We start from the raw sequence: 72,089 nt of genomic DNA, 5'->3' as shown, positions 1-72,089 counted from the left end.
TATATATGAAAAGATTAATGGCCAGTTTTGAACTTTGTTTTCTATATTATTTAGATTTTCCTATATTTTAAAATTTTATGTGTACAAAATATATAAAAGGAAAGAAATTATATTTTATTTTAAAGGTGACAGTATAATAATCTTTAAAGGATTGATATTTTATATCAGATTTATATGACATTATATTGTAGCTATGAATTCTGTGAGTCAAGAATTGAGATTCTTCCTTTTATAGAATAATGCTAATTGAGCATCATTCTCTATTTCAATAGCTCCATTTCTTATAATACCACATATTTAAATAAAATATTTATAATAATATTTTATTTATAATATTTATAATACCACAATTTAAATAAAATCTAAATATGATTCTATTCCATGGTTCATCAATTCAGAGGATTTGGATACAAGCAGATGTGATTTGTATTATAATGAACATAAGACTTTTAACAAAAGAAAAATAGTCAACGGAAGTTTTCAAGATTATATCTTTAACATAATGACAAAGCCTCTTAAAAATAATTCATCATCTAGTCATAAATAAACTGCCAAACAAATTAAATTAAATTAGTTTAGTGACTAAAACAGTCTTCACCAAATTGCTTAAGTCATTACTTTCATAAAACAACTAGTCTTTTTTGATTTTGGATGCATTTGCTGTAACACTATTAGAAGTTTTGTATGTATCTGTTTTCTTTTTCATTCTAATCAAAGCAGCTCTGCCCTTCTATTTACAGATGGAAACACGGAAACGTTTGGCTAAAATCGTGCTGGTCTTTGTGGGCTGCTTTGTCTTCTGTTGGTTTCCAAATCACATCCTCTACCTGTACAGGTCTTTCAACTACAGTGAGATTGATCCCTCCCTAGGCCATATGATTGTCACCTTAGTTGCCAGGGTTCTGAGCTTTTGCAATTCTTGTGTCAATCCATTTGCTCTTTATGTACTCAGCGAAAGCTTCAGGAGGCATTTCAACAGCCAACTCTGCTGTGGAAAGAAGTCATTTCAAGAAAGATCAACTAGCTACTTACTCAGCACCTCTGCAGTTCGCATGACCTCTCTGAAAAGCAATACTAAAAATATGGTGACCAATTCTGTCTTACTAAATGGGCACAGCATGAAGCAGGAAATGGCGCTGTGATTTTGACCATTCGTCTAAATATCTGGAAAGAACTTTCTATTTTATATCTGTTGAGCAGAGCAGAATTAAACTGTTTTCTCATTCTGATTACCATTATTCAACTAACTAATTTGTGAAAGGATTCTAAGATTGATTCAGAAAGGACGAATCAAACAGATCTGAAAAATATTTTTCTGACTAGGATTTTAAATTACATTAAAATATGTTTATCGTTCACACTAAAATGTTACAAAATAAATTCTTCATGTATATAAATCCACATTGCTTTAAGGTTTAAACTGTTGCTAGAGATCACTCTGGTATATTTATCTTAAATTTATTTTATCTTGATGCATGAAATAAATTCCTTTGTTGAGATGACTTAACAGTGTATGAGTCCAACCTCTAATATTTGATACAGTCTTTTTTTCTTAGTGAATTTTATTTATAACTAGTGAATGCATGTATCACCAGGTTTGAATAAAGTATTAGAATATTCAAAAGTTGGAGCTTATTGATAAGTGAATAATAATTATTGTGATTCTTTATGTGATTTATCATAATGTACAGCAATAGCTTATACATGGAGCTTCTACTTGTATAATTAACAGTAATATGGTATTTGTGGTATAAGTGGCCAAGTAGGTGTTATGTGATTATGATTATATTCTGCATGTAATATGTGTGTCATATGCCCCAAATTGTAATCCTGTGATTAAAAATTGGCATGGCAATTTTTGTATGCATTACTAAATCCTTGAATATTTGTATGACTCTATAGATAGAAGGCTTGTGTATGTTTAGTGAATTCAAGCATTTGTTTTCTTGCAACAGTTACCTGGCAAGTACAAATGATTTGCATCATTCTCATGATTTTCTATGAATCCGAGTCTTAATATTTTGCCCCAAAAGGAAGAGGTTATCTTAATTAAATTCCAAAAGTTGCCTTCTAAGTGTGTATTAACAAGTAAGACATTGAACTAAATATGTTTCATGTGTTTTTCTTTTTCAAATATGGTGACTACAAAACTGTGCATTAAATTCTTAAACAGACTAGACACACACTGTTTGAGAAATGAAAATCTCTCTCTCTCTTTCTCTCTCTCTATATATAGTGATGGCAAAAATAAACACAAATAACTTGTCTCCAATAATTGATATAAGTAATGATAATAAGCTCTAATTAAGCATATTTAATGTTTTAGACATAATCTTAGAGCTTTAGATGTATAATTTAATCATCAGTATGTTCCTTAAAGTGGAAAAAAAAGAGAGGTATCCACTTTGTGTCAAGATCACTGTCATCTCGTTGATCATCAGTTTGCTGGAGCGGGCCCAGTAACCTCTCCATTCATCCTAACCCTGAGATTTTAGCAGCCTCTCTTTACTCATCCTTCTCAATGGTGCCACATTAGAGGCTCTTCAGGGTCAGGGGAATGAGACCCATCATGTTACTGTATTTGGCATATGAAGACGCCACGGGGAGCTTGCCAAGCTCTTCCCTGTGTAGGCAGTAAACTCTCAGTAGCTTGCCAGGTTCTCCAAGAGGGAGAACGGGGCTATCAGGTGTCCCAAGATATGTGTCAAGATACGATGTTAATAATTTGAAGAATAACAAAAATAATCAATTTTGCAATTTTTTTTTCAAATTCCATGAATACAATGATCAGGAGTTTAAACTTTGACTTTCTTCACATCACAGAAAATTTGAATCTTTCGTAGATTAGGAAACTGACGTTTAGAGATAGTAAGAGCTTAAAGAAGATTCACAGCCATGTGGAAGGTGGACTTTAAATTTATTTACCATATACCAGAGTGTTGAACCCACTATTTCACCACTTAGTTCTGACTTGATGTCAAAAAAGGTTGTTAGCTTTTGAAAAAGTGTAGAGCCTTCTTTTCCTCATTAGGAAGATGAAAAAGATTGCACACAAATTTTATACTGATTTTGGGTATTTTGCAAAAGCTCATGTATGAAAATCTAGAGAACAGTGGTATCAGGTAAGAATCTCTGATCTTCCAGTATGACAATAGTTGGAAATGATCACTCTGGACAAGAACTGAGTGTTCAAAGTAGGTAAAGGGATAAACATAATAACCTTTCAGCATCTGTATTATAAACTGTAATGACCAAAATGAGAGAGAGAAAGAGAGAGAGGGGGCCAGGTAGGCTGTGGGGTGGTGATGGGGTTAGGGGGCGATGGGAGAGAAACTGGGGACATTAGTGCTGGGAAATTACACTGGTGGAGGGATGGGTGATGCAACATTGTATGACTAAAACCCAATCACGAACAGCTTGGTAATACTTGATCTCACAGTGATTTAATAAAAAAAGTAAAGAGAAGGGGGCTGGAGTGATAGCACAGCGGGTAGGGCGTTTGCCTTGCACGCGGCCGACCCGGGTTCAAATCGCAGCATCCCATATGGTCCCCTGAGCACTGCCAGGAGTAATTCCTGAGTGCAGAGCCAGGAGTAACCCCTGTGCATCACTAGGTGTGACCCAAAAACCAAAAAAAAAAAAAGAGAGAAAAACAATCCCTATTCAGTACAGAATCTTCCCCTTGCTGGTGTCAAGGTAATAGTAGAAATATTTATATAAAAGGTTATGAGATATATGTGTATTCATCTTATAAAATATTGACATATATCAATAATAATGTTTTGATTTTTATTTGATTTGACTGTTAGAATGTGTTTTAAATATTCATATTATTATACAGAACTGTGAATTATTTCATAAATTTTGGATAAGTAAAGTTTTTTCATTTACTAAGATTTCATTGTCGCTTCATTGAATACTAAGGAAATATTTTCATTAAATTATTGTGAAATTAAATACTTATTCACAAGTCTTCTAGAAAATAGAAGAAATATCTTCTAGAAAATGGAAGAAAAAAGAAATAGAAGAAATATCTATATTTCAACTTAAAATGCATACATATTTTTCAGACTTTCAAAAGAAAGGATTGGAGTAAGAAATGAATTCTATCAATTTTGGTGTTGAAACCCACTTTTGTAAAGTTATAAAAGTGTAAGAGTGTGAATATTTAAAGAAAATCTGGTTATATCTCTATCTTTAATAACTATTGAAGAAGTCATTATTACTTACACACTGTGATTAGAGTATTTTAAGCCACTTTGCTTTCTAATTTTTTTGCCAAGTTATTACAAAAACTGTGTTTTTATATGTTGTATCATACAAAATTTTAAGAAGGAAAATTGTTAATATACAGAGGCAATTCTTAATCTGTGGTGAATGACATATTTATAGTGTATAGCAAAATGTAACCAAGATTCTATATCTGGGAACTAACTTTCTTCTTGGGCATAAGCAGAAAATTATTACCAGTTATTCTTCATATTAGAATAACTGTCATTGTCGCTATCATCCCATTGCTCACCGATTTGCTAGAGCAGGCACCAGTAACGTCTCCATTGTGAGCCTTTTTGTTACTCTTTTTGGCATATTGAATACACCACGGCTCACTTCTCAGGCTCTGCCAAGCAGGCGAGATACTCTAGGTAGTTGCTGGCTCTCTGGGAGGGGCGGAGGAATCAAACCCTGGTCGGCTGCGTGCAAGGTGAACACCCTACCCACTGCACTATCGCTCCAGCCCATTAGAATAAACAAATGAGTAAAATACCTAGGGACTTTAAAGAATTCTACACAATATTTAATGGTACTGAATTTAGTGTGCACCCTTTCGTTGAAATTGAAAATCTATGATCATTAGAGATATTGAGGGTTTATAATTTGAAAGGTATTTGAATGTTTAAATTGTTATTTTTATATGTTGCCAAATTTAATTATGCAGCATGAGTTTATGCTTAAAACTTCAGTACCCACTAAATGTTTAAAATCTATTTGCTTCAAGTATATGGCATCATATCATATTTTATTTTGTTTTGTGTTCCTTTTTTTTTTTTGCTTCTTTGGATCACACCTGATGATGCACAGGGGTTATTCCTGGCTCTGCACTCAGGAATTACTCCTGGAGGTGCTCAGGGGACCATATGGGATGCTGGGAATCGAACCCGGGTCTGCCTCATACAAAGCAAATGCCCTACCTGCTGTGCTATTGCTCCAGCCCCTTGTTTTACTTTTTATGCCAGATTCTTAAGTTCAACTTTATTACCACTAAGAAGTACGAATATTTTTTACCACTCGCATGTGTTTTTTTCATGTGCATATATAAAAGAAATTGAAGTATGTAAACATGGTTCTATAAGAACAGAAATGTGAGAGAAAAATTCACAAATCAATTTAATATGACATTATTTTCTCCATTAGACTTATTCAATCAAAATGCATGGGTGTCAGAAAAGTTTTTCCATAGTCAAGAATGAATAGTGATCGATCACTGAACTACATAGCATTCTGTAGATATTTAATAAAATGCAATGGGAAGTTGAATTTAGTTTGTACCTTTATTTTTAAAACATGCGTCTGCGGGCTGAAAACATAGTAGAGTGGTTAGCACTCTTGCCTTGTGCCGTGTGTGGATTCAGGTTCTATCCGTGGCATCATATATGGTCCCTGAATCCCATCAGGAGAATTCCTTGAGTGCAGAGCCAGGAGCCATCCCTGAGCGCATGAGGCATGGCTCTTCCCACAAAAAAAAGAAAAACAAAATCAAAATAAAAATGTACATTTATCCAAGCAGTGAACTACCAAGAGCAGTGGTATTTTGCTTGCATGTTTAGTCAAACGAATGTCTTGGAACTAATGAGGTCCATATAAAGGTGCATGTTGGATTCAGGTGTGCTTGATCTGCCAGCCTTAATTTTGTATTTCAGACTCAGCGCTAATAAACTGTCTAGAATATTTAAAAACTGGGGCTTGTTTCTCTTCCCTGTGCAGTTTGCCCAGGAACATATTAATGAAATGCATGACTGTTCAAATAAAATGAGGTGGAACAACTCACTGCACAGGAGAAGAGGATATATTTACTTCAGGATAATTTATTACTAGTTAATGAAATCAAGAAATACAAAATAAAGAAGTAAGTTTGAATAATTGACCCTACATCCTTCATAGACTCAAAACCAATCTTGAAAGAAGGTCTAAAGGGGCTACTGTAAGACAAGGAGGAGCCCCATAAGAACAACAAATCCCACAGAAAGATGAAACAAAACCACATCACAATAATCTCTCTCAATGTCAATGGCCTAAATGCACCTATCAAGAGACACAGAGTGGCTAAATGGATCCGGAAATTAAACCCAACATTCTGTTGCCTGCAAGAAACACACCTGAACAAACAGAGTAAACATAGACTCAAAGTCAAAGGATGGAAAACAATCCTCCAAGCAAACAACCCCCTTAAAAAAGCTGGAGTGGCCATCCTGGTATCCGACAACATAGATTTTAGGATGAAAAAGATCAAAAGGGACAGCAAAGGTCATTTTCTGTTTATCAAGGGATATGTACAACAGGAAGAAATCACACTCTTAAACGTATATGCTCCTAATGAACGACCGGCTAAATATTTAAAACAACTCCTAACAGACTTCAAAGAGGACATCACTAACAGCACAATTGTAGTCGGAGACTTCAATACGGCCTTATCGCCTCTAGATAGATCCACAAGAACAAAACTCAACAAGGAAACACTGACTCTGAAAGAAGAAATAGAAGAGAGAGGCCTAATAGACCTATACAGGGCCTTACACCCCAAAAAGAAAGAATACACATTTTTTTCCAGTGCACACGGAACATTTTCTAAAATAGACCATGTACTGGGCCCCAGAACATACCTCAATAGAATCGGAAAAATAGAAATTGTATCAACCATTTTTTCAGACCACGATGCGCTGAAGATAGAAGCTAACCACTCACAAACACGGAAAATCAAATCAAACACCTGGAAACTAAACAATTCAATGTTGGCCAATGAGTGGGTCAGGAAGGAAATCAAGGAAGAAATCAAAAGATACTTAGAAACTAACGAGAATGAAGACACGAGCTACCAAAACCTATGGGACGCAGCTAAAGCCGTGTTAAGGGGAAAATTTATAGCTCTCCAAGCATTCCTCAGGAAGGAAGAAAGGACCCACATAGATAGCTTGACTTCACGACTCAAGACCCTAGAAAAGGACCAGAAAAAGGACTCCAAACCAGACCGAAGGAAAGAAATAATAAAAATTAGAGCAGAAATTAATGACATCGAAACCAAAAAAACAATCCGAAAGATCAATGAAACAAAGAGTTGGTTCTTTGAGAAAATAAATAAGATTGATAAACCGCTAGCAAGACTCACAAAGAAAGAAAGAGAGAAAACTCTAATAAATCGAATCAGAAATGAAAAGGGGGACATCATAACAGAAACCAGTGAGATTCAAAAGATCATTAGAGACTACTTTGAAGGTCTTTATGCCACAAAAAAGGAGAACCTAAAAGAAATGGATGGATTCCTTGATTCCTACAATCTCCCAACACTGAAGAAAGAAGACCTGGAATACCTGAATAGACCCATCAATGTTAAGGAAATTGAAACTGTAATCAAAAACCTCCCCAAAAACAAAAGCCCAGGCCCAGATGGTTTCACTGGCGAATTCTTCCAAACATTTAAAGAAGACCTATTGCCTGTTTTCCTCAAACTTTTCCAGGAAATTGAAAAAACAGGAACTCTCCCAAACAGTTTCTATGAAGCACATATCTCCCTAATACCAAAAGCAAACAAAGACACCACTAAGAAAGAAAATTACAGACCAATTTCCCTGATGAACACCGATGCGAAGATCCTCAACAAAATACTAGCAAATAGGATCCAACAACTCATCAAAAAGATCATACATCACGACCAAGTGGGATTCATCCCAGGGATGCAAGGATGGTTTAACATTCGGAAATCAATCAACATAATCCAGCATATCAACAAAAGTAAAGACCAAAACCATATGATCATATCAATAGATGCAGAGAAAGCATTTGACAAGATCCAACATCCTTTCATGATGAAAACCCTCGCCAAAATGGGGTTTGGAGGAACTTTCCTCAAGATAGTCGAAGCCATCTATCACAAGCCTACGGCAAGCATAATCCTCAACAGGGAAAAACTAAGGGCCTTTCCTCTGAGATCGGGCACAAGACAAGGATGCCCACTCTCACCACTCCTCTTCAATATAGTACTGGAAGTACTTGCGATAGCTATTAGACAAGAAAAAGAGATTAAGGGCATCCAGATAGGAAGGGAAGAAATAAAACTCTCACTATTTGCAGACGACATGATACTATATCTAGAGAAGCCTAAAACCTCTACTAAGAAACTCTTAGAAACAATAGACTTATACAGTAAAGTTGCAGGCTACAAAATCAATACCCAAAAATCCATGGCCTTCATATATGCAAACAATGAGGCAGAGGAAAGGGACATGAAAAAAGCAATCCCATTCACAATCGTGCCCCAGAAAATCAAGTACCTCGGAATCAGCTTAACCAAGGAAGTAAAAGACCTTTACAAAGAAAACTACAAAACGCTACTCCATGAAATCAAAGAGGACATGAGGAAATGGAAACATATACCCTGCTCGTGGATAGGGAGAATCAATGTTGTCAAAATGGCAATACTCCCTAAAGCATTATACAGATTCAATGCGATCCCTATAAGTATACCCATGACATTCTTCAAAGAAATGGATCAAGCAATCCTAAAATTCATATGGAATAACAAACGTCCAAGGATAGCTAAAACAATTCTTGGGAAAAAGATGATGGGAGGCATCACCCTCCCCAACCTCAATCTTTACTACAAAGCAGTAACAATTAAAACAGCATGGTACTGGAACAAAGGCAGAGCCATAGACCAATGGAACAGGGTGGAATATCCCTACACACAACCCCAAATGTATGATCATCTAATCTTTGATAAGGGAGCAAGAGATGTGAAGTGGAGCAAGGAAAGCCTCTTTAACAAATGGTGCTGGCACAACTGGACAACCACATGCAAAAAAATGGGTTTAGACCTTGACCTGACACCATGCACAAAAGTCAGATCAAAATGGATTAAAGACCTCAACATTAGACCACAAACCATAAGGTACATTGAAGACAAGGTCGGCGAAACCCTCCACGATATTGAAGATAAAGGTATCTTCAAAGGTGACACGGAACTAAGCAATCTAGTAAAAACAGAGATCAACAAATGGGACTACATTAAACTAAAAAGCTTCTGCACCGCAAGAGATACAGTGACCAGAATACAAAGACTATCCACAGAATGGGAAAGGATATTTACACAATACCCATCAGATAAGGGGTTGATATCAATGGTATATAAAGCACTGGTTGAACTCTACAAGAAGAAAACATCCAACCCCATCAAAAAATGGGGCGAAGAAATGAACAGAAACTTTACCAAGGAAGAAATACGAATGGCCAAAAGGCACATGAAAAAGTGCTCTGCATCACTAATCATCAGAGAGATGCAGATCAAAACAACCATGAGATACCACCTCACACCACAGAGACTGGCACACATCCAAAAGAACAAAAGCAACCGCTGTTGGAGAGGATGTGGGGAGAAAGGGACCCTTCTACACTGCTGGTGGGAATGCTGGCTAGTTCAGCCCTTTTGGAAAACAGTATGGACGATTCTCAGAAAACTAGAGGTTGAGCTCCCATTTGACCCAGCAATACCACTGCTGGGAATATATCCCAGAGAATCAAAAAAGTACAATCGAAACAACATCTGCACATGTATGTTCATCGCAGCACTGTTTACAATAGCCGGAATCTGGAAAAAAGCCGAATGCCCCAAAACGGATGACTGGTTGAGGAAACTTTGGTACATCTATACAATGGAATACTATGCAGCTGTTAGAAAAAAGGAAGTCAAGAATTTTGTAGTTAAGTGGATGGGCATGAAAAGTTTCATGCTGAGTGAAATGAGTCAGAAAGAGAGAGACAGACATAGAAAGACTGCACTCATCTATGGTATATAGAATATCAGAGTGGGAGACTAATACCCAAGAACCGTAGAAATAAGTACCAGGAGGTTGACCCCATGGCTTCGCGGCTGGCCTCACGTTCCGAGGAAAGGGCAACTCAGAGAAGCGATCACCAACTACATTGTAGTTGAAGGCCATGTGGGGGAAGGGAGTTGCGGGCTGAATGAGGGCTAGAGACTGAGCACAGCGGCCACTCAACACCTTTATTGCAAACCACAACAGCTAATTAGAGAGAGAGAACAGAAGGGAATGCCCTGCCACAGTGGCAGGGTGGGGTGGGGGGGAGATGGGAGTGGGGAGGGTGGGAGGGACGCCGGGTTTACCGGTGGTGGAGAATGGGCACGGGTGAAGGGATGGGTTCCCGAACTTTGTATGAGGGAAGTATAAGCACAAAAGTGTATAAATCTGTAACTGTACCCTCACGGTGATTCTCTAAGTAAAAATAAATAAATTATAAAAAAAAAAATAATTGACCCTACTTTTAGAATATGATGGTGTTTTTAAAAAATAAATAATATATTACTACGTGCCCATGCTCAAAGTAGTATTAATTACAATAGCTAAAATTATAATCTCTAACCAAGAAAAAATCCATGAACATATACTGATGATGATGTGTTATATACATGCATTACATATGTATAGTGTATACATATACACTCATCTTTAGTAAAGAAAGAAATTCTGCAATATGCTTCAATATGAGTTAATCTTATTGATTGGGCTCCGTGAAGATAAATACTCTATGATTTTATTTACATGAGGTACTTAGAGCACAAAATAGTAAAGAGAAAAATAACAGCAAGGTTTGAGAAAAATGGGGAGTTGTAGTTAAATGAGTATAGAGTTTTAATTTTTGCAAAATGAAAGGAATTTTGAGCATTGATGCTGATTATGACTACACAAGTATATGCATTTAATACATTTGAATTGTGCACATCAATAGTTAATTTGTGTAATTTGCATCTTATTATAATAAATGAGTGCCCCCAAACTACACAACAAATAGATATACTATTTACTAAAATTAGGATAAAAAATTACTTATTTGAAGACAAAAATTATAAAATTCTGAAGTTAAATTCTACAACCTTCCTATGACACTATCTTGATGTCAAGTAGAGATCTTTCTATTTACATTATCTTGTATTGTAATATTTTCTTAACTATTAGTAGTTATGGAAATCACTGAAAACATTGATGGCACTGCAAATACAATTTTAAAATAAAATTTATTGACTTACTATTTACTTTACTATAATACAACAGTACTATATTAATTCATTCAAAGTCTTAATATTATTCTATAATTTTTATTATGTTAATTATATAATTCCTCAAATTAAAGCTAGAATTCTATTAAACACTTGTTAGAAATATTTTCTTTTCCATCTGTCATAATTAAGAAAAAACAATAATGGTCAAATTATCTCAAATTTTAATTAAATTCACTTTTTCCCTTACCTTTAAATATAAAGTGTTTTCCTGAAGAAATAATGTGATTTTTGAAATTCACAAATTTTGAAAACAAAAACTCAAAACAAATTGAGAATTTTGAAGGTTTAGAAATTTATAAATTATAAGTTTATAAATGACAAAGTTTACAAAAATTTCTTTAAGTGAAAGCCAGCCTGTTCCAGAATTATTTAGGACATTAGTGTGGCATCAAATCATATTTGGCCACTTGGATTTCTAAGGTGCATGTAGATTATTTTACCTTTTAAAATTTGAACCTTTGACTCAAAGAATAAAGCTTTACTTACTTTGTTTTTTTTCCATGTGTGTTTTGGTTATGGTAGATTGATTCCAATTTGAAGGAATCATCTGAATAAATAATTCTGTAAATAATAATCAAATTTATATTATGTAATGTTAGAATTTTTAAGCTTCACGGGTTAAAAAATGTTTTTGCTAATATTAATATCATCATATCATTTGAAACCCTAGAAAAGCGCCATGATAAGAGATTTTTGTAATTTTCTCTAACCTTTCAAGTTATTTGGTGACAGATTGTGAGGAATGTTAAGATTTGAAGAATTAATACCATTTGACATATAATGGTTGCTATTTTAACTTAGTTTTATTTAATTTTGGTCTTTAGACCACACCCGGCATTACTCAGGATTTCTTCTTTTTTTTTTTTAGATCAAGATCAGACTACATTTATTGGATCACCTCTATAGAATTAGTATCTGATTCTTACAGAAAGCAAGTTACAGAAACATGGTTTTCTCTCCACTTCATTTTAAATTTTGCCAGATGGCTAAACAAACCTGACTTGTTCTTTTGCATAAACGCAGCAAGATTAGAGAACTCTCCATTTGGGGTACCCCATTATTTACTGAGAAGTCCTGGAGGTTGGCTAAAGACAGGAGTCACACCAATAATGGCATTACTCTTATCTGGCATGGCAGAGTTACCCAGGCCTGGCCATAAAATGTCCCACGATGAACTGGATGGCGTCGAGCATTAAGGTTGAACTGGAGGTGACCTTGGGCCTCATTTTCCATAGAGCCATCCTGGCAGAAAGGAGTCCGTCCCATCCCTTCTTCAGGGCTGGGAGAGATCCTTGGTTTCCAGTTTTCTCTTGACACTGAGAGTAGGACCAGGATGAGTCAGTCATACAGATTTCCAGATCCCTCATTGTCCATAGCAGTGGTGATTTCCAGTCTTTCCTTGAGCCAGCCTGCCTCTAGGGTCTCCCTGAGGTTTGTAAGGTACTTGAAACAGTACCTGTTAAATACCTGCTTCTGTCACTTAGACCTATCAGGACTTATTCTTGGCAGTGCTTATGGAGCCATATGAGGTGCTGGAGAGTGAACTGGGGTTGGTTGCTTACATGATGACCCTTAACCTGCTTTACTATCTCTCTAGCCCCCTACTTTGTTTCATTTTAAACAGATAATATATTTAATTCAAATTAAATTAGAATTACTCCAAGAATGGGGCTGGAGCCATAGCACAGTGGGTAGGGCATTTGCCTTGCATGTGGCCGACCCGGGTTTGATTCCCAGCATCCCATATGTTCACCAGCACCACCAGGAATAATTCCTGAGTGCAGAGCCAGGACTAACCTCTGTGCACTGTTGGGTGTGACCCAATAGGCAAAAAAAAAAAAAGAATTACTCCAAGAATAAGATTTCCCACCTTTAATAATAGACTCTAAGGAATTATTAAATAAATATTCTTGAATTTATTTTGATGAAATGCCTGTCAATGTTCACTTACAATCAGTGAAAGGTCAGTGAGTAAAATTATTCTTTTCAGTACTTAGAACTTATCTGAATAACTTTTCTTTACTTATTGAATTAATATAAGTTTCTTAATGTATCATGAATGAATTTTGTCTTGTAATGATGCTTACTAAAGTCAATTTTAGGGGTTATTATCTGAGATAAACATACACAAAAGAGAATATATAAAATTTATGGTCATTTGTCAACAAAAGAACGTTATGCCAGCAAGTTGAAACTATAAGCATGACAAAGAAATGAATAAAATTTAAATTGCTCTTTTAGACATTATTTTGCTGAAGTAAGCTCACATTTCATTTCAAATTTTAGTATGTAAGAAGTATCTTCTTTTTAACAGTTTGTTGGTTGATGCGGCAAAATGTTTGTTGACATTATGAATTAGTTGCATAGTTTCCTCTTGCTGTAATTGTCTCTGTAATGATTAAAACTGCTGTTAGGGAAAATTTGTCTAGTACATATTTTTAGAACTGTATTATAAGGTTTAATGAACATTAGTATTTGTACTCTCAATCTCCCCTGAAAGACTGCACAATTGGTGATATATGGAAGGACTATCTTAGCTCAAAGTTGCATAAGATAATGGACATTACAAAGTGGGCAGTATTTTTCTGAATCATAATTAAAATACTCTTTATGGTAAGATTTAGATATTTGAAAAGGAATCCTCTGAATAAAATATTTGTCAATAGGGACTATTAGTCATTTTTAATGCAATTCTTTATGAAGAGTTCAGAAAATGTAAAGCACTGTCCTCTGTCATGACAGCATAATTATCTCACTCTTGTGAAGCGAATCAAGAGATCCTATTTACTGTTTCCCTTCATAGTGAGGACTTTGATGAGTAATTTAGGATTTACCTGGCAAATGCCAGTTTGAATTATAAGTGACTGTCAAAAGATGGTGCATTGAGGAAAGGGGATCTGATGGAAGCTGATTCCTTCAACCATCACAAAAATAACAGTGAAAGGAATGAAGCCTTTTTGGTAGAGGGGAATTTGTACTATTAAATACAGAAATCCTAAAATATGTTAAATATGTCCTAGTGTCCTGTGCTGAGTAATTCTTTGTGAGTCAGGCAAGGGCTATTTCAATGAAAGTCCAGGAAAATAAAAGAGAAGAAACAAAAAGGGATTGCTGAGTCACTAAAGGCTCATTTTCAAGGTTTATTACTCTTATGATTCAAGGGCGTAGATGCTAGACAGGTCTTGAAGAGTGTAGTAATTATTATAGGGACCTGCAAATCCCAATATTTGTGTAAGATATTTCAAAGTCATCCCAAGGTCTGAATTGGTTCATAATTCCCAAACTTGATTTCTCTGACTACATTTAATTAATGCCTTCTTTTGCAGAATGAAATCAAACCCGTATCAGCCTTAACTCTTCTTTCTCCGACCCCTCACGTTCAATCTGTCAGTAAGACCTGTAAATTTCCAAAATGTAACAGAAGTCACTGTCTCTCCCTTTAGATAATTGCTGCAAGCTCTCAGCAATCATTCTCTTTGACTTAAATTAATATGTTAGACTCTTAAATAATTTTGCTCTTTTAACTTGGGGATAAAATCAAATATACATTAAATTCATTCTTCATGTTTCAAACTAAAACTAAAATTGTCTTACAAATGTATCATTTTACCCCAAAGTAACAAAAACATAGAACTGGTCTTTGCAAAGAGTCATACTGAAAGGGAGGATTAAATGTGGGGCTAAAATGATGAAAAGATACTGAGGAAAAGATGGAGGGAAGTTGACACTACAGGAAGATGTGGGGAGGAATTGTGTTACACATGAAACCTTATCGTTAACAGTACTATAAACAATAATGCCAAAAATAAAATAAAATAAAAGTCAAGCCAAACAAAAAGAAAAAAAGTACTACTCTGAATTTTTGCTTCCAAATACACAGACTAAAATAAAACTAGATCCTTATGTTGTATGATCTGGCTCTACCGTTTCAAATTCTTTTAGCTCACTGAGTATTATCTTGCTCCACTAGCCTCTTTTTTGTTTTTTGTTCCTCTAGAACATAGGCAGTTTCCCACTTTGATATCCCGGTATGTTCTTTTGTCTGGAACTCTCTTTGCTTGGATCACTAACACTGTCTAGTCTGGTAGGTGTCTGTAAACAGAGCACACAGAGCAACCACTCAACTTATTCTGTAACAAGTCCTTCTTTTTTAAATAATTTTCCTAAAGAATGTGCAATTATTTACTAGAGAATGCAAGGCAAGAGCTTTATCCTCTGTACAATTTCTACAAATGCTAAAATAATTTAATCTAAAAAAATTTTTTTCAGGGAGCTGAAGACAAGTTACTTGCCTTTGGGGATAAATAATTTGACTTGTATGCAGCTGACACAAGTTTGGTCCATGGCACCACATCTCAATCCTCAAGCACTGATGGCAGTTATTTCTGAGCACAGAGTCAGGAGTAATCCCTGAACACTGCTGGGTATGGCCCCCAAAAGAAAATGAATAGAAAAATATTAAATTTATTATAGTTTAAGTCATATTTACAAATGTTAATATGTGGTGTTGATATAGAGTTACCGCATCTCAACCCATAAATGTGGCCCAGACTCCCTACCAGTGTCTGTATTTTACTTCCAGTCTACATATTTCTTCCCTCTACCTTTCTTGATGTTCTTAGTTTGTCATCTAATATCAAAGATTTGTTATTTGATGGTATTTCTTTGGTTTATCTATATGTCAATGGTGAATGAGATTATGCTGTACTTTTCTACTTCCTATTCCTTCTGACTTATTTAGTCACATGACTCCCTCCTAAGTTGTTGCCAACTGAAATATTTTATATTTTTTATAGCTGCGTAATATTCCACTGTGTATATATGCCACATTGTAAAAGCTACATATCCGTTATTGAACATTTGAGTTGTCTGCATATCCTGGTTACTTTGATTGGTATTTTTATCTGCATGAATATTTTCTTCCTTTTTTTTCAGAAACTTTGCATTAGAAAATAGCTACTTGATTTAGTCTTAGAATTCCATACCACAAAGTGATAAAATTGAAACATAATGTCTATTATGGCACTGTAGCACTGTTGTCCCATTGTTCATCGGTTTGCTCGAACAGGCACCAGTAACGTCTCCATTGTGGGACTTGTTCTTACTGTTTTTGGCATATCGAATAACCACGGGTAGCTTGCCAGGCTCTGCCATGCAGGCGGAATCCTCTCTATAGCTTGCCGGGCTCTCTATAGCTCTCCGAGAGGGATGAAGGAATCGAACTCAGGTTGGCTGCACACGTGCAAGGCAAACACCCTACCTGCTGTGCTATCGCTCCAGTCCGTAATATTAAGTACCAAGATTAAGTTAGTGTAAAAAATGTATGTCCGAGTGTGAGTGTCTGTGTTTCTGAATGTGAGTGTCTGAGTGTGAGTGTTTGAGTTTGAGTATCTAAGAGTCAGAGTGTGAGTGTCTGAGTGTCTGTGAGAGTGTGTGTTCGAGTGTGAGTGTCTGTCTGAGTGTGAGTGTCTGTGTGTCTGAGCATGAGTGTCTGGGTGTGAGTGTCTGAGTGTCTATGTGAGTGTCTCTGTGTCTGAGTGTGAGTGTCTGAGTTGCTGAGTGCGAGTTTCTCTCTGTTTGAGTGTGAGTGTCTGAGTATCTGTTTGAGTGTCTGAGTGTGAGTGTCTGAGTGTGAGTGTCTGAGTGTCTGTTGGTGTCTGTGTGTCTGAGTGTGATAGTTTAAGTTTGAGTGTCTGAGTGTCTGATTGTGAGTGTCTGAGTGTCTCAGTGTGAGTGTCTCTGTGTCTGAATGTCATTATAAAACATTATAAAAGACTTCCTTCCCATTTTTTGTAATTGCCACACCATATTTGATGGAGTTCAGATAGTAGGCAACAAATCATAGAGACCATATGAGATGCTCAGAATTGAACCAGGGTAGCCCACATACATGGCAAATGCCCTACCCATTGTGCTATTGCTCCAGCCCCTCTTCATCTCTTTAAAAAGCAAGAATACCCCAAGATTCTCTGTGGAGGAAACTATTGGATAGAGTAAAGTAAAAGGTGATGTAGGGTCGGAGTGATAGTACAGCAGGTAGGGTGTTTGCCTTGCACATGGCTGACCCTTGTTCAATCCCTGTCATCCTATATGGTCTCCCTAGCCCCACCAGAAGTGATTCTGAGCAATGAGCTAGAAGTAACCATTGAGCATCACTGTTGTAATCCAAAAAATCTAAAAAAATATAAGCGATGCTTTCAACTTTTCCCTCAAAAAAGGAAACTGTTTTACAAACTTTGTAATAGTGCCCCTGGCTCTGCACCTGGCTGTCTTCACTGGGGCCCCTCAGAGAGGGGTGGGTTCAGTCTCCCTACCTGCTCTGAGAAGAGCCCCAGCAGCCGAATACCTCCAGAACCCAGCCACAGCCATGTTCAAGGCCACTCTCCAGACGCTTGGATGGGCCTTACACAGGAAGGAACCGGCAGAGGAAGCCAGGTGTGCGGGACCCTGGGCTGAGATCTTCAAGCCTGCTCAGATTGGGACTGGGCCTCCTCCACCCAGATCCTCTATTTTCCAGTAGCTAGGCAGCCACACCACAAACTGCCTGCAGCACCATGTAATCCCATCAACAGCCAAGATCCAGAGACTTGGCTACCTCATTGTCTAGTTCTCCCTCTTGGAGAATCTGACAAGCTGCTGAGAGTATTCTGCCAGCACAGCAGAGTCTTGCAAGCTCCCTGTGGTTTATTCAATATGCCAAAAACAGTTAAAATGAAGGGTCTTGCTCCCCTGACCCTGAAAGGGCCTCCAATACAAGCACCACTGAGAAGAACAAGTAAAGAGAGGCTGCTTAAGTCTCAGGGCTAGGACGAATGGAGACATTACTGGTGCCCTCTTGAGCAAATCAATGAATAATGGTATGACAGTGACAGTGATATAGATATACATATATACATATATATACATATATATACATATATATCACTTGTATCACTTGTCTTCCCGTTGATCTTCAATTTGCTCGAGCGGGTACCAGTAACGTCTCCATTTGTCCCTGTCATGTGCTAGCGTAGCCCAATGCTACGGTCTAGGAACAGGAAGAGCCTCAAATCGTTCTGCAGGGTTTTGACAAAGAAGTATGACCATCTTGTTGGTGGGCAGCCACAAAGTCTTTTGATGTCCCATGGAATCCAGTGGGTAACTATATGTATATATATAGTTACATATATATGTATATATATACACACATACATATATATGTATATATGCATGTGTATATATGTATGTGTATATATATACATATATATGTATATATACATACACACAGACACACACACACACCTCTTGGAGAGTCGGGCAAGCTACTGAGAGCATCTTGCCTGGAGAGGCAGAGCCTGGCAAGCTATCTGTGGCGTATTCAATATGCCAAAAACAGTAATGATAGGTCTTATTCCCCTGACCCTGACAGAGCCTCCAATCATTGAGAAAGATGAGTAAGGAGAGGCTGCTAAAATCTCAGGGCTGGGAGGAATAAAGACTTTACTGTTGTCTGCTAGAGTAAATTGACAAACAACGGGATGACAGTGACAGTGATATAGTGAAAAATATATGCGCACACACAGAAGAGGTGGTGTGTGTTCATGGAAACTACAGGTGGTTCTCTCTCTCTCTCTCTCACTGCTCGCATTTGGTGCTCTCTAGCCACTGCGTATGAACCGGATCGGGATGACTCCTCTTTTGTGCTCCACTTCTGTGTGTGCTGCTGTACTCTTCTGTTTGTCTCTATCTCTGACTCTGTTTCTGTTTCTGTCTGTGCTTCTGTGCTCTTTCTGTCTGTCTTCTGATCTCTTCCTCTATCTCTGTAGTCTCTCCTCTGGTCTCTTCTGATCTTTCTACCAATCTCTTCTGCTTCTCACTCTGGATACCCTCTGCTTCTCTCTCTGGCGCCTTCTCGCTTTCACTTCTGACTCTGTCCCTTACTTCTGACTATTATAATGTCTATTAGAATGTAAGATATATTGAAGTGTTGATGAATTAATTTTACAAATAATACATACAATCCATGAAAGAATTGAAAAATATTTTCCAACTTTGGCCATCTTTCTGGCAGAGAAACAGCCCAGCGCCATCTCTCCAGGACATGATACTACTGAATATTCCCCGCTGGACTTCTCTGGGCTAACTCTGGGATCTTCTCAGACTGGGGGTGGACAGATTCCCTGTTCTCCTTGAAGGTACATAAGCCTGCAGCCATACCTGACACCCTCCAATTTATTAATGGCTAAGCAATGCATTTAATCTCCAAAAGAATGAGGAGGAACTGAACAACCCAGGTGGGACCAGCCGCCAGGCTGAAAATTCTGAGATATGCTCAAAACAGGCCCAGCCAAATCTTACCTCGCCCACACCCCATATTCTCATAACCCCCAGTGGAAAATGCAGCAACCCTCACCCACACTCACTGTCTTGCTGGTAGAGAAATTGCCCAGCTCCACATCTCTAAAAGAATATGATACTGCTGAATCGTCCCAGGCTGACTGGTTCTGGCTGAGAACTCTGTGGCCTTCTCCGAACAAGCAGGCAGATTGCCCCTTCTGCTTGAAGGCCCAGTAGCTGGCATGTACACCTGACAGCTTCTGATGAAGAAATGGCCCAGCTTCCACAACTGAACCTCACAGAACTGCCAAGCCAAATTGCTCCAGATCTGTAGCTCCTGAACAATGTGGCCGCGGGACACCTTACAATTTCAAAGTAATTTCATAGTCCAGTAGAATCACAGTACATATAATGGGAAAGTTGTTTGGAAGACCACCAAAATCAATTAGTCTGAACAGTCACACAGAAAACTCAACTGGCACTAAGGCCGGTAGATCCTCAATGACTTTAGGAACAGCAGTGTGAGATATAACAATTATTACAAACTGACTGCTATTCGTCTAAGGTTTGATAATTCCATTTGCTTTTAAACAATATGAAGTCAATATGTTTGTGCCTGCAAGGAAGGAAGTTGGGGTGGTGGGTGGTGTTGGATAATATTGGTCCAGTCCTTCTCTGCTCTAAGAAGCTTAGGTTTACTGAGTAACACTCATCACACTCCCAAGCACTCCCATTCATGTGTAACTTCTCCTTTGTGGTCAATTTCTTTTCTCTGCTAATCACTCATTTCCCCTAATCAGAACCTGTGATTTGTAAAGTCAGATACTTCACAGATCTCTGGATTTTGTATTTGTAAGTGAAATATTGCTTTTTTCTTTCTTTGTGTCCTTTGTCTTTTGTATAGACACAGGAAGCCAGCTAATGCCTTGCTTTTGTTACTTGAGAGTTAATTTATTCCGAATAATAATCACTCCTGGGCATCTGTCCTTTTTACTCAACTTAAGTCTCAGTTACTCTTAGTTCCTAGCATCCCAAAAGGAGGTGCTACGAGGAACTTGGACGGGCTCAGGGCAAGTCACAAGCTACCTTGGCATCAAAAAAGGACAGGCCAAGTGCCATAAAACTTATATAAGAGCACAGTCATGAACAGGCTCTGTCATTACCCAAAAAGAAGTAACTGGATAATGACCCTGCTCAGGTTAGGAAGGGCTAAACTGGCCTGAGGATTGTAGTCTGAGATATAGAGCAAGATGTCCCCAGGAGAGCCACCCTTTAAGCTTAATATATCTCTTACTATATCCATACAAAATGACAGATTATTAAGAAGTAAATTTAAGATGACTGTTTAAATGAATTTGGACTAAGGAAAGGAGAAATATACCCTGAGATGAAATTCACCTTTGGGCAGAACTCCTAGCAGGATGAGATTTTGTCCTAGCTTCCAAGGAAGGAAGGGCTTTGCATATGTTGATTGTGCTACCTCACCTAAGTGTAACAGCTACCCCCAACCTTTGATGTTTTTGCTCTTAACTAATGCTAGGAGATAGGAATGGGGAGAGAGTGAAACTAGATGGGGAGTGTGAGACTGGGATGAGAGGAGTGTGAGTCTGGTATGGAGAGGAGATTGGAATAAACGGCGACTGATCACCAACCAGCCTGGTGGCCCTGTTCCCTCTGTGTGTCCATCAGCAGCGGCCAGTTGGGGTGGGGGAGTAGTTTATCACTACAGAATGCTCAAGGCACACATGCATACTGTTTGAACTCTGGGGACATTGATGAAGGGAGGGTCACCCTGGTGGTGAGTGCTTTTGGTGTAGGAATATATGAGGTCTGAAAACAACTGTATTCTAAACAGCTTGGTAAATCACAGTATTAAAATTAAAAAATAATATTTTTGTGTGTGTTGCTAGGAATAGAAGCCAGGAATTCACATATACATGGCATGGATTTTAACACTTACAACATCCTGGTCTCAATTTTTTAAATTATCATTTTATTTAATTTTTTCAGTGTTGAAGATCAATCCCAGGGTCTTAGACATGTAAAGTAAGTGTTCGTTCTTTCACTAAATTAAACCCCACCTGTTTTCCAGTTTAAATGCTTATGGTTGTATATAGTTTGCAAATTAGAATTCAAAGGCCAGTCAAAGTATTTGGATGAATTGTGGGCATATGATATTATGAATATTTTTCTAATTTAGTTCTTTCTAGAAAATGTGGAAATTCTATATATAATTTTCCACTCTCTCACTAGTCCAATTTATTCTTTTATCTATTGGGATAAAAGGGAGGGTATGATAAATGAGGCTAAGAACAAACAGAATCATTATTCCTTTTTTCCCAGCAGTGGAGTACAAAATAATTTCTTGATCTATAGAGACTTTCATCAGTTCACTAAAAATATAGGAAAATATAAACATATGAGCTCCTCTTTGTTTACCTTACTATGCTTAGCAATAAAAACAAAAGTAAATTGACCCATTTTTCAGACATTGGCAATGCATTATTAAGGGAAAAGCAAAAATAACAAATATTGGGATAAACGTGAATTCTAACTTTTGCTCTTCAAATGTACTGAATCTATTTCTATCTCTTATTCTTTTTGGTAAAATTGCATTTTAACTGTATATTGGATGAGATATTTTGGTGTGGGCTTTTTTTTTCATTTTTATTGCCTAAGCTTTTATCTTTTATTTTTTTTAATTGCCTAAGATTTCAATATTCCTATATATATATATATATATATATATATATATATAAAGATAGTAGAATAAACTTATAAAGAGTCTGGCTGATGTGGTGGGCCCCACGGGTGACTTACGTGAAGTGGTGAGGAGAAAGACGGTCACTTTCTCTCCAACCGCCTCAAACACCCGGGACCCAGGGTTACTGGGTTCTTGTCTCGCTCGCGGAAAAGAATTTCAGGAGTAGACATGCAGTGAAGTAGCAGATTTTATTTTAGAGGATCTTAGGGAAGGAGGAAGGGATAAGAGGAAAAGAAAAACCAGTAGGAGTAACGCGCTCAAGAAAGAACACGGGCTCCTCTGAAGATGGAGAGAGCTCTACACACATCCTAGCAGTGGACACAAAAGCATGAAAGTACACATCTCAAGGGGGGAGATGCGGGCGACACATGTGCTTGGGCACCACATGTGCTCAGCCACGTGGGCACAAGCAGCACATGGGCTCAGGCAGCATATGCGCGCACTTCCTTTGTTCAAGGTGGCCTTTATAGGGTTTCTTCAACCTGCCCCCACATGGGGGCTTCTTCCCAGGTAAAAGTCCGTTGCTAAGGAGGTTACCAGGGAGGTTGGGAGTGGTGAAGGTCTTCTTTAGGCTGGATCACATTTTAATCAGATTAAGGGAGAGGTTGACGGAATTTGAGGAACTTCATGGGGAGGGGTCCAACCTCCTCAGGGTCTGCTGAAAGTCTTATCTGGTCTCTTTTCTGTACCCACAAGGTGAGTCAGTCTCAGGATTCTCCTTCCAAGGACTTTGTTAATCTAAGTTTCATTGTCAAGGGCCTTTCCCTACCTGCCTACATCAAGGCAACCTAAGACCACCCAATAATCTAACAGAGAAAAGATTTGGAGAAAAAAAAAAACACAGATTTTGCTTTTTCGGGGAGAAGTGGCATGGCATCCGACATATTATGAGGACTATTAAGCAGTGGCACAAGAAGGGAAAAAAAAGACTTATGAACTTGAAATAGTGGGACGCGTGGGCAGTCTCAGGCCGGGGACAATACCAGTGCGTGCACTGCCGAGATTCGACCCGAGTGGCCACACTTTTGTGTGGCTGCTCTGCTGCTGATTGACCATGATCCAGAGGCCAGCTAAACTACTTTTGGTCCCAGCAAGTGCTTGCAGCCATGTCTCTAGACTGTGAACTAAACCATTGCCCCATGCTGCCCCAGGAAGGGAAATGATGCAATTTCTAACATAAATCTCCCTGGACTTAATTACTAAAATACTAAAATACAGAAATCCCAAACCGGCTGCATGACTTCATATCTCATCATTCTCAGCAATGGAAAACTAATTATCAAATGCTTCCTTGTCAGTAGGGCTGTTTTTTTGGGGGGAAACTCCAACAACAATAGTGAGTCTTGTATTGAAATATGGAATGTAATCAAGGTAAAGAGAAAATGCAGTGAAATTTATCAGCTACGCAGGCGGGGATGGGGGGTGGGGGTGGGAGGCATACTGGGGTTTTTGGTGGTGGAAGGGACGGGTGTTCAAGCAGTGTATAACTGAGACATAAGTCTGAGAATTTTGTAACTTTCCACATGGTGATTCAATAAAATAAATAATTTTTTAAAAATCCACAGATTTTCAATTTTCTTTCTCCCCTATGAGCATGCTAATAGATGTCCTCTAGTTCAAATCCAACTAGAAAATAGATAAAAAGCTTACATAGTTATATAAAATTAGATTTCATGGTGAATAATAGAGAAGTAGACATGAAAAGGTAACAAAAAAGGATGACTTTTATCAAAATCTTTTCAAAGATGTGGCTTTATAAAAATTACCTTATGGTTAAATGCTATATCATAAGATCATAATCATGAGTACTGTTTATAGTTAGAAACTGTATACATTTCAATTATTTATTTGTTTGTCCTCCCCTAGTTGTACTCAGAGCTTCTGTGAAGAACCACATAAGGTGCTGGGGATTGAACTCAGGTTGACCTCATGGAAGGCAAGCACCCAACCTGTTCAGGCCCCCTATTTACCTTTTTAATAATAAAATTCCCCAACCAGAACACTGTGATATTCTTCTGATATTGGAGTATCTTCTTCATACTTCCCACATTACGTAGTAGGGGAATTAAAAAAAACAAATCTATGTCAAGGAAGTGATCATCAACGTAAAGAGACAGTTTTGGCAGGGTGATAGCATTTCACTGAAACTCTTCAGTGCCATACTTGAGAAAGTCATGCAATGACTGGAATGGGAAGGAATGGGAGTGAAGATAGATGGTCGGCAACTACAATACCTCTGCTTCGCTGATGACATTGTTCTAATGACACCAAACATTAGCCAAGTGGCACAAATGCTGGCCAACTTTGACCATGAGTGTGGAAAGGTAAGACTACATATAAATCTCACCAAGACAATGTTCATGAAAAACAAACTGGTCCCTGACGTTTCATTTGCTCTTAATGGAATGAACATCTCTGAATGCAGCAGATATGTGTACCTGGGTTGAGAACTCAACATGAGGAACGACTTGGCACCAGAACGGCACAGGAGGAAGAGAGCAGCGTGGAATGCCTTCAAGAGCTTTGAAGAGGTTGTTAAGAGGACAAAGAACCTTCTGGCTCTGGGCACATCTTTTAGACTCCACCACTCTCCTGCACTAATGTACGCCTCAGAGACCTGGGCCCTACGAAATCAGAATGAGAATGCTATTCGGGTATCACAAAGAGGAATCAAAAGAGCTTTGCTTGGAATATCATGTTTCACTCAAGTGAGAGAAGGAATCCAGAGTTCCAACCTCTGTCAATGATCTAGAATCAGAGATGTTGTCTCGTTTGCCAAGGTGTCGAAAATCAGATGGGCCGGGCCCATAATGCAATTTAGAGGGGACCAACTGGATTACCAACTAGATTCCATGGGACGTCAAAAGACTGCGTGGCTGCCCTCCTAGGAGATGGTCAGACTTCATCAAAACCCTGAATGAAAGTTTGAGGCTCTTCATATTCCTGGAGTGAGCAGACACCATTGAGCTACAGTAAATGTGACAGAGACAAATGGAGACGTTACTGGCGCCCGCTCTAGCAAATCAAAGATCAACAGGATGACAAGTGACATGTGACATCTATGTAAGCAAACTATCTTGCTAGCGTTCTTAATTCGAGTGAATTCCTGAGAATGCTCTTCCCATTTCTCTAACTTCTACCTTATCCTGGGACAAGAATATTTCATATCTGCTACCAGAATAGCCAAGCAAGCAAGCAAGCAAGCAAGATACTGAATTAATGAGAAGAGTTGGCAAAGGAAAATTAGAAAATAAATTCTTTGTCCCTGTTATTGATGCTAAATAGATGCCCAGAGAGTCTATAGACAGAACTGAGATCCTATACACTTGGTGCCATTAGCAGACTTGTAGCTCCTGGACAGGTTGACATAATTCTGTAGTGTTAAAGAGGGAATCACCCAGAGCCTAGAAGATTCAGTGAAGGCTGTTTCCCCAAAAGAATGTAATGAATTTACACCACAATTAACATTGGGCAGAGTCCTACCCCAGTTTCACTACCCTCTTGGTAGAAGTTTATTATTCTTTTAAAATCAATTTAATGTAACTCTACTTATTTTGTTTTATGTTCTCACCATCCTTATTTTCTTATTAATTTCCCATCTTCTTTTGGATTATTTAGATTCCCATTTTAATTTATTGTTTTTTTTTAAATCCACTATCTTTGCATTACTTTTTTAGTGATTTGTCTAGGGATAAAATATTTATTTTAAATATTTATAAGTTAAGAGCTGATTATACTAACTCATGTATAAAACAGAAATTATGCATCACAGTAATAGCTCAATAGTCTGAGTGTGTGCTGTGCATGCAGGGGGCCTACATTTGATTCAAATCACTAAAAACAGTCTCCTAGCTACTGTCAAGAGTGACCGTAGACCCCCAAGCACCACCAGGGGTAATTCCTGAGTGCAGAGTCAGGAGTAAAATCTGACCATTGCCCAAAAAGAAAGAGACCCAAAAAGAAAGAGAAAAAAAATAGAGTGATCCTAGACCACTGAGCAGAATAACTTTTGAGCACTGCTGAGTGGCACCCAAAGCCAAACCAAAACAAAGAGAAATTTTGAGAATGTGTAAAAATATCCGACCTTCTGTCTTTTAATATTTACCAAGTTTTATATATTTTTATTTCCTTAAAACAATTGAGATATAATATATATATATGTATATATATATATATATATATATATATATATATATATATATAGCTTTGAAAGTACTATAGATCAGTAGAATCAAAACCCATGCTGAAGTTTGGTAGGGTATAAGAAAACATCTAATCCACTAGTAAACATTGTGGTGTTTCTTCTTTAAAGTCTGTGTTAAAAAAATTTGTAACCTAGGTATTATATAGAGGCACATAGGGACAATGAGAATATTTATATTAATGGTTTTCTCCTTCTATTTTGAGATAAAATTATTTTTTGTTAAATTCAAAACTAAATTTTTATACTTTAACAGATTCAAATAATAGGAGACCAATATGCAAGTCATATAATTTAAATGTACAAACTCCAGTAAGGCTATTACTACTATGGATAGTGACTACTTATGGACTTTGGATAGTGACATTTATTTTTTATGTTAATCTTATTTTTGTTTTGGAATCACACCTGGAAGTGCTCAATGGAAGGACTTGGTGGGAGCATACAGATGCTGGAATGTAACCAGAGTTGGCTGTGCTAGCAAGCACCCTACACACTGTACTATGTCTCCAGCCCCTGATAATGTTGATTTTAATCTAAATTATCCTTTAATAATTGGGTTCTAAATCTGATAGAAAGAAAATCATAGGTTTTTCTGGATTTCAAATACTCTCTTTACCTGAGATTCTGTTCTTTAATGTTCCACTTTGCCTGAATTCATGAGAGACTTAGCCACCTATACTCATTTGATTACTTTTATGCACGCGCGTGCGCGCGTGTGTGTGTGTGTGTGTGTGTGTGTGTGTGTGTGTGTGTGTGTGTGTGTAGGGGAGGGCATGGGGGATACTTGTGTTTTCTATGAGAAAGGACAGAAGAATTTCATTTCAATAAATACAATAGAAGCAAGTATGTGATGGGAATCTAATTAGTTTCTAGGTAGACAGTGTCAAAAATACAGACGAGGTCTGAGAAATCTTCATTGTCTTGTTAGCATCACATACTGCTTTGCAGAAGAAGAAAAATCTTGAGAAAGAATGTGAAGAATTCTGCTGAACTTGAGCATGGGAGATAGCTCAGGGGCATCAATCTTACACATCCAGAACCCAAATTACCTCCTCAGCACTAGATGGTGACCCAGATATAACTGGATGTGACCCTAAAGGGTCCCAAGCACCAGCACTTGTGCCTTCTGAGCAGAGTTGGGGTGGTCCTGTTGGTCCTCCCATCACTGGGCTGAAGCAGTGTTACATTACTGGGGTTAACCCTGAGCTCAGTATCACCAAAAGTAGCGCCTGGAGTACCAGACTCCGACTTGGAAGACGCTTTCTCCCTACTAATCCCTCCACATTAGTTCTTATTCATGGGAATGTAAACTGGTGAAGCCATTCTGGAAAATAGTAAAGACATTTCTTCAAAAAAAAAATTAAAATAGCAATTTCATATAATCCTGCTTTAAGGAACTTGCCTATGGAATAGAAAGACATATCTCTGAAGAGATATGTGCAACTATACTCATTCTGTCATTGTTCACGATATCCACTGCAATACATAGAATCTAAAGTGAGAAAGATATAAAACAGCCCCTGACAAGCAGGAACATGCCTGGACTCAAGGTAAGCTTTGGTGTTCTGTTGAGCATGCATTTTACTCCCTCGGATTATTAGCACCAGATATGGTCATGCTGTGACCATAGCAGATCAAGAAAAATAAAATCAGCGTGTAGTCATATCCGGACAGAGATTGTTCAAAATCTGTGCAAGTTCTTGTTTCCAACAGCTCATTATTCTGGCTAAGTAGGAATAACTAGTGACCTTAACCAATTTAAGGTTTGTCTGCATTTAGTTTATTATTTCCATCTATATTTCCTTTTCTTCCTTAAAACACTCAATTCGCAGCCAAGCCCATTTCCTCAAATCCTTCCCACTAAATCACCTAACAAAAGCTCCAATCCTGTAATAACTCCATTCTCATTCCTTTTATATGGAGGTACCCACTGGTTCCACATGATGTGTCTTAGTCCTAATGGCAATAAATAAGTCCTTATGTCCAGAAACTATAGCTTTATTCCTTGTAGTCTTTGACTGGAGAGCATTGAATATGCTATTTTTTTTAACTTTTTCGGTCTTTATTTTGGATTTCCACCCAGCCTTGCTCAATTTACTCCTAGTTCTGTGCTCAGGGATCACTCTGTAGCTTATATAGGCAGTGCTAGGATCAAATCTGGGTCAGCAACTGGCAAGTCAAACAATTCACCCATAGTACTCTCTCTCCCAACCAGGTATTTATATATTTTATCCATAATGAAAGCAAAACAATAACGAAAAATCATTTTAGGGAAACAACCAGGTAGCAATGTATAAACTTCATTCACTCCTTAGTGACATACTTTCTTTTCCCCTTATCTTTTTATTCTGGGGACTAATAGAAAAGACAGTAATAATGAGGAGTCCAGAGACAAGTAATCAGCTTGACATTACTATCACAGAGATGCAGTTGACATTGCATGAGACATCATGTCACTCCTCATGCTTTAAATACACTAACTGGCTCCATTCTGACAGAGTTAGTCCCGAGTCTCTGATTAATGAATCTGCCTTGGTGCTTCACATAGATCTCACTCTGTGAGCACACTTACTCTCACCTGTCCTTTGGCTTTCTCTCATTTTAATTATTGATGGTTTCCTCCAGACCAAAAACTGGCCTTAGTTCTGATAAAGACATCACCTTTTCTTGTGGCTATTTCCTGGCCATTAAACCATGCTGAAGTTTCAGATAAGACAATTTATTTTGCTACTTGAAAATGAAATGAGAAATTTCATGTGGTCTTTGTTGAAAATGTTGCTCTCTCTCTGTGTATGTCTCTATATATAATGTTTTAGTAAAAACTATGTCAGATCACAGTATCACTGTATCAGTTATCCTGTTGTTTATCACTTTGCTCAAGTGGGTGCCAGTAACATCTCCATCCATCCCTGTCACATGCTAGTGTAGCCTGATGGAGTATTGGGGGCTCTTTCAGGGTCAGGGAAACGAGGACTGTCATTGTTACTGTTTTTTGCATATCAAGTATGTCACGGGTAGCTTGCCAGGCTCTGCTGTGCGGGCGAGATACTCTCAGTAGCTTGCTGGGATCTCTGAGAGGGATGGAGGCTTTGGGGCAGCCTCTAATTGTCCTTAACGGTGTTCCCAGTCTACTGAATGCAAGCTTTTGGTCAACTGGCATGTTGTAACAATCTGCACAATGACAAACACGCATCTGCCTGCATCTCTGGGCAGCACCTGGGACATCTGTAGCCTCAGGTTGATCTCCTTGAGGTTGTGCAAATATTCTATTATTTATTTGAAAGTTAATCTCTTTCTTGAGAAAATATTTATTATTCAGTTAGTGAGAACTGTGTGTTCTGAATAATTATCACTATTCCTTGATTGCTTGTAATCTATTGGTTACTTTGTTGAATGAATGAATAGGCAAACTTTGTTACTTTCCCCTTACCTCTAAAGCAAAAATTAAAAAAAAAAATCTATCTATCTGTGACTTACATGCTTGGTATAATTCAACAAAATATATGACTTGATCTCAAACTAGATTTGTAAACAATGTATCAGAACTCTGATATGCAGGTCTTTGTACTTACAGTTTCTTTAGCTGAAATGATCACTCATTGTTAAATAAACCAGTTTTCAAGTCTCAATTCAATTGTCCTTTTTAAAATGGTAGTCTGCTCTGCTATCATAAGTAAGATTACTTATCATGCTTATTTAACTGTACTTTTGGTTAGATTAGACTATGTAGTAATATGCAGTATTCTTATTTATTTACCTATTCTTTTGTGTACATTCAGTTTTTACCCCTAGAAAAGTCAGTTCCACTGTGCAGTATACTTCTTTGACATGTGAATAACTCTTCAGAGAGTCAGCCATGGAATTAGAATTTGGTAGGTCCTTGAAAAATATTTATTGACTTTTAAAATGAAATTCGGCTGGAATGATAGCACAGTGGATAGGGCATTTGCCTTGCATGAGGCCGATCCCAGTTCAATTCTTCTGTCCCTCTTGGACAGCCCAGCAAGCTACCAAGAGTATCCTGCCCGAATGGTAGAACTTGGCAAGCTACTTGTGGTGTATTTGATATGCCAAAAACAGTAACCACAAGTCTCACAATGGACACATTACCAGTGCCCACTCAAGCAAATCGATGAACAATGTGACAGCAATGCTACAGTGATACAAATGAAATAAATTAATTTTGTTGATGATTAAGAAATTAATCTTCATTTGGCTGAAGCTAAAAATAAGTGCAGATGACTGTACTATTTTGAGAAACACATTAGATATTTTAGGAGACATATGAAGAATCTTAAGAACTGAGATTGACTCAATAATGAGCTTTGGTAGGATGATTTTAGAATGGGTACCTATTACACAGGGCTTGAAATATAGGATTTAATACAAAGTAGTCTAACATAATATCAGGCAGGAAGAACAGTATACAATATTGGAAATAGCAATGAGTTTATTAGAAAGTTGTACATCCCAGAGGGAAGTGTAGAAACACAAGGATTAAGGAATAGTTGATGTCAGGTTGTCTATATTTTTAAAAGCATTCCTTAGTTGGATTCTTGGTGCAAGTTAAGGGCAATTTTCAACTGTAGTAAAAGTTAGGTGGCTTTATTTAGATGGATAGTAAGAAAGAACATTGGAAAATTATTTGTAGAAGGATAAAAATATTTGGAAGCATATTAGAGATTATTTATTGAAATAGAACTGGAGGAAAATTGTGAAGAGCTGAATTAATGTCCTGAAAGTGGAACTAGAAAGATGAAGAGTGATAAAGATAACTTTAAGATAAGTTGAGCACTCAGTGTATTCAATAAGGTTACATGAAGTTGTCCTAGGTACTTATTCTTTATTTTAATAATTGCCTGTATATAAGACTTCTTACTGGTATAATTAGTTCTTTTATAGAGAGAAACCTATGAAGTGGAAAATTACTTGATCTAACAAGAGAGCAAGGGCATTCTGACCGAGACTCAAATTTCAGAGAAATGAACTTGAGAACTACAGAGTAAAGAGATTTACTAGAATTATCAATTGTTGAGGAATGTTCTAACCATGTGGGGTAGACTAACAAGATATGATTAGAAATTTATCTGAGTTATGAGTCCATACTGGGACAGAATTTCATGGTGATGGCAGAACTAAAATCCAGTGGATAATTGTGTACTTACCTCTTTTTATATAGACATGGTCTGGCAGTAAATTATATGGAGTCTCATTTTGGTATATTTTGAGAAAGCTTTACTTGTGGAAACTAATATCATCCAAATCGAATCAATAATTAAAACAACTACTGTTGCATATTATAACATTCCATAATTCTCTGAATTCATTATTGATGAGCAGACTAATTCTCATATTTAGGACAGCCTACACATAATCATTCATAAATGAAATGGTTTATGAAAGCATTTCTACTTTGTGAGTCTAAAATTCCACAGTTGTTCTGGGATTTATTGTGGATATATGCATATGTGAATATACACATATATCTATATAAATATATGTATAGAAATGGTAGTGGTAAGCTTTTATCAACATTAGAATAAAATAACTTATTAAAGTACTAATTGTGCCTAATGTTGTAAAGATCAGATATTTAATAAACAACCTTTCAGTAGAACAAATGTCTATTTTATGCATTTAAAATTTAATTTACCATTAGGTTTGTAGCAACAAAAATGACTGTACTTAAATATATACAAATCCCAGTTAGACTTCTTTACTCTCTTTAATGTTTGATTTTACTGGTATCTTAGCATTTTTAAGGTTTACTATTATTTGCTCCCCACAGTCAGTATTCAGTTTTAATGACTTTATCAACTCTGCATACATTTTAATCAACTCTTATTCTATGTTGGAGTATAGTTCAAGTTCAATTCTATTAAATAATTCACTTTGCCATTAAATTCACCTCTCTGTGAATATGGTGTTAAATATGGTGTTTTGGAGGAAATCCATATTACTGAACACTCACTGGTGACATGAATTATCTCTAGAAGATTGTGTTGTGATTCAGTGCCATAAGTTATTTGGACAGCTCTTACGGTAACTCTGCTCTACTCGGCAACACCTCATAAGTCACTGCTGTCAACTGAAATGGTGGAGGGAAGTCCCCAGATCCTATATGCCCTCATCCATTAGTAGTCCTTCTAGTCTTTCCAAAGAGAAAAAAAAATCTCTCTCTTAGTAATCATTTTTAGAGCTTTTCTTTCAACTGCTCAGTTTATGTTTTGAACTGTTTTGAATCTAAAACCATTAAAAACTTCTTGAAAGAAGCAAAATAATTCTGATTGGTTCACTACTCAATGTATTTATCTTCTACCTTTCTAGAACAAATATTTGAATGAAGATATCCCTCCTTCTTCAGGCTCCCTTTGTAACAAAAGGCTTATTTATAATTTGATGAGGTCATCTAAGAATGGTATGTGCCACATCATTAAGCTGTGCTAGAAATAGTAGGAGGGCATCCAAGAGGAAACTCTTAAGTGCAGGATGCAGACTTGATGCAATTATCTGTCATTTCAGACAAATACCAGAAGATGGCAGTCCTATTTGTTCAGGACTTTATGAATTTTGTAAGACCCAGGAGTCCTCTTTGGTTTCAGCATGATCATAGCTCATGAAGAAACCCAGAAATTAGTTTTTGTTACTATAGAAACCAAACAGAATGGATTTTTTTTTAATTTAAAGAAACAGTTTCAAAAATCATGAGAAAACTACAGAATACTAGAGAAAAATATGTGGGATTTTTCTCTTCATTTCTCCCCATAATTGAAGAAAAAATAAGTTAATTGCTCCCCATACTATGTTACGTGTGTGTGTGTGTGTGTGTGTGTGTGTGTGTGTGTGTATGTATTTGCAGAAGGGTTCCCAGGTAGTGCTAATGGGGCCAAGGTTTCCTCCAGATGATTCTTGGCCAACTGTGCTATAGTTCAATGAGAGACCCTGGCGATGTGCTGTTGCTCAGACCCTGTGGCACCATTAATTACTTAGGCCACCGTGATACTGGTGTTTTTGAGTCTTCTGGGCTACACCCAGCGATTGTCAGAAAACTATACAGTACTGGGTGTTAGGATCCAGGATGTAAGGAACCAATGCAACACAAATGTGAAAGTTCAGCAGACCTTTATTTCAGCACCAAGCACAGAGTCCAGATACGGACTGATCAATCAATTAGGGCTGTCTTCTGAAAGAGCGAGCAAGCCCCTACATCTTTGAGCCACTTTTCTACCCCAAACCCCAACTCTCAACTGATCTATTCCCTGATTGTTGGGTCTCTGGGCAGTTAGAAACTTTCCCAACTCAGAAATTGCTGCCCTTTTCTGGGTCTGCTATTTCAGTTATTTCCTTCTCTCCCCCTACTGGTCCCCCGTCTGCTGAGGTTGGGAGTCATCCCAGCCAGGTGGGCCCTAACACTGGGAATTGAACAAACTTTGGCTGTATGTAAGGCATCCGTCTTCACTCCTATACCCTCTCTCTGGTTCATTTATATATTTTTAAATAGAAATATATTCAAGTTAAGTTTTGAAATGCTCTATTGACTTAAATTAATTCCACTTCTTTTGTTATAAGTGTAGTAAGCAAGTATAATGTACTTATAATTTGTTTCAGTAGAAGAAATGAACAATGAGACTGTGTGCTAGATTTAGAACAAAATATTGTATTAAATCCTCATTCAACTCAAGACCTTACTAGTTAACACAATTTTGAAATTGACTTTATTTACTATGACTTTATTTATTATGACTATAATTGACTTTATTTACTATAGCATTCATTTACTATATCATTAACTGTAATGATCTTTTTAAAATAATCCTATGAACTATATCTAACATTACTCATGCTATATCATTGTATGTAGGATCTTATGGGTTTATGTTTATTACTTCCTGATAGTACGAGACTACTAACCCGTGAATGTAAGCTATGCATATAAAACTATACCACAAGAAAACATATATTTTTTTATTTCCTAGATAAACAATCATATCTCATGATTCAAGATAATTCATGATGGAGAGATGTTCTATAAGATTATGGAATGGAACTGGTATAAATATAGTTATTAAATCCTACTTTATTTTTAGCCTCTAAACCCTTATAATTAGCTTTGCCTGAGATGTAACCCTCAGGAAAGAGTTTTAGTCTGTGTGTCTCTCTTGAGCCAATATGAGGATTATCTCAGTGTTCTGTCTCTGACTTTGGCATCAGGCTTGATAACTAGTTTTTTTGTCATTGTTTTTTTTTTAATATTCCTTCTGACCTGCTTCCAATTAATGCCTCTGCTACTAATGAATTTGCAGTGAATATCTTGATAAATATCATGCAGTCTTGCTCCTGCCTGACTGGCAAGTATAAAACCTGGCTGGTTACAACTGAATAACTTTTAAGGACCTGCTATATGATGGTTGACCCCTATTGTATTCAATGCAATTTTGGCTATTATACCAATATTAATCCATTCGATGCCTCTCCTCTGACATCTTTTGTGATTCATGCTTCTAACCTCCCAGTCACCCCTGGGCTCACCTAACTTGTGACTGATAGTATAGAATTTAGTCTTTATCTGTCTGATCTGATGGAAACTTACATCTAGACTTCCAACTTACTATGGACCTAAATTTCCCCCACAGTTATTGTACTGCAGTACTGTAGCACTGTCATCCCGTTGTTCGGCGATTTGCTTGAACGGGTACCAGTAACGTCTCCAGTATGAGATTTTTTGTTACTGTTTTTGGCATATCAAATATGCCACAGGTACCTTGACAGGCTCTGCCATGTGGGCAGGATACTCTCTGTAGCTTGCTGGGCTCTCCAAGAGGGACAGAGGAATTAAACCTGGGTATTGTATAGTGTTCTTTTTGTGTGTATAGTGTTGTTCCACACCTGATTTCACTCAGAAATTACTTTTCCTGACTCTAGTTAGGGATCATCCTTGGTGGTACACAGGGGACTATAATTAGTTCCCATTTGTGGATAAAACCAAGGTCTGGCATGTGCAGGCAATGCCATGCACACTGCAGTATCTCTCAGGACCCCGTATGCATTATTAGCTGCAGAATTTTGTACTATATATATATATAGTTATTGTTGGACATCTCATCTTTATTTTGCAAAATACAATGAAATAAGTCATGAGAGAGTACTTGGAACATATAACTTGCTGAGAATTACAAAACAGGGATTCCTCCTTTCCTCTCCATCATTGCAAGCAGGTATTGAACAATTACAAAAATTGTGAACTCTCAATTTTTACATGCCCAACTTTTCTTTCCTCTTCCTCATGATCACCCTTTCATCAGTAAAATGCAGAAAATTCCACAAGCATTCACCCAGAAATTTAAGTCATAGTCTTGAGAACCATTTTTGACATCCACCCATGGAAAGCTCTTCTTCAGTCTGCTCTTTATTTTCTTTGCTGTCTTGCCTGCACTGCAATAACCAGCTTCTTGATATCCTTGAGACTTCTGCCTCTTAAATCAAATTTACACTCCAAGAATCACTAAATGTACAAATTTTCTGGCCCCATATTTGATTCCGAAATTCTGGTGTTGGTCTTCTGCCATTTTTCTTAACCAGTCCTCTAGGTGACTCTTCGAGGACCCAACTTTGGGAACCAATAACTTAGAATGAATTTTAAAATCTTTCTAGTCGTAGATTTCTAAAAGCTTGCTCTGGTTTCCTTCTCCCTTAGCCTTTTTCTTTTCACTCTCTAAGGATTGTGTGTGTGTTTGTTTAAGAATTTTCTTAATTATAAAAGGAAAATTGATAAAAATAATTTAAATTAAGAAGTAGGCATTGGCAACATAGTATAGCATCACAATGAAAATTAAAACATTAAGGTGATATTTGAAAATAGAATAATCATATAGTGACATCCACATCCCACTGGCACTCATGTAATCGCAACAGTACAGTTTAATAAGTCCTGGTGTTCCTGGGGCACACAGCCACATATGTGGCCACACAACATCTTCAAATTCTGCAAATAGTGAGAGCTCAGTAGGACCATACCAAATTAGATGGGAAAGTAACACAGAAGCCAGCTAAGATCAATAAATGAAAACAGTAACACAGAAGGCAGCAAATGGCTTAGTAAATTCCCAGACAATGACAATCACCCAATGTTAAGACATAACAATTTTCAAAATTTTCTTTTACTGAAGAATATTTTTGATAAATCCATTAGCCCTTTGTTGTAACAAGGAATATAAAATAAATTATTTTGTGCCTGCTAAGGTTTGGGGGTGGGAAGGAAACTGGGTACAACTGTGGAGGAAAGGTTACACTGGAGGTAAAATTGCTGTTGAGATATTGAATGTCCATAATAACTGTATTATGAACAACTTTCTAAAACACAGTGCTTAAATAAAGTAATTAAAAAAGAATAACAAGGTAGTGAATAATTTGGTGAGCTCTGGAAGTTAATAAATGTACATTGTCAAAAGGTAGAAGCTTCTTGTTTTAAAGTAAGTTCTGGCAATAAACGGTACAGTATAAAGTCCGTTGTTAGCAATGCTACATTGTAAAAGGAAATAAATAGTTTGATAGGAAGAAACAAAACTGTAAGAAAATACATTTATTTTTTATCACAGTGAGAATTGAATGTGTAAATGTCTTTAAAAGTTTTTTTTCTAAAATTATTATACATTCTAGTGAAGACCATAGACAATCTTATATCTGTTTTAAAGTACTTTTTATATTTCAAAATATGCAAATACAATACATTTTGCTTATTGCTGTATGGTGGTTGTATATTTTTAAAATGTTTTGCAATTTAAAGCAAAAATGGAAAACAATAAACATTTATATAATAGCTGCAAGTTTGGTGAGGAGTAAAAGGTTAAGAAGGACAACAATTTCAAAGGTGAACATGTCACCAGATGCACAAAATACTCTCAACATAATGTGCCTTTTAATTCTACTTCTTCTTTTGACATCTTAAAATGAGATCTTTTAATATTTACATCTCTTTGATTAAACCCTCAAAAAAGACTACTTTATCCAAAAATATAGAAACATTTTTGGTTGAGAATGTATTAAAAAACCAAAAACCAGAAAGAGTAAGAAAGCAACAAGGAAATGGGGAGAAATTTCCTTTTTATTTTTGATAATTCCCAGTGACTTTTAAAAATGCAGTTTGGTTCCATATGTTATGATTAAATTAGGTTGACCTTTCTTCTTTCTTAGATACAAAATGTTATAGTTCTAGAGTTCTTCTTTGGCTCTTTCTCAAGTAGCCAGCCACCTAGACTACTTAAATGGAATCCTACATGTTGGATTTAGAGTGGTTCCCTGCATCCTTAAAGCAAGCTGAGGGAGTGAATGGTATGCAGAGGAGAACAGCTGTAAAAATCACACTTTTTATAATTTAAAAGAATTTCTACACCTGAGGGATTCTCTCTCTTGCCTGTGCTTTTAAGTGCACACAAAAACTATTTTCTGCCAGTTTTTGTGTGTGTGTGTGCTAAAGAAATTATTTGTTGCATTTCAAATAAAATTATTATTACTAATTTTATTCAAATAATCAACATTTATTAAATTACTTCTCTTGCGGATAAGTGGACTGCATGAGAATTGCATGTGTCAGGGTTAACCAGATCCTGATGTGTAGCAAATAGGATATTTACCTAAATGTGTTTACACTTGATAAACATTGTCCTACATGTCATTAAAAAATTTTTTTTGAGTCATACTTGTCTCAAGGATTACTCCTGTCTTTGCATTCTGGGGTCACTCTGGTGGGCTCAGGGTGTGATACCAGTGATTGAACCCTTGCCAGCCAATGTGAAACAAGAGCCCTACCTACTGTACTACCTCTCTGGTCTGCAGTATCCTCCACGTTCTATGGACAACAAGTCACAGGTTAAGTGAGAGCAGAAATAGAATGAGCAATAGCAAAATCTCATCAAAAAAACTTGGATAACACAAGTTCTCATATAGTGTGAGAAAACACTTAATTTTATGAAAAGATAGGTAGAACTATCACTGCTTCACATAAGTTTTAAAGGGTAGTTAGATTTGCTTAAGATTACATATGTTGAAACAGAGAATTCTGAATCTGAACTTGGAACTTACATGACCCTATTGTCACTGTGCAAAGTCAACTGGAAGTTGATGTCATGAAATTGTACTTCTTGACTAATTGCTTGCTGTTTGTGCTTAAAGTTCATCTTCTGTGGTAGGAGAGTGGGCTTATTATGTCCTGGTATATATGGGGTCAGTCTGTGAGATGAGGAAACCATAGTTAATGAGACTAAAATATTATTATATATATGAATACCTGGACTATAACATGCTTCAGAGGGAAGGTTCCTGATTATGAGAACATTTTTCAAGGTATTGAGTGATCTTCTAAATGATTTCCCAAGATAGTGCTCCTGTAATCTTAAAATGTGATAATTTTTATTTCTTGCTTTCTTGGCACGGTGGAATTCTTCTTAGGTATAATAATATCACAAATGTGTTTTTAAACCACCAAAGAACCAAAAAGTTGTTTCTGTTTTCTTTATTAGCTGTCATTCTTTTCTTTTCTTTAGAAAAATTAACCACAGCGTGAAACACAGTCACAAAGTTGTTAACGATTGGATTTTAGTCATATAAAGAATGTTTCAACACCCATCCTTTCACCATTGTACATTTCCCACCACCAATGTTTCAGTTCCCCTCCCACCTTCCCATAACAGGTATCATTATTTTCTCACTTTAGATTTATTTATTAGCAATTTTTTTTTTTTTTTGCTTTTTGGGTCACACTTGGCTATGCACAAGGGTTATTCCTGGCTCTGCACTCAGGAGGAATTACCCCTGGCGGCGGTGCTCAGTGGACCATACGGGATGCTGGGAATCGAACCTGGGTCGGCCGCATGCAAGACAAAAGCCCTACCTGCTGTGATATTGCTCCATCCCCCAGCAGTTGTTTTGAAGAGAAAGTAATTTTCTCACTCTCCTGGTGGTATACTGGTTTATGATTTGAAACTTCCTCACACTTTAGATTGTTTACTGTTCACTGACTCCCACTTTTTTGTTCTTAGTTTATAGGAACATTGTCTTTTCATACCATTCTTCTTGCTTACTCTGTTCCTTTGACTTTTTGCTCCATGGGCTTTATGTTACTAGAGTTTGTTACCTTTATTTTTTTTTTATTTTTATTTTTTTAAATTTTTATTAAATCACCATGTGGAAAGTTACAAAGTTCTCAGGTTTATATGTCAGTTATACAATATTCAAACACCCATCCCTTCACCAGTGCCCAAATTCCACCACCAGAAACCCCAGTTTACCCCCCGCCCCCACCCCCTAACCCCTACTGTATAACTAATGAATTTCACTTCATTTTTTCTTTACCTTGATTACATTCCATAATTCAACACAAAACTCACTATAGTTGACATAACTCTCTCTCTCTCTTTTTTTTCTCTTTTTCCTTTTCCATTTTTTTTTTTTTTAATTTTTCCCCCTCATCCCCCTTCCTGCGCCTCATAGTATGGTGTACTCCACGCCACGTTGGCCAGCGTGGGGCTTTTGCTTAGCTCATAGTCCAGGGGTGGCTGTTACATTAAGAACCTTCAATATTTCAACAAAAACTTACTGTTATTATTTGGAGTTTCCCCCCCAAGTCTGACCTGTTCAAATGGAACCCTTTCACATTGATGACAATTATAAATGTTAAGTCGCGCGGACGCAGCAGTGTCCGCGCGGTTTTGGATTTCTGTATAAAGTCCTGGGAAAATTCTGCCAGAAATTACATATTTCCTCCGTTAGCCGGCGTGGGGCAAAGGCTTAATTCACAGTCTCCATACATGGGTGCAGGCACTTGCTGGAACCCCAATTCCTAAAGCTGTCTCTGGTTCCCGCTTGTTCCACATCCACCGGCTCTGCAGGGGCATGGGCGCCCGGGCCGAAAACCCGGCCGGCCGGAGCCGAGCACGGGCCGACTAGGGCTGACTCTGTATCCTGCGGCTGTTTCAAGTTCAAAGCACACATTTTTTTTTTTTTCCGCGAGTTTGTTACCTTTATAAAGAAAAATTGGTCAGTAATACGTACAACTCATTCACTAAAGCCATATGCTTTAATTAAATTGAAGTTTTTGGATGCAATTCCATAGACTATTTCATAAATGTCCAGATAACTAGACTATATTAAAAGCCACACACTTAAGCATCATGTAAAGATGAATATTTCCAATAGAACCCCATAAATGATCTATAAAAGCCTAAGCAAAAAACAAACTATTAAGAGAAATTTAATGAATGATAATCAAATTTTGGGAAATGTGGCATAATTCACTGTCTATGAAAGTTTATCTTATTCATGAAGCATGTTAGAACATAGGGTATTTCCTTATTGTGAGTTAAAGATGATTAATTCTTCTCTGGAAATCCATTTCTCTCATAATTATTTCTCAAATTTTGCACTTCTTCTGAACTTTCTGAAACATTAATCCCTAGAATGAATCTCCAATACTATGGATATCAATGACATGTGGAATTCATTAAATTTAAGTGCTGATGTTAGAAGTAAGCAGAAACAAGGAGATAATAGATACAAAAGAAGATATATATCTGGGAAAGTGGAGAATTTCACTTTTATAGCATATTGATAATTATATTTCTAAATTTAAAATATCAATTAGAGTGGAATTGCTGAATATATTATCTTGGTTATATAGCCATTTTTAAAAAGAATATTGAAATATGCATTTAAAAACAGGAAGATTAGTGATGTCACTTCCTCAAAAATGGCCACTTGAATGAAGAGTTAAGCATAAGAGCTAGAAAACAGGTACCACACTTAGAAACTTGGTATCCTTAGGAAAGATGTGCTTCAAACAGGGGATATACTGAGAATTTGGATGCACTTATACTATAGCAGATATTAAGAAGGTCACATGAACTTTTTCTTAAAGTAGAAACAGTAAAAGGTGGTATTGAGAAAAGAAATCTGTCCCTACATCAGAGATTCAATATCTTGGAAAAATAACAATGAGAGCCAGATTGTGTTTGGCAATATAGTTGTGTACTTAAAATGGCTATTTCAACACCACCAATACATCTGGTGTGTTTATATTATCTTTCTATCTCAGTGTCATTATGTTTTATGTGTAATCAGGTGACAACTGTTTTAATCAGAAAAGTTAGTCTTTCTTTAAACAAGTAATAAACTGTTACTGTAGGTAGTGCTAGATGCATCCTTGTTATTTAACAATAATTTCTTCTTTGGTCAATGATCCTCAAAATCTCTCTCTTGGAAACAAAACAGAGGGGAAAATGGTCGTGGCTTATTATTAATACAAAATCTCTTGACTGTTTTGATCAATCTGCTCCCTTGATCAATCTCTTCTCAGTCTCCTCTCTATGACTAGAAGCAATTGAAGCTGCATAATAACCTAATAATATAATAATAACGTGTGTGTCTGTGTATGTGTGTGTGTGTATGCTTGGGACAAAATATAAACTGCAGAGATATTTTATAATATTTTTATAGATTGATAAATCATAGCAGAATGCACATTGAAATATATTGTTTTACTGAAAATAAAATTTGGAATAATTTTAAACACACATATACATATTGGTTTTTATACTATCCCTTCCTATCCTATTGGTTAGAAAGGCAAGACAACCAGTAACTCTGAGATGCAATAATATCCATGAAATTAATTTAAATAGAAATGGAAAAATGCATTGCTCTCCCTTTACCTATAATATAGATTTTTGACAACCAAATATGAACTTATTTATGCCATTAATTCAGAATAATCCTAAGAACTGGTTCTAACCATGGATTCAGTGAGATGTTGATGTGCTAATAACCTTAGCAAAATAATTACAGTTTACTAATCTGAAAATCTTCAATGTAACATTTTATATTAACATTTTATATTACATTTCCACTACTTTATATATTGTTTGAAAATTCACCAATGGGAATTATTCTTATACCCATGTTAGAGATACAAAAGCAGGGTAAAGTGATTTCACATACTTCTTGAAGGTTATGAGCTACGAAGCTGAGATTTTGAACATAATTCAGAATAAAATTACAGTCAAAACTCTTAATCACTGTACAAACAGCAGTGACAAAATTGGAGAGTTCATTGTTATGTTAAATAACAAGCAGATGTGAAATGCTTAAAACTTTTGGAAAGGAAGAATAATACATAAGAAGCAGTTGTATGTGATAATAAACCTTTTCATAAGACTAGAATAATTAAATGTATAATTTAAATGATTAAGCTATAGCAATTAGACAGTGAAAAATAGACTGTTCGATCAATGCAATAGAAGAGCTATCACAGAATCAAAGCCCATAATGTAGTGCATGAAAAATGAATTCTGATGAATCAGGTGAAAGAGATGAATCACTTGAAGTGTACTGTGAACGGTATTGGTAAACTAGTTTAAAGAATCCATTTGATTTCCCTTTACTGTATTTCATAAAAATAAGTTATAAAAGAACAAAAGATATAAACATAAAATTCAAACTAATATAACAGTCATTATAGGAGAATATTAATCTAAATTTTGAATGAGAATTATAAAATGAATAAAATATCTAAAAATTATTAATATATCTTACTGCATATAGAATTAAAGTCATTAGAGTCAGACAAAACTGAATTAGATGAAAACTATGGAAATGTATTTAAAATACATTTAAAATGTGAGAGATTATTAGTAGTCTAGGCTTATAAGGACACTAGGCCATCTTACAAAGGAGATGTCCTGAAATAAATCACAGATAATTGGATATGAACTACTCACAAAAATAAAAAGATAAATACCTAATTAATTTTGGAAAGATATTGCTCTTGCTAATAATGAGTAGAAACTTCACATTATAATATACATTTCCAGAAAATTAAAAAGATGTAAAACATCAGCAATTATCCAACTACTTAATGTTAATGTATATTAAGTGGGAAACAAGTGTTTTTGAAAGTCAAATTATGACTTGCGCCTAACTCAGTTCATGTCTTGGACCCAGACATTGTGTTTGTGAGTATGTATATATGATACAATATTATAGAGCATAAAATGTTTGTAAAATTAGCATTTAACATGTTAGTTTTATTATGGCAAAATCAGAAAAGACTAGAATATCTCAAACTCACCATGACATATCTATAAAACAGAAAAATAAATACTATAACATTTTGTTATTAGAAACTAATTCTTGCATTTTATTTTGTTTTACTATGTGGAGAGGTGTTAGACCAGAACCAATGGTTCTCAGGAATTACTCCTTCTATACTCAGTTATTATTCTTGATGTTCAGGGCAGCAGCTGTGGTGCCAAAGATTAAACTGCAATCACCTGCATGGAAGAAAAACACCTTAACCCTTCTACTATCTCTTCAGCCTCATACTTAATTGCCTCATTTCAAACAATCATTTTAAATTGTATCTGTAACTTATTTGCTAAATGAGTTACATATCTAATAAATTATTCCAAAATGTTGCATGGCAAAGTTGGAGGCCATAATTATTGTTGTTGTTGTTGTTGCTATTTGCTGTGAAAGGTCGAGGTATGTGCCCTATCACTGTGTCAGATCCTGGCCTCCATATTTGGACAAAGGAAAATTATCATTTTTCAAAGTAAAGGCTCATTTCTTATTCTAGAGGAAATTCCTGTTTTAATTTCCTTTTTTTTTTTAAAGAAGTGATAAAAGAAGACTTAAGTAAAATAAGGGTAGAATAGTGACAATATGGGAAGATAAAGTAAGAGTGCCACTCATGGGAATAGGTGCTTCCTGCTGGAAGAATTACATATAGGAAAATTAGAAAATCTAGTGTGTATTCAGAATATATTTCAAATTTTTAAAACAATTTAAAAAATTAAAAAATATCTGTAAAAGATTTTTTGCTTTCTGGATCACACCCAGTGACACAGATACACGGGAGTCACTCCTGGCTCTGTACTCAGGAATTACCCCTGGCAGTGCTCATATGGGATGCTGGGAGTTGAACCCGGTCAGCCACGTACAAGGCAAACGCCCTGTCCACTGTGCTATCACTCCAGCCCCTATTTCAGAATGTTTTATTAAAGTAAAGCATGTTCTTTTATTGACTTCTATGTTAGTAAGAATATAACTTTTTGTTAGCTTACACATGAGCTGGAGCGATAGCACAACAGGTTTGATTCCTCTGCCCTTCTCGGAGAGCCTGGCAAGCTACCGAGAGTATCTTGCCCGCATGGCAGAGCCTGGAAAGCTCCCCATGCATATTCAATATGCAAAAAAACAGTAACAACAAGTCTCACAATGGAGATGTTACTGGTGCCCACTTGAGCAAATCAATGAGCAACAGGATGACAGTAGCTTACATATGTTGCAAAAAATAAGCACCCACAATTCAAGTAGAAATCTCTTACTAAATATCTCAAGGGTATTTGAATTCATAAATAGGGGCAGTACACATACAGAAAATAAAAAGAGAACAATTTTGGAGTTTGCTAGTGATGAATAGAGAAATGTTTTACTGAGCTGAGGTTTTTAAAATAGCCTAAAAATATTAGTTAAGCTCCAGCTGTATCTTCCTGTTACACGGCTTCAACATCATTGGGATTCCTGGAAGATGAGTGCATAATCCTTTACTATAGGCATAATCCATTCTCTCCCTTTGCTTAACTCAAAAGAAGCAAGATAAGTTGCTTACTTCTAATACTCTATAAATATTTCTCCAAGCATAACTATCTAATTAATATTTCTAAGCAAACTAACCCTGCGTTTTCCACCAGCACTTATTAACTTCATACCCGGACTCATTCCTCTTTAAATCCTTTATTACTTATAGGTATAGCATTTATTATACCTATTTTTTAAGATTTTAAAATGAGTTCATGGATGTAGAAATTTACTATTATCTCATATTTTCAGAAAATTAAAAAATTTCTGACATATAATTTATATCTACTCAATATTTTTGGAATAAACATAGATCCTAAAAACCATTTTTGTAAAAACAAAAGATAAGCCCCAATTTAGCTTGCAAATTGAGCAAAACTTTAAAAAATATATCTTCTTTATAATATGATCATTTAATAATTAGACCGAATTTTTGTGATTTGTGTTTGAGAAAACTATTAAACTTTTTCTTCTTTTTTGAAATTTAAATTGCCATCCTGTTCTTAAAATTTTTAATTGTATTTCCAAAAGGCAAGACTTTTTATAAAAAAATTGCTGCACAAAATGGTTTTATTATGTTCATCTCTCTGTATTAAATATAATTGAGTCAAACACAGCTTACTGTTTGCAATTGTCTTCTTAGCAAAAATAAATCACAATGCTCATTGACATTAGTTAATACCCTCAGTAAGCATCTATCATATCATTAAGTATTATCCCCTGGTGTGCATGAGAAAAGACACTCTTACAATCTTTTTAATTGATTGTTTTATATTACAACTATGACAACCATAATTACATAACTCTAGTCTCAATTTTTTTGTGGTTCACATAATTTTAGTCAAGTAATTTTTCACATTGAAGAGGTGTTGTTGGCTATGTCAAGCAAATTATCAAGAGTCAGATCTTGTTTCAAAAAGTACTAATCAAAATTATAATGTGGAGATCCATTCTTGTGAGGTTTTCAGATTTTCTATTTCAGTCCTTGCTTAGTGACTGAAGAATTGTTTGTGTGAAAAGATATAATCATTTTAGTAAAATTTCTTAGTTTTGTATCTTAACAGTCAATTTTAAGATATACATATAATAGAATTCAGGGATTTTCTCCTTAAAACTCTTCTTTATTTTACTTTTAGACTGTGTTTTAAGCTATTGTTGTCAGAGTTGTGATTGTACATTACAACACTGCCCAAATTTTAGAAAATCAATTTTTATAACCTGATTTTTCATAGAAATCTATGATTTCTTGATTGGATTTATAAATATTTCTTTAAAATTAAGAACCTCAGTTTATAATAACATCATTAAAGTTACAAATGAATAAGGAGTTAGAATCTTCTTGGTAGTATGTATAAAACATGACTGCAAAATAACAGGTATTGAATGAGTTCTTGCAAGTCCACAATTAACAGACAGACAATACAACTAAACACTGGGCAAATATTTTAACATACACTAAATGAAGCATATAAAAACAATGATCTTATTAGCCATCAGGAAAATGGAAGTTTAGGCTAAGATACCACTGTGTGTCTATTTTATATTCAAAAACTGAGAGATGATGAAAAGATACTTCCTCAAAGAAGACATAGGAATGGCTAAGAAGCTCATGAAAACATGCTCACTATCATCATTTGTTATTAAGAAAATGCAAATCAGAACTTCAGTGAGACAGCCTCTCATGCTGGTGAGGATGGCCTATATCAAAAAGGCTGGAAATAGTGTGGCAGGGATGTAGTGAGAATGGAACCCTCCGTAGTGTTTGTTAGGAATATTGTCTGGATCACCCTTTACAAAGAGAAATTAGGGAGATTTCTCAAAAATGTAAGAAGAGAACTCCCATGTGGCCACATGATACCACTTTTTTGCATCTACCCCCCCATATAAAAACATTAATTTGTAATGATAAATAATATATAACCCATGTTCATAGCAGCACTTAGTTAAGTAGCTAATATATGAGACTAACCCGAATGCCACACTATGGATGAGTGGATCCAAGAAGTTATCAAATATATATATGTGTGTGTGTATATGTATATGTATATACATGATATATGATACATGTATGTACATATATAATGGAATACTATGCAACTTCAAGAAATGACAAAACCATGCAATCTGCTGCTATCTGGATGGACCTGGAGAGCATTATGCTTGGTGAAATCGGTCAGAAGAAAATAGACAGAGATGGAATGATGTTTTTTGTGGGTGATATATTAAGATACACAGTGGTAAGGAAGCAACAAATGGCCAACAACTGAGTTTGGTCTGTGTGTGTGTGTGTCTGTTTATGTTGAGAGGGGTTGTTGTTTTGTTTTCAGGCCACAAATGACTACACTCATGGATCACTCCTGATTCTGTGCTCAGGGATCACTTCTGATAGGGCTAGGAGAAGCAAATGGAATGCTAGGTTTCTGGCCCAGACTCATTACATGCAAGACAATTACTCTCCCTACTGTATTATTTTTCCAGACCCTGGGGGCAGGGCTGAATGGGAGGACCTTTGGGACCTTGGTTGGACAGAAATGTGCAATTTAGTGGTGGGGTTGCTGTTGGTATGCACAAAACTGTCATTAGCAGTGATGTAAGTCACATTGCCTTCAATAAAGAGAAAAATAAGACTATTTTATGTCTTGACAGGAGTTTGGATCACGCAGGTGTAATATTTGTCAAAACTCAGAATCCACCATTTAAATTTTATATACTTCGTTGTAGAGGAATGTAACGATTTCACAAGCTTAGATAAAACCAAAAGGATTTAGAGTACAGACATACTTGCATAAGGATTTAATCAAGGCATAGAGAATGATGTAGCTTTCTCAAAGTGAAGGCAACTGGAGAATAGAGAAACTCCTAGGCCCAGTTCCCTGGGGGTCTGTTTCAGTCTCACAGAACATACTTAGTCTGTGAATTATGAGCTATCAATGTGTGGGTGAAGAATTTTAATTTCAGGAAACCATGAGGAAAAGTTTTCAGCAGGATGTTTTATGCCCTACTAATCACAAAGCCAAGTCAGGGTGTTTAATCAGTCACTCTAGGTAAAAATGATCACTAAACAGGTTGGTCCTGAACATAAAAATTTAGGTTTGACATTTAAACAGCACCTTATAAATCTTTAGTCATCCCACATGGTAGGAGACTTCTAGGTATTCTTGCAGATAAGAACAGACCTGTTTAGTTTAGCTGTCAGATAATGGTTCTACACTGTAAATGTTACAGTTAAAGAAGGACAATAAAAATACTGAACTCAACTACATTAATTTAAAGCATGTGAAAATTATTTTGCAATTATGTTAAAAATGCATTACAAATAAGGGAAACTGGAGGAGATAGGTAGATGAGTAGATAATGTGAATAAAAAATAGTGAAATATTAATGCAGATATATTTGATTTAATATTTAAGTTGTGTCAAGTTTGCTTCATATTTGGAGAATTTTGTAAGATATTAGAAAAAATGTATACTACAAAGATGTATCACATATAATACTCCTTGCAATTTTGGCCCCAAAAGGCATTTCATTTTGGAATGTGAATTATTTTTTTATGTTCACATTTTCATTAAATAATAAGAAAACTTGAAGTCAAATAATTAGATGCATTTCTATAAGTCTCTGGGTGCCAAAATGGGTTAGTAGACCTCCCGGATCATAATCTTTAAGGAGTAGAGGAGCCGTGTCGCGCGTGGCTGCTCCGGGTCTCATCTGGGCGGAGGGCGTGTCGGTAACACCCCATCCTATGATCTCTTGTGCGCCACGTCACTGTACCTCTGGGTTGTGAGTCCTAGAAAATGGCAGATGCCACATGGTCGCTGCTGCTGCTGCTGCCGCTGCTATCTTCCCCGTAGAAAGAAAGCACTGGGAGAAAAAATCCTTCTCCCTCCCCGGGAAGCATGGGGTTGTAGCTCAGCTCACAGTCTAGATGCATTTCTATAAGTCTCTGGGTGCCAAAATGGGTTAGTAGACCTCCTGGATCATAGTCTTTAAGGAGCAGAGGGGCTGTCTGGAATGTGGATTAAATGGGTATGTTGTTGCTATAGGGCGTTTGCCTTGCACGTGGCTGACCGGGTTCGAGTCTTCTATCCCTCTAGGACAGCCTGGTAAGCTACTGAGAGTACTCAGCCCACATGGCAGAGCCTGGCAAGCTACCCCTGGCATATTCGATGTGCCAAAAACAGTAACAACAAGTCTCACAATGGAAATGTTACTGGTGCCCACTCGAGCAAATCGATGAACAGCGGGACAAAGTGCGAGAGTGCTACAGTCGTCTTTATATCATATATACATTTTGTGGAATGAGGGAAACTCTCCATTTTTTGCTTCCTTTCAGCCTTCCAGAGACTTAAGAGCTTTCTTCTTATGAAATTTCCTTGTTAGGTTTCTTTCAAAATTACTCTTCCCCAAACTCTTGCACTCTTTCCTATTGCGCTAAACCCATTTAAACCCATTTAACTAAAAAGAAAATTTGCACTCAAATGCTAATAACTATATAAAACTTTTAAAATGTGGTTTCCTTTTGAATAGTATTGACTAAAATGTTTCTACAGGAATTTAAGAGAATTCCATTTCTTTCAGATGATTTTAAGTTATAGGTAGGGGAAAAATTGTTCACATTTGGAAGCAATTCACAATCAAGGAGGAATTTTATAAATACAAAAATCAGTAGTATATCTTGGACAGATTTTTTTCTGGAAAAGGAAGAATTTGTTTGAGGGTGACAAGGACATATTTCAGACTGATTATGAATCTTAAAGGAAGAGTTACTTCCCAATCCTGAAGACAGAATTCTGTGCAATAAGAATGGAATAAATAAAGAGGGCCTGTCAATTGCTGAGTTTTTATTGTTATATTTTGAAAGGCAGGTGGGTGGGAAGAAATAATATAAAGTTCATCTCAGAGAACTGTAGTTTGGCAGAAATTTTTCAATTTTATTTTGGCCACATTAGAGGCCAAGATATTTAATATAGCACCAAGGAAAGTAGAAATTTAAGAAAGCGTCATTGTGACCAAGATTTAGAGCCAATGGATCTATGTAAGATTGAATATGGATTTGTGTACACTACACAATAAAGCAAATTTTATAATCTGTCTGATATACATCTTAGAAAAAGTTATTATGAAGCAGATAACTGACGTGGTTTAGGCTTTAAGGGAGAATATATAGAGCTGGTGGTGCTCAGAAAAAGAGAAAGTAAAAATGGATAATCTCACATCAGAAAGGAAGATTTTAGTAGAACATTGAAGAGTTCTGCAGCAGACAAGTCTGTCTGGTGGGGCAATGCTGCTAAAACCCACTGTCAATAAATAATTTCTTGTTTGAAGAGAATTGCTTTTCAAATTGGAGCATATAGAAACCCAAAATCTATATTAATCCCAAAGTTACTGAGTAAAATAACTTGAAAAATTTGCAGTTGGAGGTGAGGAATGACATCATTGTGCAACATGATAAAAAAAATAAAGGACACCCTGATTAAGATTTCTGTAGAAAGGAATCTAAGCCAGTAACTCAAGGAGAAGGAGAAAGCTCCTGTGTAAGGCAGAGCATGAGGAACTATCAAGGGAAATAAACGACATAAGTAGCTAAGCCTTAAGAAGAATAACTAGAAAGATATGGGATCTATGAAATTAAAGGAAAAGCACATCTACTTAGTTCAGCTATATTAAGATTTTTTTCTCTCAGTCTATGATATATCAAACTAGACAAATGTAAGATTATTGAGAACGAAGAGAGAGAAGGGAGTGGGGGGAATTGCCTGCCATAGAAGCAGGTTGAAGGGTGGGGAAATTGGAGATATTGGTGGTGGTAAATTTCACAGGTGAAGGGATGGGTGTTGAAACATTATATGACTGAAACTCAATCATGAAAAAGTTTGTCACTGTGTATATCACAGTGATTCAATCACTGTATCACTGCCATCTCGTTGCTTGTCGATTTGCTTGAGCGGGCACCAGTAACGTCTTAATTTTGAGACTTGTTGTTACCGTTTTTGGAATATCGAATACACCATGGGTACCTTGCCAGGCTCTGCTGTGAAGGCAAGATACTCTTGGTAGCTTGCCAGACTCTCCGAGAGGGGCAGAGGAATTGAACTCGGGACGGTCAATGCAAGGCAAACGCCCTACCTCTGTGCTATCGCTCCAGCCCATTGATTTAATAAATAAATAAAATATATTACTAGCAAAAAATAAATTGCAAGATATAGAGGACCTAACAGCAGTGTATAAAAGTTATATATGATTAATGTAAATATATATTAATGTAAATATATATATTTGAATCATAAAAATGCAGAAGAGTTATTTTTCATGGGTCCTTGCCCTATTTATGGAACAAATTATAGAAGTTTTTAAGCAATATCAATTTCAAGAAAAATATAAATTGCAAAACTAGATAGTATTGAAGACTCAAATTAAATATGACAAGAATAGAAAATAATTACATCAAAATACAAGAAGACATATTAGTATTTGAAAAATAGACAAAATAATTAATTTGACTTTATTTTCTTTTGGGGGCACACCCGGTGATCCACATGGGTTACTCCTGGCTCTGCACTCAGGAATTACTCCTGGTGGTGCTCAGGGGGTCATATGGGATGCTGGGAATCGAACACGGGTTGGCCGTATGCAAGGCAAACTCCCTACCCGCTGTGCTATTGCTCCAGCCCCTTAATTTGCTTTTTATTTAATTTTTTTTTTTTGGTTTGGGAGGCTTTACCAGCTGTGCTCAGAACTTATTACTCTTAGATCTGTAGCTCATGAATCACTCCTGATATGATGCCAGGCACCAATGCTACCTGTTGTGCTATCTATATGCCCTCTAAGCAATGACTCTAAAGAATCTTTAGAATCAATGTAGAGTGTAAATTAGAATAGAAGAATTTCTAAAAAAGAAAAGTAATAATATGAATGTTATATATAATAATCTATGAGAGTCACTGTCACTGTCATCCCGTTGTTCATCCATTTGCTTGAGCGGGCAACAGTAACGTCTCCATTGTGAGACTTATTGCTACTGTTTTTGGCATATCGAATACTCCACGGGGAACTTGCCAGGCTCTGTTGTGTGGGTAAGATACTCTTGGTAGCTTGCTGGGCTCTCTGAGAGGGACAGAGAAATCAAACCCAGGTTGGCTGCATGCAAGGCAAACACACTACCCACTGTGCTATCGCTCCAGTCCATGAGCGAGAGTCCAGTCATGAGAGTCACTATAGGAGTTTATTAAAGAAAACTCATGTATTTAATATATTTACATATACAGATATACTATTTAAAATAAATAATTATCTGAATCTAGAGTGTCTAAAAGACCAAAAAATGTGTGAAATTAATGAAAAATATGAAAATTAGTAAGTTTGGTTTGGGGCATACTCCCAGCTGTGTTGATTCTTTAAGAATCACTGATTCTTTAGGAAAAAGATAGATTATAGGCCTAAAATTCAACTATCAATAACTTTGTAAATTACAATTCTTTAATAAGAAAAAAAAAGAGAAAACTTGGATAAATCACTCTCCAGCCTAATGAAGAAGGAAACAAAACATTCCAAAAGACGTGACAAGATATAAAATCTCAGATAAATAAATAGGCTAAATAAACTGTTTATAGATTACTCTATGGGGTTAGATGACTCCATAGTTATATAAAAAAGTATGCAGCTTCTCAATATCCCATTATGGTGGCTGTGTTGTCACATACCTACTATGCTCAACCTTCTATTGATTATGATAATTTATGATTTTCTATATTCTTATTTTCATAGTTCTCAAATAAATTCCCTTGTGCCTATATATTTTTCTGCTTTTACTAAAGAATTTCTGGGGTAGGTCCCTGGGATTAGGACTGTTTGTTGAGAGGGAAATTGCATGAAAAACTTTAGAAAATATTACCCGGTGTCTTCCATCATTTTTTCATCCCACCAGTAATGAATGAGAGTAGCACTGACAGTATTGACAGAAGAATAAAACTTTACAAATCAATAAAGGTAAAATACAAAAAGCAGATGGTTTGAATTTTGAACATCATGGATCGGGGAGTTAGTACATCAAATCAGGCACTTGCCTTACATGTGACCTTCACCAGTTTGATCACCAGCACTGCTAGATCTGCCCCCCTTCCTGCCTCCCCCTTCAGCCCAAGCACTGCAAGTTGTCCAGATCCTAATAACCCCCAAGTACCTCCCAGGTATAGACCAAAAAGACCCTTCCCCAAATAAAAAAAATGTTTTAATAATCTTCACAATAACTTGCAGATAAGAAAAATTAATTTTATTGGTAGTAGAAAACATACACTGTTGAAAGGACGGGTGTCGGAACATTCTATGATGGACATCTAAACATGAAGAACTTTGTAACTATGTATTTCACTGTGATTCAATTAAAAATGTTAAATCACTTCTTAACAAACAAGATCATTTGTCTCATCATAAAAGCTTGCTGAGTATCTATTTTTTTATTTATTAAATAAGAAAGAAACGAAATGTTTGAAAATCTGTGGGGCTAAGCCCTGGGCTAAGAACTGTCTCATCCATTTCTTGTGGGAGCATAAATAGTTATAATATTTTTGGATGATTCATTTACTAATAACTACAAAATTAAAATGACTAAGAAAATTTGACTCACCCAATGACTTCAGAAAATTTATTACTTCGATATATATGTACACATGAAATATGATTCACAAACAAGAATTACTTGTATTTGGGGATAAATGTTCATTATTAAGATACCAGTTATAAATCAGCCTTCTAATACAAAGCAGCAGTGCACAATCTTTGAACATAACTGTTAGATCACTCAGACACATTCTTTCAAGACAAGTGTAAGGTATTGAATAATTTGCCTAGAATAATGGCATAGAATAAAAATAGAAAATATTTGAATTTTAATTTTATAAGCTTGAAAAATTTGGGGGAGTGTATAATAATTTTGGTATCTGGGAAGGGAAGTATGAGGAAGAGTGCAGGCCTACATTGGTGGGAGGGACACTTTTATCTATCCACAAATTTGTTATCATGAGTATGACCCAGGTACAGTCCCTTGCAACACTTATGGTCCTCTGAGCACCATCAGAATATAATCCCTGAGCATAGCAGGATATGTCCCCCAAACCAAAAAATAAGAAAACCCAATACTTTCCTCTAATACGTTAGATTAAAGAATTTGATTATGGAATGTGAACTTAAATCATTGTTCTGATTTTAGGAAACACGTATATATTTCAACAAAATATTAAGAGACAAAGGTTTAACTCAAGAACCGTATTTTAATTTTTGTATGCAGAGAGTGAGATGATAAATGAAGTAAGAGTTCAGAGTTGCCTGTCAGTGGAAAATTATCTATTGGTAAATATCAAGAGTATTTCACTAATTTAGTACCAAATGAGAAAAATCTATTTGACTAAAGAAAATAGAAACCGTAATATTTTTCAGGTTGTGATTCTACTGTTTTACTGTGCAAATTGTAGCAATCTACACTGATGAACTAACTGGTGTGAATATAACAGTGATTTAATTTAGTCCACTAGTTTTTCTTTTATTTATATGTTAATGAAAGTTCTGAGTACTTGAAAACAATTTTTGTAAGTAGGATAAATTCTCATGCTTGAATTCTATTTATATCATTTATTGGCTACAGCAAAGTAGTTTTCTTATACTAACTCAAAATAGCTGCTCTGGTTCATATTTAAATAATGCAATTTCAGATGACTAGAATGTAACTTAATTTTATTACACTGTAGATATGAAAAACAGCACGAATGATCCCAATGTTGTGGTTCAAATTTGTTATAGAAAGACCAGTAAATGAGGACAAGTTTTAATGAAAATATTGCCTTTGTTGACATGTTACTGGCAGCTTTGTCTTAGTCACTTTTGCTGTGCAACAGGCTACTCTAAAATTTAGTAGTTTAAAACAACATTCTTTTCTTGCTCATAACTCTATGCAACTAAAAACTGGCTACAGCTGGTCAGTCTGGCATTAGGTAGGCTTATTCATATGATTATGGTCAGCGGCCAGGGTGGCTGCAGGCTAGATGGTCTCTGTTGGCATCTATTTCTGCTCTGTGTCTCTCACCCTTCAAAACGGCACAGTAGTGATAAGACTCTAAAAGGCAGTGGAAAGGTGCAAAGGGGAGAGACTTGGAATGCAAATGATGTTTCCCCTTATCCAATGCAAAAATAATGTCACCCTCAGTTCATAATAGCCGAGTAGACCAAGTGGGGCTTTATCGGCAATGGAATAGGTTAAGTTGGGAAGTTTGTCTAGTCAAAGCAGACTGTAGAAGAAGCTTCAAGAAAGACGCAGTGGCTTCATATTTTCAGCTGCATATAGATGGATCAACATGGAAAGTATCATGTTCAGTGAAATGAGTCAGAAAGAGAGGGATAGACATAGAAAGATTGAACTCATGTGTGGAATATAAAGTAACAGAATGGGAGACTAACACCCAAGAACAGTAGAGATAAGTACCAGGAGTATTACTCCACAGCGTAGAAGCCAGCCTCACATATTGGGGGAAAAGGCAGCCCAAATAGAAAAAGGATCATCAAGTAAAGGGTGCTAGGAGGGCCCACTTGGTATGGGAGATGCGGGCTGAAAGTAGGCTATAGATCAAACATGATGGCCACTTAATACCTCTACTGCAAACCACAACACCCAAAGGGAGAGAGAGAGAGCAAAAGGGAATGCCCTGCCACAGAGGTGGGGTGGGGTGGAGGGGGTGGGGTGGGGGTTTTGTGGGAGGGATGCTGGGACCATTGGTGGTGGAAAATGGGCACTGGTGGAAGGATGGGTACTCGATCATTGTATATCTGAAACACAAGCACGAAAGTTTGTAAGTCTTTAATAGTACCTCACGGTGGTTGACTAATAAAAAATTTTAAAAGAAGACACAGTGGGGGTCTAGTTTAATGTCTACTGCAGTTAGAATGATGTAACATTGTATGTGGGAGTTTTTAAGAGAAAAATCATGTATATTTATGGAGGGATGTGGGCATATGTGTATGCATACAATGAACATACACAATCATGCATTGCATATACAGAAAGTGCTGGAAAAGTTATTAGGGTAAGTTTCATACTATGGTACTTAGAGAAAGGTAAGTGCAGTCTAGGAGTCTGGGTAGCCGGCCCTGATTATTTCAGTCCAGCTTGGGCTCTGGGGACAAAGATATTTTACTGTACAATAAATAAAGGTACAAAGGGTTTTTATCTTGGGTTAATCAAACAAGGAAAGACAGGAATAATGGGAGAAGCTTTCTCCAAACTATGAGCTTCAGGATGATTTGTTTTTGCTTCCTAAATGTCAGAGAGGCACCTACGTTTGAGGAGAAAGAAGGGCACCGAGTTTGTTAAAAATACTGCATTATTTGATGATAGTCATAAGACTATTCCAGGTTCAAGAGGTAAGAAATGAACTTCACTTTTTGATGGTGGTTACTGCAATTATAATTTTGTAATCTGTCACAGACTCTGCTTATCTTTCAAAAGTAAAAAATATTCCATGAGCTGTTAAAATTATTTTAGCAATTCATTTCTTTCTATCAGGACACAGACAATTTGTTTCCATGGTGAATTCTGGCAAAGCTGTCTGTCTGAAAACACAGAATTCAATTAAATTCAGCTTCCTCTAGTCTATTCTTCAGTTGCTGCTCATCTCCTATGGAAGAAAGAAAGCAGTTCATTAAGAATCTCCCACTCATGTGCTTTTACCCTTTCTGCCTCTCATTTACTCCTTTAGCATCCCTGGACTCTAGTCACATGATATAATTTGCTGTTTTGTGTGCACTTCTTTTGATTTTTGTTTTTCTATGAGGGCGTCTATGTGCGGGAATTAATTTACCTCTGGTTTTAGAGTTATGTGGACATAACTCTATGGAATTTTTTCTAACTCATTGGACATTGTCTAAAGAAATAAGCACAAGCTTTTTTTCACTTCTCATCATGGCTAATTCTCATCATGGCTAGTTCTGTCTCTAAATGTTGTGGGCTTACCTTGATGTTATTTTTCTCTTGAGCATCAAATTTTCCCCTACAGCTCACCTTGTCCTTAGTTATTCCTTCTTGTTTCTTGCATAATTATTGGAAAGCATTGAAACTGTTTTCCTTTACCTCAGTATCTACTAAGTTTTAGGTTAGAAGAGCATATTTTCATCTTCATGTCTTTGCATGAAAAAAAATCAGGCATCTGGGATGCTTAATAAAAGAGCTAAATTTTACTATAAAACTCCTAAATGCACAAGCAACTTGCTAGAAATACTTAATAATTGTAGAATATATGATGGGTAGCTCCATGGTAATGTTTAGCTACCTAACCTAATTAAAGTATAGATAAACAAAATTTTTCTTCTCTGAAATCAGTAGCAGGTGTTGCAATTAAAATATAGACAGCAAATTACAAAATGTATTGGTAAAATGGACACAGTCCCAGTCATTTAACTGTGTTCTGCTTACTTAATCCCACCTGCTGTACAAAACAGATAAGTGTTTATTTGCATTTATATCCTAACAGTTACAAAACATTATTTACAAAATTTTATGTATTATATCCTGAACACATGGGTATTTATTCTTGGCTCTTTCACACATATTTATGCCTTTTAAACCAGAAAAGAACATTAAGGATAGAAATACAATTTTCTAGGATTGTAGATAAATATTAGATAACTCTTACAAGCATTTAATTTATTCTAGGAAAGACTAAAACTGTTCAATATTTAATCTAATGCTTTTAATAAACTTGCAATGTAGGTATTCTGGTTCTTATTTTACATATGAAACAGAGGTTATTAAGTTAAATATATTTGTTCTTTTGCAGGGGAGAGAGGCAAGAAAACTTGCTTGTGTTCAGGGGCTACTCCTGACTCTGTCTTCCAGAATTATTCTTGATTGAACGTGGGGGACCATATGTAGTGGTAGGGATTGAACCAGGGTTCAGTGTATGCAATGTATGCAATGAAAGTAAATTCCTATACATTCTCTTTAGCCCTTTAGTCAGAATAACCCTAATTACTCAGCTCTGAATAACCCAAAATTATTAAACAATGATGGGTGCGATGGAATTTGAGTGCAATACAGTTACATATTTGATTGCAGTTCACAGAAATTAGCAGACGTCTCCTATGGTAGAAGGTTGAATTCTACTCCTGGGACCTGAGTTTCAGAGACAGGAGGACTCAGTGTAACTCGTGCCTTTCAAAAACTTATTCAGAAGTACATGAGAAACATCTGCAAACTAGGAACTAAGTACCATGTTTGGCTCTTGGCATGATCCTGGTTCAGCACCTGCCATATTCATTGGCAGTGTTTTATGACCATAGGGATGAGAGCTGGAAACAATATTTATTGCACACAGTTATGTCGGTGAGAAGAATGAGGCAAGATAACTGGATTTCTATCTCATAATACGATCATGCTGAGATCAAAGTGTCTGCGGATGTGCTTGCATCTGGAGATCAGAGTCCTATTTCAAGCTCATTCAAGTCTTCAAGAATCTGATTTCTTATGGTTAGAGGACTGCTCCTTTGTCCCTTGTTAATAATCAGGACAGAACCTGTTCTTGCTAGTATAGGCTTCCTATTTCTTATTATTTGTTTCCCTCCTTCTTTGAAGACCAAAATGTTGAATCCGGGCTCTAAATATATAGTACAAAAGCTAAGATGCTTGCCTTGTATGTGGCAGACCTGAATTTGATCCCCGGAATCCCTATTATGGTCTTCAGAACCATGCTAGGAATCATCCCTTAGCGCAGAGCCAGGGGTAACCCCTGATCATCGCTGGATGTGACCCCCAAACAAACGAAAAGGTGAATCTTTCTTTTGTGATATCCCTCTCATACTTCAACTTTATTCTACCATAAAGTGACCAGTTCCCTTTAAGGGTTTACTAGATTAAGTCAGTTTCTACCATGTTAGATTTCTTAACATTTAACTGATTTGGGATCTAATTACATGGGAAATCTATAGAATAACTCTGAGTTTCTGATATTTGTCTTTGTTATAGTGATTACTGAGAGCTAGAGGAAAATGACTTTAACAGTACCTTTTCAGACTATGAATAGAATTTTAATACCTGAATTCTTGCATGATTTCATTCACTTTTTTGGTTTTTTTTTTCTGTTTTGGGTCACACCTGGCAATGCACAGGGGTTATTCCTGGCTTTGCACTCAGGAATCACTCCTAGCGGTGCTCAGGGGACCATATGGAATGCTGGGAATCGAACCCGTGTCGGCCGCATGCAAGGCAAATGCCCTACCCACTGTGCTATCACTCCAGCCCCGATTTCATTCACTTTTAAAAACATTTATTACTATATATATTTTTTTCCTATTTTGTTACTTTGTTTTGGGGCCACACTCAGTGAGGCTCAAGAATTACTCTTGTCAGTGCTCGAGTGATCTTATGGGATGCCAGGGATTAAATCCAGGTCAGCAGTATGCAAGACAAGTGCTCTACCCACTGTACTATCTCTGTGATCCCTGTAAATTTTATTGTTAAAACACTATTTGGTATTTCACGAACTTGAAGTCTGTCTCTTTCAATTCATTGAGATTATTTAGAAGTAAGATCATTGGACTTATATAAATTGATGCATTATATCTTATGCAAGTACTAGACTTCTATAAATAATTTTTAATTAATGAATATATTTTTCTATATAGTCAATGTAGAATATAACCACTGTGCTACATAGTCTATTTTTAAAAAAGAAAACCATTTTGAAACTCCCTGAATATTTACTTTTGCCAAATACTTTTATTAGACAGAATTGGCATCATAACAATGCATTTTAAATTTTATACATAATAGAACAAACCAATGCTAATAAGCTATGTAAAATATTCATTGCACATAAAAGGAAAGGAAAATAAAAGGGGAAATGGCCATCTATTAATTTACTCGTCTCTAAATCAACATTGTCATGTTTATATTTATATTATCTCAGCTTAGCCAAACTAGAAGTGATTTTGAATAAATTTTGCCTATTGTTAATATGCTACTTCTTCTATTTATTGTATAAATTTGTAATGTTATAAAATAATTTCATTATTCAAAGATATTGTGGTGGAAAAAGTGGTAGATTTTAATCTTTCAGTGATTTATATATTCCATATAGACAAAAATCATGTTCTTTTAATTATCTTTGTATTCATGGTACTCGGAGCAATATCAAGAACAATTCAGGCATACAATAAATAATTTTTTATGAATACTTAACTTTGGGGGGATATAATTGCTTCTGATTCTTATTGTTACCATATATTGATGATTTTATGAATAGTGAGAAAACTGTCTTTCTCTTGTTTTTCAAAAACTGAATTTTAATTTATTAGACTTTTACAAAACATTATCTATTCATATTCAAAGATGTTTTTCACCATAAAAACTATGTTTTAAATATTTAAGTTCTTCATAAGTTCATGAAAACAATCTGTCTCTTTTTTCTTTATTTATTATAGATATTATTTCGGAACAAATAAGCTGGACCAGAAGCAGAAATTTATTTAGGTATAACAATAGATTTTTTTGTTTATAATTTAATATTTTGGAAGACGGAACACTGGGAATGACATATCCATCGTGTAGAATTTGATGTGTGGGCAGGTGAATGTGGCCATCGAAGAGATCCAAGTAGAAGTAGTGGATAACCTCCATTGGCTCTTAGAAGATGTGATCGATCTATCGGGACATTGGAGGACAGTCATCTTGGTCTTATAATTTGTGAAGAATAAATAGGCGGGAATTGCAAATACTTTTTCCAGCTTCTGCCACATTGTCAAAAACTGTTGCTCTTCTCTCTTTGAGGTCTTCCTTTATTGCTTCTATGCACAGCTTTGTGAGCTCAGATGTTATGTTGTGATTGTCTGAGGCTTGCCCCAAACCTCATTGGCAAAGGAGTTCGAGTGCTGGAAATAAGTTAACATCTTCTGAAAAAAAATATATTTCAATGACCAAGTGATACAAGTGAATTTAATATTTAAACAATGATGGCATTAGTTTAATAGGTTAAAGTTACAGAGATGTTATTGAAATATATTTTTTTCAGAAGATGTTAACTTATTTCCAGCACTTGTTTCTAATAAGCTCTGATATGAAATGTCATATCTTTTATCTGAAAAAGTTTTCTTTGGTCTTTGACTCTGTATTCTATCCTTTATATTCACATTATAGGCCATTGGTGACTCTTTGTAAGAATGACCAGTTTCTCCTGTAGGAAGGGGTTCTCACACCCCAACCCCCCTCTGGACTTTGCTTCTTCTGTATAACAACCTAAATTGACATATTCAAGAAAATTCTGGTCATTTTGGTGACATCATTCTCCTACCTGAAACCCACGTGTACTCTTTGTATCCTTCATGATCGATGGTTACTTTTTGCATCCTTTCATGATTTGGCTGGCTTTGCTTACATAATATCTTTCATCATCACATGGCATGTTATGGTAGCTATTTATCTGTTATTAAAGATGAAGGCTTCTTTTTGGGCTGGAGCGATAGCATAGCAGGTAGGGCATTTGCCTTGCACGTGGCTGACCTGGGTTTGATCCTTGCCATCCCATATGGTACCCTGAGCACCGCCAGGAGTAACCCCTGAACATTGCTGGTTGTGGTACAAAAACCAAAGGAAAAAAATAGAGAAGGGACAAAGATAGTTGGAAATAATCACTCTGGGGCGGAGGAGGAAAACTGACTGCCATAGAGGCAGGTTTGGAGGGATGGCGGGAGGGAAATGGGGTTCATTGGTGATGGCAAATGGACACTGGTGAAGGGATGGGTGTTTGATTATTGTATGGTTGAAACCTGATCATGAACAGCTGTGTAACTGTGTATCGCATGGTGATCCAATTAAAAAATTCAAATTAAAAAAAGAAGTCTTCTTTTTCCTTTTTTCACCTTATATTAGTATAATTATTGCAATATTTTTTATTCTGTGTTGTATCTGTCAAGCATACTTATTTATATGTTAGATGTTAGTTTGGGGACAGTGTTTACAGGTGTGCATGTCCTTTTGTGTGTGTGTGGAGGAGAGAGACTGCCAAATAGTGTTCAGGAGACCCAGGGTCTGCTTCTGAAAATAACTGGCCAATCAGGCATACTGTTGAGTGATAGTTTTCTCAGATGCAGAACTGCTCACACCCTGAAGTGCAGGAGGTTCTAGGGACACAGCTGGCTGTTTCAGGTGCCTCCAGGTTTGACCCAGAAATGCCGTCTTTCTGGCCCTGGCATTGTTCTTACACTCACTCTTTATTTACTTTTTGTTATTTTTTTATATGAGGTACAGTGATTTACAACATTGTTCATGATAAGGTTACACTCACACAGTATTCCAACACCACATCCTCCATCAAAGTGTCCACTTCCCTTTATTATTGTCCCAGGGTCCTATTTTGTCCACTCCCCGTCTACCCTCCTTTGGTAACCCCAGTTCCGTAGACCCGTTCTTTTCAGGTACTTTGTCTTCAGTCATTTTTATTCCCTTACTGTGTTTCTTTATAGAGTCCACAGATGAGTAACGTCATTCTCCCTTTCCTTCTGATTAACTTAGCATGAAACCCTCTCATTCAAACTATGAAGTGGAAAATTGCATGGTTTCATCTTCTCTTTTTAACATGCTGAGTTTAATTGGTTTAGGGGGGTTAAATTAGCAAAATGCATAAATAAATAGAATGTATATGTGTACTTTATCTTATGCTAGTGAAGTATGAGGAGTAATAAAACCTTTCAGGTGGGGGTGGAGAGATAGTACTATGCAAAAGGTGCTTGCCTTGTAGGCAGCCCATCCAAGTCCCCTGAACACTAACAGGAGTGAGCCCTGAAAATAGAGCAGGTCCTGACACAGCTGGGTGTCATCCCCAACCCTTCCCCACAAAATTTAAACAAAGCATCTGGGGTATACAGAATATCACAGATGTATAAGGATGGGATGTTATAAACAAAATAAAATATAGATAAGAAGTTTATCTTGATAAAGTTATTGAAGCATAGAGTAAAGAATTTTGAGAGAATAAAGAATTTTTAAAGATTGTTTTCTGAAATCTTTATGGCACAGATTTAATCATGGTAATATTTTACAAATAGATTACTTATAATTTTTTAACTTCAGTCCTTCAATTCCATTATTTCATGTATTCTCTTTTGCAAAGTAATTAGTTATGAGAGTTTTTGATTAATAAATGAGCAACTCAAGGCCATCTAAAAATGCATATTTTTCTCTAATTTTTCTCAGAAAATAGAAAAAAGACACAGTAGCTTTCTGTTAACAGCTTAGTATTTTAAAAACTTAAAAACTTAATCAGTAAAAATTTAGAAACATGTAGATGTTAAAATGTTTAGCAGCTACTTTGAGATTTATAATGATGTGTAAATACTGCGTAGAGGGCAGTTTCATAGATATTATCCCATATCACTTCCTTAGTCTTATCCAGCTCTCTCCATGAAACCTTAATTAGCAAAACTAATTTATGGCACAATAGCAATTTGCTAACGACACATTTGCAAAGGCTTTCTTGGAGTTTAAGGACACCAAATTAAACAAAGAGGATAAAGTTTCAGAACACTGATCTCAGAGGAAAGAAAATGAGACAGTACATACTTGTGTTCCAGCCAATCTAGGGACTTCTTTAGAATATTTGGTGAGCATTACTTTCTACTTCATCTCTATGAGTTGCTGAAACAGCAGCAGTACCAGGAATTTGTACCTTTGGAGGGTAATTACAAGACTGTATTTTTCTGAAAGTCATATTTGAACCTCAGCTTACTACACATAATATGATAACATTATTTTCCTGTTCATGGAAATAAAATTCTACAGGTAATTTATTGATGTGCTAATTGCCCTTTCCAAAGACGATCTAAGGAAAATGGTGGGTTCTCATATTGTTCCTAGCTTTGAAAATGATATTTCTTTATAAAAAACACAGAAGTATGAAATAATATTAATGTTGTGGATTATTGCCAAATATGCCAAGTCAGTGCCCATGTGTTTCATACATCAATATAGATTTATAAATAATCAGATGTGATAGCAGTTTTATAACGGTTGTTTGAATGATCGATTGATTTTTAAAATTAATTTTATTTTATTTTTTTGTTTTTTGGGTCACACCTGGCAATTCAAAGGGGATACTCCTGGCTCTGCACTCAGGAATTACTCCTGGCGGTGCTCGGAGGACCATTTGGGATGCTGGGAATTGAAACCGGATCGACCGCGTGCAAGGCAAATGCCCTACCAGCTGTGCTATTACTCCAGTCCCAGAGTTGATTTATTTGAGTCTAAATAATAATAATAATATCTTTGTGTTATCATTTTTTTAATAAATTTTATTGAATCACCATGTGGAGGGTTACATAGTTCTCTCAGGATTATGTCAGTTATACAATACTCAAACACCCTTCCCTTCACCAGTGCCCATATTCCATCACCAACCACCCCATTATACCTCCCGCCCCCTCCCGTCTCCCCAGTCCCCACCCTTGAAAGTGATAAATTTCACTTCGTTTACACTTTATCTTGGTTACATTCCATGTTTCAACACATAACTCACTATTGTTGCTAGGGTTTCCCCCCAAAAAAGAAAAGACAGTCCTACTGTCAAGGAAGCATTTGATGGCTCTCCATTGCTGAGAATGTAGAGATATTAAGTCCCGCTGTTTATTACATAACTTTTCTATTCCCCCCCCCTCGGTCCCGAGCCACCGAGTTCACGCCTGTTTAGTAATCACCACGCTGCCTGACAAAGGGGAAAAAAAAACGAAAAAGATGGTTATTTCCCGTCATCAGCCGGCGTGGGGCTCTGGCTTAGTTGATAATCTGGTAGAATGTCTGCCAGCAGTTTCTGGAACCAAAAGTAATACGCTGGTATCGGCCCCAGCTCGAGGTTCCACCAGCGTCCCGCTGTTCCAAGTACATAATAATTTATTCCCTTTTTTCATATGTGTGTAGCTAAGTAAACTGTCATATCTAAGACATCTTATATCTATATTATCTAAAATATACATAATCTTATATAATACAAAATCTTATATAATACAGCAGAATCTTTAAACTACTAAAGATATTCAAATACAATAGTTTTCCCATTGATTCAAAATTTTAGAAAGACTATTTTAATTTTCTGCTTTCTTTAATCGTTCCCCCTGCATTGCTTGTTGCTATTAGGAAATGCTCCAGCTTTCATTGTCAGCCATTTATACTGCATTTGTTTTCAGTCTCCTGTCTTTTAATCTACTCATATGTGTGTCCAATTTATCTTTCGAAGTTTATTTTACGTTTTGTCTTTGAAATCTGTCTGAATTTCCCCATTGAGCCTAATGTCTCATTTTGTGCCCTCCTCAGGGCTGTTATGACTGTTAGCCTTCATCACCACGATGGTCCTTAGTTTGAAATATCATCATTGACATATTTTTCTTACACTTATTCCAAGTTGTGAACTTATGAGAACAGGCCCTTTGTTTTCAACATCTTTTATTTTTGTCTTCTCTCACTCTTATCTCCATGGCACTGGAGGACTTTACCCAGCAGATGATAAAACTTAGTATATGATTCTTGATAGAACTGTTGTCTACAACTTCTCCTTCGCATTATCATCCTCGGCCTTAGTTCTTTTTGTTCTGTTTTGCTTTGTTTGTTTTTTGGGTGCACAGGGGTTACTCCTGGCTCATGCACTCAGGAATTACTTCTGGCAGTACTCAGGGGACCATATGGCATGCTAGGAATCGAACCCGGATGGACTGTGTGCAAGGCAGATGCCCTACCCGCTGTGCTATCACTCAGCCCCGGCCTTACTCCTCTGAGTATGATTGTCAGCATTTTGCTTTTGATTATTGAGCCTCTTCCTTCTCAGCCTTGCTTGGTTTCATTGATTTATTCATTCTGTAACAACCAACACTATATAAATCGCATGAAAAAACATTGACTGCCATAAAATTTCACCTATTTTTCTACCAAATTTCTGAGAGATATTTGAGAAAATTGTATAGACTTCTGAATACCCAAACTTCAATGTAATTTAGAAAGCTCAAAATTTATTGAACATAATAAAACTATCCCCACTATCTATTTCCTAATTAACAATTAATAGTATCAGCAACTAAAAATGCAATGTTCAGTGTATGATCTTAAGGAAAGGGCAAGTGATAAGTAAAAATATTATAATGCATATGTTTATATTAGAGTACTTCGATGCTGGGTATTATTTTTCTAACACACTGTTTTCTGTATTTTCACCACAAATATGAGTGCTATATAGTCAAAAAATTTTATAACTGTTATGATCAAAAGCTTATGTTTGAATTAAGTTGGAACAAATTTAGCATATGGAAGCAAAGACTTTAGATTGATTCTGTAATTATGCACATATTGACAGTGAAATATGACAAACTAATTGCTAATTGTAGCAGTTTGTCAACAATTTTTACCAAGTTATTTGGGGGTGGGGCAGGCAGACACTAGACTTTTGATGCTTGAGTATATGATCTCAGTTTTTTTGAGTACAATAAGATTTATAAGAAATATGTAAGAACTCAATGCCATGTTTAGTTGTATGATTTATATATTTATATATTTACTACTTACCTTATTTAAACCAAAGTATTTTACTTTCCTGTTATTAAATACTGCTAAAAAGCTATGCTTGGTAGCATATATATTTAAGGTAAATAAGATTATCCAAAGGGCAGTTTAAAATATTTCTCTTGCAGTTTTTCCTAGAACCTTTGAAGCTTTTGAGAACAATATACCATATTGAACATATTTGTTAATACAAAGAAGTGAAATTATCTCAGAAACAATTTTAGATTCCCAAGCATATTACGAAATAGTATTCTAAATGTACTATACAGCAAGAAGCAGGATTTGAACCCACTCCTGCAGGGGAGCCTGTGAGTTGAACGTAATACCTTACTTAGGGCTGGAGCGATAGCACAGTGGTTGGGCGTTCGCCATTCACGAGGCCAACCCGTGTTCGATTCCTCCGCCCCTCTCGGAGAGCCTGGCAAGCTACGGAGAGTATGGAGCCCACATGACAGTGCCTGGCAAGCTACCTGTGCGTATTGGATATGCCAAAAACAGTAACAAATAAGTCTCTCAATGAGAGACGTTACTGGTGCCCACTCTAACAAATCGATGAGCAACAGGATGACAGTGACAGTGACAGTGATTATAAATGCAAATATATAGAAAAATATGGCCAAAATGTTATTTATGTATACCAAAAAGATAGTAAAGATGGTACAGCACTTGTGTTGCATATAGCCTTTTCTCTGGTACCACATATGATGCCCAAAACAAACTCAGGAGCCATCTCTAAGCACAGAACCAAATTAAGCCCTGAGAAATGATAGGTGAGACTCAAAAACGAATAGAAAAAAAATTATGCATATGTATAATTAGGAATGCTAGAAAAAATTCTGCATAGCCTCAAAAATTGAGATCCTAAATAGTTGGTAAATCAGACTGAAATATATATTGTACAGGGTCTTTAAACTGAAAATTACCAATATTGTTAAAAAGCAACCCAAAACTTAATGAACGGAGTGTACATTAGTCATAAATTGAAGAGTGCAACATAATAAAAATACAGATTTTTTTCAATTTGTAGCTTTAATATAGTTCTTATTGTAATAATCACAAACTTTCTTATGTTAACTTATCCTTAAATTTATATCAAAAGTCTTGTTCCCGCAATAGGTAGAAACAACCTTGCCAAAAAAAGAATAAACCTCAAGGAAGGAATCACTCTGCCCAATGTAAAGGCTTATTACATAGCTATAGTGATCAAGACAGTGTAATAATAGTGAAGATATGGGCATATAGATCAATGGAAAAAATGGAGAGCACATAGAAGCTTATTTAAATGATTTAGACAGAAGTAAAGCGCAAAGACGATTCTATGGGGGAGGCGGGGAGGACTGCCTTTTGATGCCTTATTCACCATCGACTGAATAAAAAAAGAAATTGAATAAAATATCACACATCTTGTATAACTAAGTAGTGTATTCTCACTTTATACTCTTATATTCTCATACTAAAAATGATTCTAGGCTTAAATATAAAACTAAAAGTTCGAAAAATTGCATGTAAATGTATTTGTAAGCAATTTTATTAAAATATATAAACATTTTAAGACATGAATTAAAATATATAGAATCTCGAATCAAGCAATTTCTTGGACTGCATAAAAGAAAAGCACAGTCTTTAAAGAAAAAATAGATAATTTAAAATTATTTACAATAAAATTATTAATAAAACCAATAAGCACATAAGTTCCTTAAAATTAAATAAGTGTAAAATATCTCCCTTTGGAATGCTGACCACTCTTTTATACATAAAAGAGCCACCTATATGTAGCTATTGTTGGATACTAAGACTACTATTACATCTAATTACAAGCTAATATTAGCATTTTAACATTTAAAATAGCTTGGCATGCAAAAGACAAAAAAATTTATGTAGCTGTAACTTGGGGGAAATTTTCATAAACTTTGTTATCAATATAAAGATAAGTTTTGTTGCTAATTTTTCCCATTAGCACATGATTTGGTTAATAATTTATCTACTGTTGTGAGGCATGATCAATTTTCCTTTTTATTTGAGTGAATCTTGAGAATATGTATAACTTAGTTTCTGAAAATTCTACATCCAACTGCATGAGGCACTATTTTAAATGTTTAACTATTAGGAGATCCTGTGTAATATACGGAGTGTGCGCCACTGACACAGTGTATAAATGAAACCCTATAGTTTGCAATATTATAAATCAGGGTGTCTAAAGTTAAAAATAAAACTATTATATATATGTGTATATATATATTGTCTGGTTAATATCACTCAGACTTTGAAGTTATTTAATAACTGAATGAAAATATGAGAAAACCCATAAGATTCATTCTTGTGTATATAAAATTCCATGTCTTTTTAGGGGGGTCTAGTTTTACCAATACAACCAGAACATATAATTGATTAATAAATTGTAAAGATCTTCCTTAGTTCTAAAATAGTGCCATTAGTTGATTCAATTCTACAACCTAGTCAGATCACTGAGTGATCAAGAGTAATGTGGAAAAATATGATAGTACATTAGTCTTAAAAATCAGAAAATAAAATGTGGCTAACTTTCTATTAAGTTTTCTTTTTAAAAGGGCATATCTTTAAATACTTCCAATTGATAATAAAAGTCTTTATAAAACTGATGCTAGTTCTCACACTCCATTGAACTATTCATTTTATCTTTGAAATTGATGTGAAAGCAAAATATTTATACTAGGTTCACTCCCCTTTTTAAATTGCTTTTTGAAAAGAAAAATGAAAATAAAAACAAATGCATCTGAGACTCAAGACATGGCTGCATACATTTATTTTCCAAGGCTCATTAAAGCCTCGCATCTCTGTTCTTATGCAACCTGTTGGTTTTATGGATGCAATCTAGAACATTGTAAAACACTATGAATAATTAAAATATATCATGTCTCCTGCATTACAAAAACCAAAATTTTCAGAAAAAACAATATCCATAAATAAAATCTGAAAATAAAGTTACCTTATTCATTAAATTTACAGTTTGATTCAAAAATTAAAAATCATAAATATCCTATCAGTAATGACCAAACCTTCCAAACCTCTTTGTATGCACATACATGTAACAATGTCTACATGCTGTGGAACATTTTTTTCTTCTCTTATCCTTTGGCAGCTACACTCAGCAGTGCTCAGGGCTTACTCCCAACTGCTCTCAGGGATCACTCCTGGAAGTAATGGGGGTTGGGACCATTTACAGTATTGAACCTGGGTAGCTATGTGCAGGGCAAGCATCCTATCTTGTGTAATTTCTCTCCAGTCCAAATACCTTTATTTTCAACTCTCTCCTTACTCTGGGTATGAACAGCGGTATGATAATGCTACAATGCTACCTCTGATGTCAGAATGTGAACTCTAAAATAACACATCACTTTAATAATAAATAAATAGTGAAGATTGATAGGAAATTCTGATTGCATATTGAATTGCACATAATTTACGTGATCTTTAATCACAAGAAACCTGAAGTTTTTTGCTTCTAAGGTCAAAACGTGCAATACTTAGTTGGCTCACTAGAACATCTGGTGCAACTTTTTTCCAGGCAAAAGAATTACTTTAAAGTTTTCCCATGATCTTTATTTTTGTTGCTGTTGTTATCTAATACTTTTTCTACCTCTGAATTGCTGAATTTATTCAGAAAACAGAAGCAGGGCTACTTAAGGCTAGCTTTAAAGTCCAGTCAGAGGTGAATTTCAGAATTAAAGTCTACAATCTACTCTCTTCAGTGAGAAGGCTCACCCCTTCCTCAAACATACACCAGTTGAATTGAACTAGATAGTGAGCTGAGGAACAAAGTTGATCTATATTCTGCCCCCAGCTACTTATTAAGTGTTAATATATTCATAAACAATTAGCAGTCAGTAGCCAGTTTAGAGTTCACATTCTGACATCAGAGGTAGGACTATAGCACTGTCATACCGTTCATCGATTTGCTGGAGCAGGCACCAGTAATGTTTCCATTGTGAGACTTGTTGTTACTGTTTGTTACTGTTTTGTGCATATTGAATATGCCCTGGGTAGCTTGCCAGGCTCTGCCATGTGGGCAGGATACTCTCAGTAGCTTGCGGAGCTCTCCGAGAGGGATGGAGGAATTTTTTTTCCCCAAAGATCACATTTTTTATTTCATCTCCCATTACACAACTCTACTTAGGTCTGAAATTTTGCATCCAAAATTCTTTGAGCTTTTAAGATAGATGTGATTCAACATAAAATTTTCTAGGAAGAGTTAGCTTTCTTTTTTTGACAGCTTTTGAATAAATGTAGAGCAAAAATAAAACAAACAAGTAAAAAGAATTATCTTTGTATTTCTTTGAATTTAAAAAATCAATAGAATGCCATTCCATGAAAAGCATGGTGATATCACACATATATAAATATTTGTATTTGGATGATACTGACAAAATTAAGCCTAAAGAACACCAAATTTTGTGATAAGTCAAATACATATAAAGTATGTTGTCTTATTGCTTCCACACTTTTAGAGACAATAAATGTTAGTATTTTCTTGCTATTCAAATATTTTTGTTTCCAAATAAGTACAATATAAAACCAAATACATCAATAAGAGATAAAAATAAACAATTGAACTTTCTAGAACCTTAATAGATTGTTTTTAACAGCACCAGTGATAATCCAAGCTAATGAGATTCCTATGAAGTTGAGAATTGAAAGATTATAGTCAAATATTCTTAGACTTCTAGAAATTTGCTATTGACTGATGGTAGGATGGAGCAACCAATTCACAATATTGACAAAAGTATTTACTTTTTTTTAATTTATTTATTTTTAATTAGAGAATCACCGTGAGGGTACAGTTACAGATTTATACACTTTTGTGCTTATACTTCCCTCATACAAAGTTCGGGAACCCATCTGTAGAAGCTAAATAGAGAGAGAGAAAAGAAGGGAATGCCCTGCCACAGTGGCAGGGTGGGGTGGGGGGGGGGAGATGGGATTGGGGAGGGTGGGAGGGATGCTGGGTTTACGGGTGGTGGAGAATGGGCACTGGTGAAGGGAGGGATGGAGGAATTTAACTCAGGTCGGTTGCATGCAAGGCAAAAGCCCTACCCACTGTGCTATCACTCCTTCAGAGGTACAAAGCCTTAATTTGAGAAGATGGTTGAAGAGAATCTTTGAAGGAATTAGCTACAAAAACTGCTGACAAGAAAGTGTTCTCTGCTTGAGATATAAAATTATATCATTATATTTGGAAGTTTTATAATACCATAATTCCCTGAAGAGCCTTCAATACAGTACC

The 72,089-nt window shown here is 36.0% G+C and overlaps 1 protein-coding gene across 1 annotated transcript in view; it reads left to right on the top strand.

Annotated features, from left to right (window-relative positions):
- Positions 1-2,179, top strand: part of NMBR (neuromedin B receptor) — a 14,172-nt gene extending 11,993 nt beyond the window's left edge. The window contains exon 3 of the mRNA XM_004608998.2: positions 741-2,179. Coding sequence (XP_004609055.2) covers positions 741-1,142 — 402 coding nt within the window. The 3' untranslated portion in view covers positions 1,143-2,179. The remainder of the gene's footprint in view (positions 1-740) is intronic.
- The last annotated feature ends 69,910 nt before the right edge of the window (positions 2,180-72,089 follow it).

Source organism: Sorex araneus, chromosome 4 (assembly GCF_027595985.1).
Source record: "Sorex araneus isolate mSorAra2 chromosome 4, mSorAra2.pri, whole genome shotgun sequence".
In the NCBI taxonomy this organism is placed as follows: domain Eukaryota; kingdom Metazoa; phylum Chordata; class Mammalia; order Eulipotyphla; family Soricidae; genus Sorex; species Sorex araneus.
The sequence above is the reverse complement of the archived record's forward strand: the minus strand, read 5'-3'. Positions and strand labels throughout refer to the sequence as shown.